This window comes from Pelodiscus sinensis, unplaced genomic scaffold, assembly GCF_049634645.1.
Source record: "Pelodiscus sinensis isolate JC-2024 unplaced genomic scaffold, ASM4963464v1 ctg177, whole genome shotgun sequence".
In the NCBI taxonomy this organism is placed as follows: Eukaryota; Metazoa; Chordata; order Testudines; family Trionychidae; genus Pelodiscus; species Pelodiscus sinensis.
Genome location: NW_027465920.1, coordinates 90,321 through 160,928, shown reverse-complemented (window position 1 = coordinate 160,928; position 70,608 = coordinate 90,321). Strand labels below are relative to the sequence as shown.

Below are 70,608 nucleotides of genomic sequence, written 5' to 3'. Positions count from 1 at the left end.
CAAAGGACATGGGGCAGGGTCTCATTGGGATGTCCGCATCGTCTACAGCATTTGTCCCGGTTGCCGTGGTGAATGGCTCCGTTGATGCGGGCTCTGTGGATAAAGCGCCAGTCGGCGAAGCGGGTGAAGTTGCCCCGTTGGAGGTAGTGGTTGCTTGCGTCCCACCGGCTGCTCGCTTCAAAGACTTTGCCCTGGTCCGGTTTTTCCTTCAGGTTGTTAATGTATTGGCGACGGAGTGTCGACTTGAGCAGTCTCTCCAGGAATTTTCTGGACTGTGGGGTGATGGTGGTGCGTCTGTCTGAGCCGATGTGAGGGATGACGAATCCGAGTTCTGACCGGGCCTCTTCCCATACCCAGTGGCAGCCAAGCCTCTTCTTTAGGCAGCGAGTGGCTACGCGGGCACGGGACCAGAGGGAGGACAGGTCGCCTCCTTCCCTTCCGAACTCCGCTTCTAGCAAGCCGCTGAGGTAGGTGGCTATGTCTTTCTGGGTGGGTATCCTGGCGATGCGACAACAGGTGATCTCTTTCACCGTGGCCTGGGCGATGGCGCTTACCCTTTGGTCTGGGCACATCAGAAGGCGGTAGGCATGCGTCATGGTGGCTACATCGCACAGGTCTCCCAGGCAGCAGACATTGGGCCCCTGCCTTGTCTGTGCAGGATATAAATGATGTCCGTGGCTGCCCGCTGGGGCAGATAGAGCCACTTCTTGACCAGGCTCCAGATGGCTTTGTCGGTCTTGGTCAGGGGGCCCTTGGCCACAGTTGAGCCCTGCAGGGCGAAGGGGATGCGGGGCAAGGAGAGAGGTGTTAAGGGCATCTATTTTTTGCCAGGGAGCCAACAGGGAGTTGAGCTTCCGTGCGTGCCTCAGGATGGATTTGATGGTCTGAGAGGGGGTCTGCTGGACTCTGATCCCGGTTGGTGTGTCCAGGTGTTGATAGGGCTCGCCGTCTTTCAGGGCCACCATGGGCCGACCCTGGATTTTGAACTGTGTGGGTATCACCGGGTCCTGGGGGTCGCCCAGGGTGTGGAGGGAGGCGCATTTCCTGGCATTGAATGACAGCCTCATCCATTCAGCCGCGTGGCTGGCGATGTCCAGGAGTCGATGTAGGCTGTCCGTATTGTCTGCGAGCAGGACCAGGTCGTCGGCGTAGGCCAGGACGTTGATTTTGTGGCCGTGAAGGGGGAAACCCGCTGGGTCAGCCGTGATCGCCCGCAACAACGGCTCCATTGCCAGGTTGAAGATGATCGGGCTTAGGGGGCAGCCCTGTTTGATGCCTCGTCTGATGGGGATGGGGGCCGTGTCTCCATCTTCCGCTCGGATGGTAGTGGAGCAGTCGCCGTAGAGGTCCCTCAGGAGGTGCAGGAACGGGTCTGGAATGCCGAACTCCTCAAGGGTGGACAGGATGCGTTGGTGTGGTATGGACCCGAAAGCATTGGTGAAGTCCAGCCAGGCCACCGTTAGTTCTTTGTGATCTCCCTTGGCTGAGTGGATGGCCAATTGGAGGACAAAGTTGTGCTCATAACACCCCTCGCAGGACAGGAAACCTTTCTGGGCGGTGCTGATGGCCCCTCCCTCTATTGCCCAGTCTGTGATCCTTGCAGCAAGGCAGCTGGTGTAGAGTTTGTAAAGAGTGCTCGAGAGGGAGATGGGCCTCCAGTTACTTGCGTCGTCTCTGTCTCCTTTTTTTTATAGGAGAGGACTGTCATGGATTCCTTCCAAACCTTGGGAATGCATTGGAACTTCCTGCACAGGTTGTAGATGTCCATGAGCACCAGGCAGCCGGGGTCGCGCTTTTTCAGGAGTTGGTAACCGATGCCATCTTTCCCTGGGGCGGTGTTTGAGGTTATCATTAGTCGGGCGTAGACCTCTGTGGGGGTAAAGTCCGATTCCAGGGATTCTGACCGCACGACTCGCGGCAGCTGGGGCAGACACTCTGGGCGGGGTGTGGTGTTATGGGGGAAGACGTTTGTGAAGTATTCGTGCAGTCGCAGGGCAGGGATGGAGCAAAAATCTGAGTTCTCCTGAAGGACCTCTCTGTGCCTTGGGATGGCTGGTTCTATAGGGGCGTTGGAGGCAAGTAGCGGCGGCTGGGTCGTTACAGCGGGCGGCATCTCCCCCTCCACCTCCCCTCTCCTCTCGTGGGGCCGTTGTGCGTCTCGGTGTGGCCTGGTCTCGGGGTGGGTGGGCAATGCGGCCCTGGTGGGTTCTTAAGGGATCTTGATGGGCTCCTGCTGTTCGGGCTTCCTCCATGTGTTCGGAAGTAAGCTCGCTGACAACAGCTTCTAGGGTGGGGAAGGAGGTTACCTCGGCCAGTACAGCCTTCCAGCGGAGTTGCCAGGCTGTGGCAATTCATTCACAGGGGCGGCAGCATCTCGGCGGTGACTGCTCGAAGGGATCCGGGTCATTGAGGGTCTCGATGGAAAGTGTCAGTGGGTCAGGGCCACGGGCCACAGGCGTTCGTGTGGTGGGTTGTTGTCCTCTCTCGGGCGGTGGGTGCTGGCGCTGGGTGCAAGGGGGCCCTTGTGGAGCCGATCACTGGGCACTGGTAGTGGGCGGACGTCATTGGACCTATCTGGCTCAGAGTTGGAGCAGGTGGGTACTTGGAGGCGGTGGTGGGGTGTTGCCGGTTGCGTGGATCTGGGAGGAGATAGACGACCTGGGACACTGGTTCGTGGCGCTCCGGCTTGTGGACTTCCTTTGAGGGAGCGGGGGAGCCGGGTTGGGCCCTCTCGTGGGCCGGTGGGATGGCTGGTGTTGTGGCCAGTGGTCTTGGCGGATGACGTTGAGGTAGGTTCTCACATTCTGGGAAAGGGAGGGCTTGGTGGTGGCGGCGGGTCTGGCTGGATGACTCTCACTCGGTTTGGCAGCATTTGCATTGGACCGTGCGGTGGGCTTGGGTCTCAGCAGCCAGGGTCTGTTGGTGGGCCTCAGTAGGGGGTGTCTCGGCTCTCATTGGTGAGTGTCGAGCTTCTGGGGGCAGGTTTGGGTTGGGAGATCCGGGTGTAGGCGGTGAGGGATCTGGTGTGGGTTCTCCAGAAGCACGCTGTGGCGGTGCTCTCAGGCCGGCTGCTTCTGATGGTGTTGGTGGGATTTGCAGGCTTTTTGGGAGTGGAAGTGAGCCTTGCATCCTCTGCAACGGTAGTCGATCTGTTTTTGGTGTTGGTTGTGTGTGTGTTTGCTTAGGGCTTCCACTGTCAGTGCACCCCGAAAAGTGGGGCAGAGTGGGCATAAGAGGTGGCCCTCGGGGAGGGGGAAGTCAATTGGGACAGTGCTGTCTGACATCCCAGATGGTACTACCGGTTGGGTGGCTGTGGTGGTGCTGTGAATGGGGGGTGAGCGGGTTGTAGGGGGGCCCTCAGGCTCCGGGGAGGGTTGCAGGGTACCTTCTTTGGACGGGCGCATGGGGAGGTGGGTTCTGGGACATAGGAGGACAGGAGGAAGATCCTTTGCTAGGGGAGTCGGTCGGGGACTCGGAATTGGTAGAGTATGGGTCTGGGGGGAGGGGAATGGGGAGTGCTTGTAGCCAGCAGGTTCTCTGGGGACGGGAACTGGTAGTCCCATAGGCGCTCCAGCTCCCAAATCAGGAAGAGACGTTGGACTGGGCTGAACGGGTAGTGGCTGTGCAGGAAGTACGGTGGGGTTGGGGCGCGTGTTTTGGTGTGAGGGTGGTAGGCAATGGGGTGGCAGGGGTTTTATCGGTCAATGGTGATTTGCCTGATGTTTTGTGGGTGGCGTATGCTTTGGGATCTGGACTTAATTTATTGGAGGCTGCCGCCCTAGGGCTGTGGGGCTCTCTTGGACTAGTGGGTCCCCGGGGGTGGTTGTTTGGATTGGGGGCCTTGGCCTTTACGACTTTGGCGTAGGAGGCAATGGTGGGGATGGCCGTACTCGGGCTGGCGACTGTGTGGGTGGGGGAAGGGTCACTGATGGGGGGGGGGGGGGACTGGGTAGACCGGGGCCCCTGGGGGGGATTATGGGGCTTGTTGTGACCTGGTGGGGGACTAAGGGGGGAGTCTAGGTTGAGGGGAGACTGGCCCTGGAGTTCTGGATCAGAGGGGGCCAGGCTAGCAGATGGTATAAGCCACGTGGGTGACCACACCTTTGGGGTCTCAGGGAGGGAGGGGCTATTGGTTATGGGCCAGCTGCCAGCGCAAGGGGGGGTGAGGAGGAGGATCCGAGGGGAGGGGCTGGCTAAAGGCTTGGGGCTATAACCCCCGGGAGATATGGGGTAGGAATCGGGCAAAGTAAAGAGGTATGAAGACGCGCTGGCTGAACGACCGAGGCGGCAGTGAGGCGGAGCAGACAGCAATCAAGTTACCCGCAGGCCCCGCCGAAGGGGGGGAGAAACCGGCCACGTGGGAGGAGGGGCCAGCTGCTGGTGCAAGGGGAGTGGGGAGGGGAATCTGGGGGGGAGCCGGCCCGGGGTCACAATCTCCGGGAGACACGGGCCCCGATTCCGGTAAAGCACACAAGCAGGAGGACGCGCAAGGGGGGCGATCAAAGTGGCAGAGAAATGGGGGAAGACAGCAACCCAGTCACCAGCAGACCCTGATGAGGGGGGAGGCTGGCCACGTGGGATTTGCCGCCGGGGCAGGGGACAGACCGCTCACGCTTGGGGGGGAGGAGGCTAACCTCTGCGGTTGCAGCCCCAGCCACAGGGGGTGTGTAGTGGGGGCCAGGAACGGAGGGGGAGTTAGGATGGGCCAGGGGAGTGGGGTCCCATAGCCTGGGGGGGGAGCAGGTCCCGTCAGCAGAGGGGGGGCAGGAAATAGAGTGGAGGGTCAGCTAGCTGGGAGAGGAGAAGGTGGGGGAGGGCAGGTAATCCAAGGAGGGGGCCAGGTGAGGAAAAAGAAAGGAGTTAGACTAGGGAAGGAATCCTGTCAGATCGGGAGTTGAGTGAAAGTGGGTGGAGGGGGAGGAGAACTCCGGAGAGGATCGCGGAGCGTCAGGACACCGGGGAGGGGGCCAGGAACAAACCTAGGAAGAGAGTATGGAGGCAGGGGAGAAAACTGGAACCGAGCAGAAAAGATGGTGAGAAGCGGGGAGGACAGAAGTGGGGAAATCAAAATAGGGACGAGGCGGGGAGAAGTAGGATAGGGGATGAAGAGGAGGAAGCCGAGGAAACCAAGGTAAAGGAGACAGTGGAGGCCAAGAGAAGCTCCGGGGGAGGAGTTAGATTAGTTCCTTACCCCGATTGAGTCCGCGCTTGGAGATCGCTGGGGCAGGTGTCCACTGTTGTCTGCTGCAACCGCAACGCAGATGGTAACCAGGAAAACTGAACGCCAAGCGCAGAAGAAAGATGTCGAAACCGAGCCGCGGGCACAAGTGTAGTATCTGTTCTTATCTTAAACTGATAAGAACAGATTTAAAACTAATTTTATTTAGCGAATGTTTCAAACAGTCACAGTAAGTTTACAAACAGGAGGTAAAATACATCTGGGGGGCTGGAGCGGGTTGTAATGTGTTGTGGATAACAACTTTGAGTAAGCACAGAGAGAGAAGAAACCCATCTAGTCCCAGATACATACAGTATGGTTAGAGTAACAGATTATGTAGACAATATGGGTCCCGGAGAAGAATAAATGTTCTTCCATGAGGGCTGTAAGGCAGTATGGTGAAGATCCTATTTGAGACCATGGGGAGGTGGGCGGGTACAGCCCACCCATCGCTCAAAGTCCCTCCCCCAGCCTTGCAGGAGGAATAACTAGACCCAGGCTCAACTGATTATTGGGGACAAATGATGACTAAAGGGAGGGGGGTGCAGGTTACAGGTTCAAAACCAGGGAGCCAGATGGGGACACCGAGCAGAGAACACCGGACAGCGCCCACTGCTCCTCGAAGTGGTCAAGGGAGCCAGTGGACGCCGCCCAGAGGAACTCTTCCCGGATACGTGACACTAGGAAGGAACGAAAATAGGCTCCACAGTCTCAGGGAACCCCCTCGTCCAGCATCCTCTCCCTGGTGTTATATATGGTGGCTTTAGCTAAAGCCAGGAGGAGGTTGATGAGGAGGTCCCACGACTTTGTGGGGCCACCGATAGGGTGTGCATAGACAAAAATGGGGGGGGGGAGTGCAGCCAGAACCTCAATAAGAGATTCTGGAGGAGCTGGAATAGGGGTTCTAGCCTGGCGCGTTCAAGATAGGCATGCGCCAGGTTTTCTCACACGCCGCAAAAGGGGCAGGTGTCCGGGATGGGGGTGAACCGCGCCAAGTACATGCCTGTGCTGAGGCAGCAGAAGAAGGTGCACCCCAAGATGGTGAAGAGGGTGGCGAGGACCAGGCATGCGGGGTCACATTGCTTGAGACGGGGGTACTGGATACCGTCCTTCTCTGAGGCTCTGTTGGTGGTCCTCCTCAGCCTGACCTGTACCACCTGAGGCGTGAAATCCCTGTCCAGATTGTCGTCGGCCTCGACCCTTGGCAGCCAGGGGATACAGTCTGGGCTGGGCTGGTCCCGGGGTGGGGGTGGGGTTCCTTCTTGGATACAGCCACGAAGTACGAGTAGAACTCCTCTGAGAGGATGGCGCAGTGCATCGAGGGAGATCCTGGAGGGAGCCCCATGGCACTTAGGTGGCTGGCAGAAACAGGGTCATCAGGATGGCCGACGTTGCCTCGTGCTGGCTCTGGTGCTGGGGGTTGGTCTGGGAGTCGTGGGCGACATCCCAGCAATGCTTCCAGCCGCTGTCGGCATCCATGGACAGGTCTTGTCTGGCGCTCAGTGGTGGCCACCAAGTCCTCGTAGTTGTTGACCGCAGCCAGCTCCCCCAGCCAGAGAAGTTGCCAGGCGGTGGCGGTTCGCTCTCAGGCACGTCTCCCCTCTAGGCAACATGTCTTCTCGGGCTCCAGAACAGCTGGCAGAGGGCTCGCAGAGGTGTAGGAAGCTAGTCTGGGCGATGTGGCAGGGTAGAGGTGTTCAGAGAGCCAGGGCTGGGACCCGGATGCTCAGGTACACTGGGAGCACCGGGGCGACTGCTAGTCTTCCGCCGGGAGGGATGTGGCTGGGGGGGGGGCCTTGGGAGGTGTAAGTCCCGGTGCCATCTGATGTTCTTGCGGGGATCCCCGTGGAGGCCGAGGAGGTGCATGGAAGGGAGGAGTTGTGCAGGGCTGCCAACGGTCTCGGGAGGGAGGCTGGGTCTACCGGCGGACGATCTGGGCCCGGTTGCTTGTGGGGGAGCACTGATCCTGCATGAATTGGTCGCATTCCGGATGTGGGAAAGTAGTTGGTCCAGGCGGTCAGATGTCTTTGACGATCAGCAAAGGAGGCGTCTTCTGGCCAGCAGGAGTGAGGGTGGGGATCCCCGAGGGCGGGCTGTTCCCTGGCACAGCGGTGGGGAGCGCGGGGCTGGACCTTGTCGTGGGACTGGAGCGCGCAGGGGGAGCTCGTGTCTCGGGGCCATCAGTTGAAGGGCTGGTTCACGGCCCGCCAGCAGTCCGCACAGCAGGGGGGCTCTGGTCCGGGGGGAGGATGGCTCCATCCAGTGCTAGGTGTTCCAGGGAGAAGAGCATCGTTGGCACCAGGGGGACCGGGACTGTGGGAGCCACACAAGCGGGGGGGCCTCTGCAGGCGGAGTCCTGGTGGCGCTTGCACCGTTTCTGCGTGTCGAAGAGGGCATGGCAAGGCTCGCAATGGAAGGCGATGCTCTTCCTGTGCGCTGCCCGCACGTGCTTGCTGAGGGCCCCCAGCGTCTTCATCCCACGGAAAGGGAAGCAGTGCGGGCAGAGGAGGGTGTGGTCGGGTATGGGGAAGTCCAGGTAAATGGGTTCCAGGCCAGTGATCCGTCCAATTGCTGGGGCGTGGCTGCAGGAGCTCGTGTTCGAAGGGGCCGTAGGTACCTCAGCCGCATCCAGAGCTCAGTTCCCCCCCGCCCCGTCCAAGACCAGCGTCGGGGGTGGAGCAGCAGGTCAAGTCCAGGGCCAGAAGAGGGGAACCAGCAGCAGCCATCTGCAGCAGGGCACCAGGGTGCAGGCCAGCTCTTGGGACCCGATCTGGAGTCTGGGGAGCAGGAGGTAGAGCCCAGGTCTAGCGGGGAAATCCTCCGGGGGCCGTCCCCCGCAAGGCAGCAGAGTGCGGAGCAGATCTCAGGTGCCGGTCCAGCGCTGAGAAGGCAGCAGGGTGGCAGGCAGGGTCAGTGTCTGGTGTCGGGGAGGCAGCAGGGCAGTAGGCAGGTTCCAGGTCTAAGGTTGCAGCAGGCATGGCCCCAGGCAGGGTCCAGGTCCAGCAGGGGAGATGGTCCAGCAGCCGCTCCCAGGTCCGGCGTCCATAGTGTATCCTCGTCATCCTTGAGAGCGGCGGGTGAACGGGGAGAGCGAAGGGTCGTCCTGGAAGGGATCTTCTCTGCAGCAGGCTTCAGCCAGGTCCTGCCTGTTGGCTCTGGTGATCGCTAGCTCCAGCACCAGGGTCTTTGGCTTCGCTGGTCGATTCCAGGAGGCCATCGTGGAGCAGGAGCAGGTGCAGCTCATAGTGCAGGCTCCGAGGGAGCACAAGAGCTCAGTGTCTAGGCAGGCAAGGGCAGATCCCAAGCAGAAGCAGGTCACGATCATCAGAGGCGGATGCGGGGGGCGGGGAGGTCAAGAGCAGCTGGAGAAGAGGCAGGTTCTGAGCAGCGGCGGCAGATCCTCAAGAAGATGGAGGTAATCAAAAACCAAGTGCACTGCAAAGGGAAGCTATTTCTTTCTGAGAGCAAAAGCCCCAGCCAATAGGCAGTCTAAAAAGACGTGCGTAGGTGGGGCTTGAACAGCTGATTTTCAATCAGCTGTTGAGAGGCTGGCAAAAAGAAAGAAAGGCGTGAGAAAACCCTGCACTGCTCATAAAATATTAAACAAGTTTATTAAGGGAATGTTTAAAATACAGAAGGAATCATAAGAAATTTAAACACACACGGGTATATCCCATCTGGGGGACCAGAACGGGTTGGGGAACACATTACACAGCAAACGGTATTAAATAACTATATAAGAAACCCATCTAGCCCCAGATACACAAATCGTGGTTAGAGTTAATAGACAACAGCGTATATCGGCCTTTTGACCAGTCCACAAGACGGCAGACCTTTTAAAAAGAAAAAAAAAAAGTCCTTGATGCGCCTGGGGGGGGGGAAGTCCTTGCAGCTGTGGCCCGCAGCCCCACCAAGTCCACAGCAGAAAACACAGCCAACACCACCAAAACAGTAAGTCCTTTCAAGTCCAGAGTCCAAGCTGCACCCGTGAGTCCCCATCCAGAGGTCCAGTGCTAATGCGGTAAGGCAGTCTGGTGTCGCGAGGCAAGCGCAGTCTCCGGGAGGCTAGGTGGTCACTCGTCACAGTACTGGCGGTGGTTCATGACGTGCTCAGTGTAAATGTCCTGGAACCACCTGATGGCGTAGACACCATCAGCCTATGCATCAGTCAGGCGTAAATCCCCACCATGTACTGTAAATTTAACACTACTGCCCTATTATGTCTCGTGAGACTTTTTTTAATGAAACTGAATTGAGAAGTAAATTAGCACAATTTGAAGTTCCTGTTTCACTCCAGCTTGTTGATGACTAGTATGGCTTCCTCCTTTTTTTTTTTTTTTTTTTTTTCTTTTTTTAATGAAGATTATGGCTTTTTTATAGTTCTAAAAATTCTGGTCTGTCCCAGACTGCAAATATGAGAGGTTTAGATATTGTCATAGAAAGTATGCTTATTAAGTTTGCAGATGATACCAAGCTGGGAGGGGTTGCAACTTTTTTGGAGGATAGGGTCCTAATTCAAAATTATCTGTACAGACTGGAGAAATGACCTGAGGTAAACAGGAGGAAGTTGAATGAAGACAAATGCAAAGTGTTCCACTTAGGAAGGAACAATCAGTTTCACACATACAGAATGGGAAGCGACTATCTAGGAAGGAGTATGGCAGAAAGGGATCTAGGGTTATTGGGGACCACAAGCTGAATGAGTCAGCAGTGTGATGCTGTTGCAAAAAAAGCAAACATGATTCTGGGATGTATTAACAGGTGTGTTGTGAGCAAGACCGAGAAGTCGTTCTTCCGCTCTACTCTGTGCTGGTTAGGCCTCAGTTGGAGTATTGTCCCGTTCTGGACACCACATTTCAAGAAAGATATGGAGAAATTGGAGAGGGTCCACAGAAGAGCAACAAGAATGATTAAAGGTTCAGAGAACATGACCTGTGAAGTAAGTCTGAAAGAATTGGGTTTGTTTAGTTTAGAAAAGAGAAGACTGAGGGGGAATGTGATAGCCGTTTTCAAAGGTATCTAAAAAGTTGTCATAAGGAGGGAGAAAACTTGCTCATCTTGGCCTCTGAGGATAGAACAAGAAGCACTGGGCTTAAACTGCAGCAAGGGAGGTTTAGGTTGGATGTTAGGAGAAAGTTCCTAACTGTCAGGGTGGTTAAACACTGGAATAAATTGCCCAGGGAGGCTATGGAATCTCCATCTGTGGAGATATTTCAGAGTAGGTTAGATAAATGTCTATCAGGGATGGTCTAGACGTTACTTGGCCCTCCGTGAGGGTAGGGGACTGGACTCGATGACCTCTCGAGGTTCCTTCCAGTCCTACTATTCTACAATCTGTTGGCTGCTGATTTTTTCCCCCCTGGAATTTAAATACAACATCTGTGTTGGCTGCCTTATTCTGCATCCATGAAGACTTAAGAATTTAAGGTGCTTCAGAGTCCCATCCCCCCCCTCGCTCTCCCTAGCTGTAACCCAGTCTTCCTCCTCTCTCCCCAGACAGGAACCCTCCCCCCACACACATTTCTAACCCAATCTCCCTCAAACACCATCACCACAGCCAGGCAGCCCTAGCCCCTCGCTGTAACTCAGTCCCCCTCTCGTCCCCCAGAGCCAGGCATGCCCCCTGCTCTAACCGCATGCCTGGACCCGTTGCTGCGCACACTTCTCCCTCCAGGCCCGAGGGTGCATACACAGAGCAGCCGGCCATGAGCAGTCCAGGTACGTCGCTCAGAACAAGAGCCGCGTTTGGTTAACCAAAGAGCCACATGCGTCTCAAGAGCCATGGGTTGGCGAGCCCTGATGTGTATCCTTCTCTTTTGGGGGAAAACCTTTTTTTGCATTCCTTCATGGTAACTGGGAAACACCTAATGCTAAGGAAAGGGGAGGAGGGGGACCCTATAGCAGTAAAGCTTCTTAGTTACTACTTGTGAATAAATTTCAAGCTTTGCACCACAAACCTGGTCTGCTGTATCAGGATAACTGAGGCACAACCCATTATTATGGGTTTATTAATTCAACAGTGAAATATTCCATTCTAAATCCTTCAATGGCAGAAGCCATTGAAATCTGGCCTGCTTAAGGACAAACATAGGTAAGCAAGAGGGTAACTTCAGGCAAAACAGAGTCGTCAGCAAAAATATGGCTTGAAATATTCCTTTTTTTTTACAAAAAATCTGACACCCGCCCCCAAAGGGGTAGAAAATTTTCTTTTTGTTTTTCAGAAAATCTGAAAAAGCTGGTACCAGCTGAAGAAGACCCATCTATCAACTGTCGCGACGAAGACCATTTTGTTTTTGTGTTGTGTACTGTTTGTCTTATCGCTAGCTTTGTTGTGTTAAACCATACTACATTAGGCAGTAAAAGGATAATAGGAGGTGTGGATTGTACGTACCATATGAGCTACCAGTTGTCACCCTGGGTATGTCTAGATTACAGGGTTTTATAGACAAAAGTGGGCTTTTGCCGACAAAACTATACTTGCATCTAAATTACTGCCGCATTCTGTCAACAGGAAGTTGACAGAACACGGCAGTTTTGTCGACGGCGGTAAACCTCATTCTACAAGGAATAACGCCTTTTGTCGATATTGCATCCACACTGTGCTTTTTCAAAAGGGAGCGTCTACACTCAGTCAAAAGTGGTTTGCTTTGTCGACATAACTGGTTGGAGTCTAGATGCTCTTTGTCAACAGAGGCTGTCGACAAAGCCTCTGTTGACAAAAGCCTGTAGTCTAGACGTAGCCCCTATGAGTGGGACCGGCATGTAAAATCAAGTACCACACTGACAATAATTGTGGGATATTGTCCAGTAACCAGTGGTGACCTCGCCGGATGGTTCCTGGTTCGCTCTACCAAGACTGGGACCAGAGACTGTTCCAAAGAACAGTCAAAATAAAGAAACCCTAAATTGTTTGACCCAGAGTAAGCCAGCAAAAGTCCTGTTCAATCCATTACTGGTGGAAATGAAAACTGGTAATTGAAAAATAAGCAAAGCTCTTGATCCCACTTGCAAGACGGTCTCATTCGCAAGCAAACGGACACCAATACAGACTTGGCTCAAGTGGGTTTGGGAAACCAAAAAGCAACATGGAACATGTGGCAGTGGTTAAACACCAACACCTGGCCGTTGTATAATTAGGCAACAAAACTGCCTTAGCTTTAGGATGCACAGAAATGCCAATCCTTAGCTTGGCATGACTCGAACTTGAAATGTACTGGGTAATAACACTGAGATTTTCAGAACACATCTTTTAAAATAATGGGAAAAGTCATTGTCTAATGGTTATAGTATGAGTGGATCTAATATGTCTCTAGCATGGTTAGGCCTGATTTGTTGTTAGATGAAATCATTTGTTAACATTGCTCACCAACAGTCTGTGGGGACAGAATTATGGAAAGTGAGCCCGCTCCCAAAATTGACTGTGGGATCTTTTTGGCTACCAGGGATTATAGCTAAGTGGGCTGGGAAAGAGCAGAAATTATTGGACACTGGAGGGTGCACAGAATGGAGTCCTCAGAAATGGGTCTTGCTTATCCCTACCTGTCCCCACAGAACCCTGTAGCAGGGATACATCGTTTGGCGCACGTGTTTGGGATGAGTGGGAAAACATGACCCACTTTTTTTAATAGTCAATGTGTGTCACACCTGGGGAAAATCCATTTTGGAAAGATGGAACTATTAGCCAGCCACCAATGAATGAAGATGCATTGCTAGCATGTTATATACCAGCAATCACATCTACTATGTACCAACAATAGAGTACAAAGTGCTGTGACTGCCACCTTGGTAAATTTCTCTTGTTCTGGATTGGCACCTACTGACCAACTCGGGTGACTCAGTTTTTTGCAGCAGAGCCAGAAGGATACAGGAAAACCTGTCCTTGAAATACTACACGCAAAGGGAGATACATTAAGAATTGCTAAATCTGAAAAAATGACCTACCACTGGCGTGATGTCTCTGCAGGATGGTCTCTAAAGGCATATTATCTATTGTATTTCACCCACTATTAATTGTATTAATATTGTCCTGTATCTGCCTTGGGGGAATGTGCTGTTAGACAAAGAGAATGTCTGTTAAATGACAGCTACATGCTCCAATTGTTTCATTGCAACATACTGAGAACCAGTTGTATAAAGCGTGACCTGCCTAAGAATTGTTCTTGAGGGGTGAAAAGGGGGACAATTTAGTATAAAATTCCATTTTTAGCGAGGATAATGTTGTAATAGAGTAACATTAGGCAAATTGCTTGTCTTTGTTGCTCATGTTAAGGACAAGGACAGACCCTTATGATTAGTACTTGAACTCGGACCTGAGATAAATATTGTGAAGAAAGCTCAGTGTCTGTTAAAACTGTACCTGGATGTCCTTGCTCAAATGCTGATATTGTTTCTATGTCAATGAAAGCTCCCTGTGGTGTGACTGGAATGTGAGTGTTTAGGAGATAAGCAGGAAGGCCATGGCCAGATGTTCTAGGAAAGGACCAGGATGGACGATAAGGCACCAGGGGGACGATTGCAGAACCTCGTTGAGATGTGGGAAGGGGGCATACTGACGACCCTGAAGGAGGAAGGCAGGCAGTTGTCAACCAAGAGAAGCTAGAAGGACTGAAACAAGCCTGATGGGATAACAGATAAGAGAGAAGAACAACTTGAGGAAACAAGCACTCACCAAGCAGCGGCTGATTACAGCATCGTGATGCAAAGCCTGCTGGTCCCAGTGTAAAGAAACTGCTATGAGAAGAAGCTGCTTTGCCACAGACTTTGGGTTCGTCTGCCACTTCCATGGGGATCTCAACCCGGACTGAAAGGAACCTGGTCCCGATCCTTCTACTTCACTGACTGTGTGTGTGTGTGTGTGTGTGTGTGTGTAAATGCTAATTTCCAGTCTGTTGCTCGCCTTCAGCAGTTGGCTAACTGCTTTCTACTATATTTTCAATAAATGCGGCATGTTGCCTTTTTCCCCAGAGCAAGATCCCATGGCTTCTTAGTATAACAGAGTGGGGGTCATGGAGGTGGGGCTGGTCCTCGGGCAGTTGCCTAGGGTGCCCGATGACATCATGGCCATGCAGGCAGGGGTGCCGACTGTGCCTTCTGCCTGGGGTGCCAGATGCTGCAGCCAGCCTCGGGCTGCTCCTGCTGGTCCTGATTGTGGGGCTGCTCAATCGATTAGCTGCCTGGTGGGGCAGAGTCACCCCTTCCTTGGCCAACAGTGTCACTTCCTGTTGCTGACTCGGGTCCCGAGGTGCAGATCAATGATGGAGCAGCGGCTATTGCGGGAGGTGGACTGGTGGAACCTGCATCTCGTGAGTGAAGGGCCCATGGCAACAATTACTGTGGAAAGCCATCTGTTGGTTGTGGGCAAACTCTGGATGTGCTTGCTCAGGGTTCCCAGGGTCCAAAGTCTTCAAAGGGAAAGGAGGGTGTTTGTGGGGGATCAGGAAGTTGAAGTAGAGAAGCTGCTGCCCTCTCCCCCTTCACGGTGGCATCAGGCACGTGTTCAGGCTGGCTGCAGGAAAGATCTCAGTCCTGTTCTTATCGCCTTCTCTCAGGTTGGGATGATCAGCTACTGGGTCTTTGTGGCAGGAGCTCATCTTGCAGAAGCTCCCAGCTACCTGTCACTTAGCAAGAAGAAGGGAGCAAGGAACAGAGTCACTCCCTCCCTGCTTTGGGCAGGGGAGGGAAGCAGGGGTTACATCTTCGGACTAAATTGACCTCATTATCTCTGGCCTTCCTCTTGGTTGGTACTCCCTCCTTTCGTGTGCCTGTATATTTATACCTGCCTCTAAAAGTTCCACTACATGCATCTGACAAAGTGGGTCTTTGCCTACAAAAGCTTATGCTCCAATAAATCTGTTAATTTCTAAGGTGCCACAAGACTTCTCATTGATTCAGATTCTCTTAAGTCTTTACCTCTCCCTCCCCCCCATCAGTCTTTCTTTTCTCCATTCAAGCCCACATTCATTCATGTACTTCCATTTATTTATTTATACCACCATGCATTTATTCATGAGTTCATTTATTCATTCATACATTTACTTAGTTTATTCATTTGTGCATTTCTTTATCCATGCGTGCCTGGCCACAGGAGTAGCGTTTATCCCCTTTAGCATCCCAAGAGACAGGGAGGGAGGAAGGGCAGGGTGTATTTCATTGGAGGATAGATAGGTGCAGGATCTGGGGCTGGAGAAGTTACAGGAGATGGGTTGTAAGATTGATTAGTTATACACATTGGCAGTGTCTAGACTGCCATGATTTTGCGGAAATACTTTTAACGGAAATTTTTCTGTTAAGTATTTCCACAAGCGCGTCTAGATTGGCAGGGATGCTTTTGCGCAAAAAGTGCTTTTGCGTAAAAGCATCCGTGGCCAGTCTAGATGCGATTTTGCACAAGAAAGCCGTGATCGCCATTTTAGCTATTGGGGCTTTTTTGCGCGAAACAGTTCTTCCCTGTCTACACTGGCCCTCTTGCGTAAGTATTCTTGCACACGAGGGCTTTTTCCTGAGCGGGAGCGTGAAAGTATTTGTGCAAGAAGCATTGATTTTGTACATTACGGTGTTTTAAGAGCTTTGTGCATATGGAGCTTTGGGGATTTGTTCCAAAACAGACTCATTCTCCTGTTGGGGCACGGGTTAGGGGAAGAGTGCAGCCAGCAGTGCAATGTGATTCTAAGTCCCTGGCTATCAGCAGGGTAGTGGATGTAGTTCTGAGGAGGAAGCCTGTGCTTTCCCCAACTCTTGACTCTCGCCAATACTACTCTTGAACTTCACCAGAAGGCCGAGAAGTGGTAACCCCCAGCCACATCTCATTTCCGCCCAGCGACTGCCATTCAGCTGGCCACCACCCCTCGCATTACCATGTGGTCCCAGAGGGAGCAACTCCCAGGCACTGGGGGTGCAGTGTGGGCAGGAGGCAAGTTTGGAGAAGGGCAATTGAGCTGTGAGTAGGCAGCAGAGAGATGGCAGCTGAATTTGTGCTGAGAGCTGAGCTTATGCAGAGTACCGACTGGATACTGACCATCCCTGTGGTGGTCCTCACCTGCTACCTGCCTGGGTACCTCTGCTCAGATGTTCACTAAACCCTCCTGTTTTATGCTGGGTGGCTACATCTACACTGGCAGCTTCTTGCACAAGAACTCTTTTTGTGGAAGAGTTCTTGTGCACAAGGGCTTCCACAAGAGTGCATCCACACTATGTGCTTTTGTGCAAGAGCATCCATGGCAGCGTGGACACTCTCTTGCACAAGAAAGTCCTGATGGCCATTTTAACCATAGAGGCTTCTTGTGCAAGAAATTCATGTTGCCTATCCACGCTGGTCTCTTCTGGAAGAGTTCTTGTGCAAGAGGGCTTATTCCTTGTTCTGGAAGAAGCCCTGTTTTACAATGCTGTACTGTAAACTTACTTGCGCAAGAATACATGTGCAGTGTAGACAGCAGGCAAGTTTTTGCGCAAGAACAGTCGTTCTTGTGCAAGAAGCTGCCAGTGTAGACATAGCCGGTGAGAGTCAATCAGGGCTAGAGACCTGGGCTGCATTGTTGCCTCTAGGAATGGGAGACAGGCCCAGCCTTTGGGCAAGGTGAGGGAGGCAGTTGCCTAGGGCCTGGCTCTGCCCACCTGGCAGCTCACTTGCGACCCTGACTGGGAGCCGTATGGCTCGGCCAAACACAGGGTGCTACCTTGGGCCCTGCAAACTCTTTGGCGGGGCCTGATGGGAGGCCCCCGGAGTCCAGAGGGAGTGGACTCCCCAAGAGGACACACAGCAAAAGACAGGCAGGCGGGAGGCTCAGAGAGGTGCGGTCTCAGGAGTGAGAGGGGCAAAAGTGACAGCAAGTTGCAGAGGCAGCAGCATTTCCACCTGTGTTGAATGCTCCAATGGATTTTGGCTCCACTATGCCTGGCGCAGTGATTTTCAATCTTCCAATGGTGTTACATTTTGCTCCTAGCAGCTGGAATTCCAGCCCTGAGGAAGGGAGGAGTTAAAATGCCCCCTTCCCCTCTTAGCTGCTCATGAGAGGGGGTAGGTCAAAAGTCACAAACTCCACTCTCTTTTCTTCCCCTGTGCCAGGATCCCTCAGGCAGAGTCCTGCCCAGCTCTATGAGCATGGGTGTTGGTGCTGGAAGAAGGTTTTATCTTCCCCAACCACCAGGCATGGCCATGCCCACACTCTGCCCCCAGAACATCACCTATAGGTATTCTGGGGGCCATGTGTTGCTGCCTCAGCACCTGCCCAGCTGGTGCTTGGGGGTTGGAGAGGCTGAGCCAAGCTGCGCAGCCTCCTCCCTCCCCCTGATGCTCCAGGGCTACGGAGGCCAGTCTTGGCCACATGCTCTCTCCTCTTCCCCCGCGCTCTAGGGATGGAGGGGCCAGGCTGTGCATGTTAGCAGCAGTGGGCTCAAGGCCCCTATTCTCTAGAGACAGGGGTCTCCTCATTCCTTCTTCTCACAGGCCTCCTGTGGCCCCTCCCTCTGCATGCACTGAGAGTTTGCCTGAGACCTCAGGGACTCAGCATGAGGCACCATCCCAGGGGGCTCCCTGAAAGGAGCAAAAGGGGGAGTTGAGTGTCTCAGGGGTTGTGTAGTTGTGTTGCCCTGGGTAGGGGTATGGCCAAAACACAGGCCTGGCTGTGAGCAGAATTTAAATTCATGTAGGGCAACCCTATTGGATATCTACTCCAACACCTTAACCACTCAGCCAATCTCCCACTAAAACCTTCCTATAGAGCTGTCGGTAAGAGCTGCCAATTACTCCATGTACCCAGAGGCAGAAAGGTGGGTTGGGGTCTGTGATGCTGCCTTGACTATTCAGCATGGCCCTGCTGCTCCTTCCTTGAAGAGTGCTGGAGACGAGAGGGTCCAAATGCCTGGGCATCAGGTGAAGCAGCATGACACACAATCTCAGCCCTCCTCAATCTCTAGCCAGGCTATTAAGTTCTAGGCTGGGGCTATTCAATTTTGGTAACGCCGGGGGCCACAATGATACTCCCAGGACATGCTAACCGCTGCAACTTAGGTGTGTTTATGAATAACTTTCTTCACACTGACAGGCATGAATACAAAAATTAAGGCAAGAACAACACGGGCTACGTCTAGACTACATCCCCTTTTCGTAAAAGGGATGTAAATTAGACGTATCGCAATTGCTAATGAAGCAGGGATTTAAATCTCCCCCACCTCATTAGCATAAAAATGGCTGCTGCTTTTCTTCAGCACGGAGCTTTGCCGGAGAAAAGCGCCAGTCTAGATATGGATCTTTCGGAAAACAAAGCCTTTTCCGAAAGATCCCTTTTCCTTATTTCATAGACCCACCTCCCTCAGCCTCTCCTCATAGGTCATATGCTCCAGCCCCCTAATCATTTTGGTTGCCCTCCGCTAGACCCTCTCCAATGCATCCACATCCTTTTTGTAGTGGGAGGGGGGGCCCAGAACTGGCCACAATTCTCCAGGGCTACGTCTAGACTGGAATGATTTTCCGCAAATGCTTTTAACGGAAAAGTTTTCTGTTAAAAGCATTTGAGGAAAAGAGCGTCTAGATTGGCACGGATACTTTTCTGCAAAAGCACTTTTTGCGGAAAAGTGTCCATGCCAATCTAGACGCACTTTTGTGCAAAAAAAGCCCTGCTCGGCGTTTTCACAATCGGGGCTTTTTTGAACAAAACAAATCTGAGCTGTCTGCACTGGCCCTTTTGCGCAAAAGCTTTCCCCACTTTTGCCTGAATGGGAGCAGCATAGTATTTCCGCAAGAAGCACTGATTTCTTACAGTAGGAACCCAGAATGCTCCGGGTCAACTTGATTGACAGGGCAGGCAGGTTAATGAGAGCCAGGAGTGGGGAAGAGTCCTATTGCACTTGAGCTGCAATTACCCAGGTCGGAGCAGGGACCCGAAGTGATCTGGGGAGCAGAGTGGGGACAGACAGAAAGAGGCAGAAGCAGCCCAGGAAGCTGGAGGCAGAGCAGCATCAGTGCGGCAGCAGCATGGAGCCAGGGCTGGAGCAGATCAGAGCTGGGTGGTGTGAGCAGCTGAAGAGAGCGAGGGAGACCCTGGGCTGAGGGCATGGCCCAGGGAATCACCACCAGTCCAGAGACCGGGCAGGTCACACTTGGGCTGTGTCTAGACTAGCAAGTTTTTCCGCAAAAATCAGATGATTTTGCAGAAAAACTTGTCAGCTGTCTACACTGGCCCCTTGAATTTCTGGAAAAGCACTGACAATCTCATGTAAAATCATCAGTGCTTTTCCGGGAATACTATGCTGCTCCCGTTTGGGCAAAAGTCTTTTTCCGAAAGACTTTTGCACAAAAGGACCAGTGTAGACAGCATAGTACTGTTTTCCGCAAAAAAGCCCCAATCGCAAAAATGGCAATCGGGGCTTTTTTGCAGAAAACCGCATCTAGATTGGCCACGGACACTTTTCCGCAAAAAGTGCTTTTGCGGAAAAGCATCCTGCCAATCTAGACGCGATTTTTCCGAAAATGCTTTTAACGGAAAACTTTTCCGTTAAAAGCATTTTTGGAAAATCATGCCAGCGTAGACGTAGCCTTGGGGTACATCTAGACTACAAGCCTCTTTCGAAAAAGCCTCTTTTGAAAGAGAGCGTCTAGACTGCAACCTCTTCTTTCGAAAAAGTGAGCCGCTTTTTCGAAAAAGCCCTGTTTGCATTCAAAAACGCTTTTTGAAAGAGCATTCGAAAGAGAATCTTACATTAGATCGTCAGTGTTCTTGCACAAATTCTCACAGCCAGTTTAGACAGCCGGCAAGATGTTGCCAGTCTAGACGCACCCAACGTGTCAAGGCTATTCCCCACTCTGGCACTCGGAAGGCAGAAGATGGTGGCCCGCAAGAGACCTTAAACATACCCTGCCTCGATAGGCTTCTGCTTAAGTGCTCCCAAGTCAGATTCCCAACCTTGCCCTCGCCAAGTGACAACCCCTTTCTTCTTGTACCCAGGAAGAAGTATTTGGAACTTCTTCCAGAGGGGTAGTACTCCAAGCTCTTTTACTATAAGTGAGTTTGAAAAAAAGAGAAAGCCTGTTATCTCTGATAGCTGACCTCTCAGTTTTAAGCATGCATACACAGAGCTCCTATTACCTTCCAGGACACTAGAAACAAATCATCGCCTTAAAAAAAGGTGATTTTATTAACAAAACAAAAAAAGATATTTTTGATAAAGCATACTTGGTTGCAAGGTGGATTCATGCAATTGAGAAAAGAACAAATTAAAAACTGATTCAGTTTAAGGTTACAATGTAGGGAAGAGTGGAACATGGATTTAACACAGAGGCTACGTCTACACTGCAGGCTTTTTGTGCAAGAAGGCTACGTCTACACTCGCAGCCTCTAGTGTGAGAAATATGCAAATGAAGCTAAGCATGGAATATTGCCACGCCTCATTTGCATACCTAATGAGCCACCATTTTTGCAGAAGAGGCTCTTGTGCCATAAGGAGGTGCCTATACTGCCCCTTCTTGCGCAAGAAAAGACCTCTTGTGCAATGCCACTACGCTGATTATTTTCAGGAATAACAGCATTGTGCAAGAGGGTTTTTCTTGCACAAGAAGGGGCAGTGTAGACAACTCCTTCTGGCCCAAGAGCCTCTTCTGCAAAAAAAAAGGTGGCTCATTAGGTACGTGTAACTGATTAGTCTCTCGTCCCCACCCAAGTCCAGGAGGAGGCAATACTGTTCCCTCGTATCTAGAGACCCCTGGCCAGGCCTTTTGTCATAGCCGAAGGGATCGGCTGCAAGGCGGGTCAGGGGGGACTGGGGAGGGGACTCAGGCCCTCCCTCTCTTCGAGTCCCGGCCCAGGGCCCTAAGGCAGGAAAGGCTCTCCCTGGCCAATGGAGGGGGTCAAGACCCCTTAACCCTCCATTCACGGGGTCCACGGCCCTGCCCTGGGCCTCTTCTCCCCAGTCTGAATTAGTTTACTACCCACCGTGGGGAAAGACTCACCGCTCATTGCCTTCTTCGAGCGTCAGCAGGAGTCTTTGGCTTCTCTGTGTTCTTCCCCTCTGCTTTCCTCTCTCGGCCCTTTTCAAAGGGCCGCCATTCCGCGTCCCCTGCTGGCTCCGCCCCCGCCCGCATCATCTGGCTCCCCGGGAGTCCCGGGGTGACGTCATGGGGGACGTCATCCAAGAGTGCCGGCCCGGGTCGCAGCCTCACCACCATGGCCGCACCCGCCAGGATCGATGCAGCTCCGGGTTCCCCCGCCGCTTCTGACAGTGCGGGGCAGCGTGGCGAGGCTGGCTGCCCCGTCACAATATGCAAATGAGGCTCAGCGATATTCCACTCAGCCTCATTTGCATATTTCTTGTGCAAGAAGCCGCAAGCGTAGACATAGCTGAACTGTTTTGTGCAAGAGTTCTTGTGCAAAAATTCTTGTGCAAGAGCACATCCACACTGCCATGTGCTTTTGCACAAGAGCATCCATGGCAGTGTGGATGCTTTCTTACACAAGAAAGCTCCGATGGCCATTTAAGCCATAGGACTTTCTTGCACAATAAACTCCTGTTGCCTGTCTACACTACCTTTTTGCGGAAGTGCTCTTGTGCAAGAGGGCTTATTCCTCGTGGGGAGAGGAATAACTCTTGCGCAAGAAACCCTATTTTCTGACACTTTACTGTAAATTTGCTTGCCCAAGAACGCACGTGCAGTGTAGACGCTCTGCAAGTTTTTGCACAAAACGGCTATTCTTGCGCAAAAACTTCAGGTATCTACACTGCATGCATGTTCTCGCGCAAGTAAATTTACAGTACACCGTTGGAAAACAGGGTTTCTTTCACAAGAGTTATTCCTCTCCCCACGAGGAATAAGCCCTCTTGTGCAAGAGTTCTTCTGCAAGGAGGCAGTGTAGCCAGGCCCTATGGCTTAAATGACCATCGGAGTTTTCTTGTACAAGAGAGCATCCACACTGCTATGGATGCTCTTGCGCAAAAGCATATGGCAGTGCAGATGTGCTCTTTTGGAAGACCTTTTGCACAAGAACTCTTGTGCAAAACAGTTCTTGTGCAAGAAGCCTGCAGTGTAGCATTGTGTCTATATAGACATTTCCTATCTACTCACATACCCATGCTTCAAGGTCCAGTCCATTTCCATGCCCCATATTCTTTGTAGGCATAGTAGTTCTATCTGGTTCAATTCGTCTTGTTCCCTCAGCTCCTGGTTTAAAACTTACACAAAGAAACACAGGAGACAGGTATCTCTTACAATTCAAATGTCAATTCATTCTTCTTATTGGATCTGCTGGCTTCTTGCCAACACTTTCTAGCTACATAGGTTTAACTGAATACTGGGATGTTCAGAAAAGGCCAGCACTACTCCTATCCATCACACACCTTTCAAATCACAGACAATACTGAACAATGGCTGTCATTCTTTTCTGGAGGTTTAGAAGAAAACATAATACTATACTTGCACACACTAAATTCACTACTAAATATACAAAAAACTAAACAAGATCCCCTGCATGCATGGAATACAATGACTTAGATACAGGGTGAGTTTTAACTGGCTTAATCTGAAAAACTTTCATTGGAGAGTGCATCAGCCACTTTGTTAGAAGTTCCTGAAATGTGTTGGATGTCACACTTCACAGTCTTGGAGAGCCAAAACTCCACCAAAGGAATTTCTTGTTAATCTCTTTGACTGTGTGAAGCCACTTCAGAGCAGAATGGTTGGTCTGCAGATGAAAATGTTGTCCCCAAATGTATGGCCATAGACTCTCTAGAGCATATACAGTGATGTAGCATCCGTTCTTGGAGACAGACCAGTGGCTTTCCCTCTCAAACATTTTTTTCCTGAGGAATGCAACAAGGCAGAATTCTTGATCTGGCCCTGTCTGCATCAAACCTACCCCCACACCACGCCCTGATGCATCCCTAGTGACAAAGAAAGGTTTGTTGTAGTCTGGGGCCCTTAGAATAGCATCAGACATAAGAGCAGCCTTAAGCTGCTTGAAAGCTTCCTGACACTTCCCACTCCACTTAACTGCATTTAGTTGCTTTTTTGTTTGTTCAGGTCTCTCAATGGATCCACTGCTGCTACTGTAGATGCTCGTCTGGGATCTGGTTCTGCCATTTTTGTCTGGGTCTCCAGCCTTGGGATGTCTGAGGATACAAACTGGGTCCCTGTAGATGGCTCAAGAATGGGGCTACGTGTGGAGGCATACTTAGCCCTGCTGCAGGTGACCATTCCCACCTTCTCAGCTTGTCTCAGTCCTCTCCCATCAGTACAGGAAAGGGATAATCATTTTAGATTGCAAAAGTCCAAATTCCTGACCAGCCCTTGTACATAGGAGACAACTTGGCTGTGGATAGGACAAAGGAATCTGCCTTGAAGGGTTGAACAGTTACTTGAGTCTCTGAGTTAGAGTTCAAGGTCCACTAGGGACTGATAGATTGCAGACACCTGTGCTCCAGTCTCTTTCCAGGCAATAACCTTCTTCCCACCCATATTCAGTTTCCCTTTTCTCTGGGGGTATCTGAGAAGCATCTGGGCCTGAGGACTCTTGGTTTGACCAAGAGTGTAATGAATTGCACTCTGCTGGTGCTCCTGGGGCAGTCGGCTTTCATGTGCCCCAGCTCATTACATGCAAAACATCACCCAGCTGGCTTGTCACTGGAGCAAGGTGGATTGCTAGATAATGGGGTTGTGTGATGAGAGGGGCTCTGTGGCTTCCCTTGGGGCGGAAAGGGCTCCTCACTGTGCGGTAGGCCCTTGGATTGTCCCCAGTAGTGGTACTGCCTGGGCACCCCTTCTGGTACTCACTCAAATGCCTATCAGGTTTTTTTTTCATCTCATCTTTGGGTTCTCCAATGTGATAGAACATGTGAACACTTATTAAAGCTTTCCAGCTTGAACTACAGCTGTCACCTTTCACTGGTGACAGATGTTCAATGAGGTATCAGCTCAGATAGAACCTTTGCCCACAATCTGAGCAGTTATAGGGATTCTATCATATATGAACTGTCTGATGTGCAATAGGATCTGAGCTCTTCCTACAACTTTTTCCACAGTCAGAGCAACTAAAGGGTATCTCCCTTGTGTGGGTTCTCTCATGACTAAGAAGACTTGAGCGCCTACCAAGTTTTTCCCACCATCAGAGCAGCTGAAGGGTTCCTCTCTTGTGTGGATTCTCCTGTCTAACAAGGTCTGATCTCCCACAGAAGCTTCTCTCAATCACAGCAATTATACACACTGCTCCACCTATTTTTCTCACAAATGTGAACAAGTTTTGTTAGGGGCCCCAATATGGGGAGAAGTGTGACACATCCCCATATTGGTGCACAGAACAAAATACATGTGGTAGGAGTGGCACTCAGGGGCTTGGATTTTGCGAAGAAGGCTCAGAGCTGGGGCAAAGAGTTGGAGAGCAGGGAGGGCTGGCTCTGGGGTGAAGTCGGGGATGAGGGGCTCAGGGCTGAGACAGAGGTTTGAGCTGTGGAGGAATGATATGTAGGGTGGGCCAAGGATGGAGAGGTTTGAGGGGCAGGCCACCAAAGGGCTACATTTGGGGAGAAAAGACTTCCACCAGCTTTCTCTCCCTCAGCTCATATGCTAGTGTGGGACCGAGGGAGGAGGCACCTCTCCTTGCCATAGCAGCTCTGGGGCTGTGGAATAGCCAACTGTCTGCTGGTCATCGCAGGTCTGGGCAGGGGTTGAGACCCATGAGTAGCAGAGGCATCAATCCCTACCATAGGCCTAAAATGCTTGCTAGGCATTTATTAGGCTGCAGTAAGGCTGTATGACCACACTGCTTACAGGGAACTTAGGTTATGTGGTTTCTTGCCTGTATGGAGTCTCCTATGCCTAACAAGTTCTGAGTGCTGAATGAACTTTTTCCTGCAGAATGAGAAGTTATAGGGTTGCATTAACAGGAACGTTGTGAGCAAGACATGAGAAGTAATTCTTCTATTCTACTCTGATTAGGTTTCAGTTGGACTACGTATCCAGTTCTGGGAACCAGATTTCAAGAAAATGTGGACAAATTAGTGAGGCTCCAGAGAAGAGCAACAAAAATGATTAAAGGTCTAGAAAATAGGACCTACGAGGGAATACTGAAAGAAATGGGTTTGTTTATTTTGGAAAAGAGAAGACTGGGAGAGGACGTGATAGCAACTTTCAGGTACCTAGAAGGATGTTACAAGGAGAAGGGGAAAAAATTGTTCTCCTTGGCCTCTGATGATAGGAGAAGGAGAAAGAGGCTTAAATTGCAGCAAGGGAGGTTTAGGATTCTCCTGTGTGTATTGCATGATGATTGTTAAGATTTGAGCATTGACTCGAGGTTTTCCCACACACAGAGAAATCAAAGGGTTTCTCCCCTGTGTGGGTTCTCCTATGTGTAACAAGACTTGAGCTCCTACTGAAGCTTTTCCCACAGTCAGAGCAGTTAAAGGGTTTCTCTCCTGTGTGGATTCTCTTATGATTAATAAGATGTGAGCTCCAACTGAAGCTTTTCCCACAGTCAGAACAGCAAAAAGGTTTCTCCCCTGTGTGGATTCTCCTATGTTTAACAAGGTGTGAGCGCCCATGAAAGCTTTTCCCACAGTCAGAGCAGCTGAAGGGTTTCTCTCCTGTGTGGATTCTCATATGTGTAACAAGATGTGAAGTACTACTGAAGCTTTTCCCACAGTCAGAGCAGCTAAAGGGTTTCTCCCCAGTGTGGATTATCCTATGTCTAACAAGTTGTAAACTCTCACTGAAGCTCTTCCCACAGTCAGAGCAACTGAAAGGTTTTTCTCTTGGGTGATTTCTCTTATGTCTAATGAGACTTGACTGCTGATTGAAGCTTTTTCCACAGTCAGAGCAGCTGAAGGGTTTCTCCCCTGTGTGTATTCTCCTATGCGTAACAAGATTTGAGCGCTGACTGAAGCTTTTCCCACAGTCTGAGCAGTAAAAGGGTTTCGCCCCTGTGTGGATTCTCCAACGTCTAACAAGGTCTGAGCTCTCACTGCAGCTTTTCCCACTGTCAGAGGAGATGAAACATGGCTCTCCATTGTGGGTTCTCTGATGTCTAAAAAGATTTGAGCTCCTACTGAAGCTTTTCCCACATTCAGAGCAGGAAAAGGGTCTCTCTCCTGTGTGGATTCTCCTATGCTTAACAAGATGTGAGCGCCCATGAAAGCTTTTCCCACAGTCAGAGCAGCTGAAGGGTTTCTCCCCTGTGTGGATTCTCATATGTGTAACAAGATCTGAGCTCCTACCGAAGCTTTTCCCACAGTCAGAGCAGATGAAGCGTTTCTCCCCAGTGTGGACTGTCCTATGTCTAACAAGTTGTGAACTCTCACTGAAGCTTTTCCCACAGTCAGAGCAATTGAAAAGTTTTTCCCTTGTGTGGTTTCTCTTATGTCTAATGAGACTTGAGTGCTGATTGAAGCTTTTCCCACAGTCAGAGCAGCTGAAGGGTTTCTCACCTGTGTGGATTCTCTTGTGTGTAACAAGATTTGAGCGCTGACTGAAGCTTTTCCCACAGTCTGAGCAGTAAAAAGGTTTCTCCCTTGTGTGGATTCTCTGATGTCTAACAAGGTCTGAGCTCTCACTGACGCTTTCCCCACTGTTAAAGGGATTGAAACATAGCTCTCCATTGTGGGTTCTCTGATGTCGAAAAAGATTTGAGCTCCTACTGAAGCTTTTCCCACACTCAGAGCAATAAAAGGGTTTCTCTCCTGTGTGGATTCTGCTATGTCTTTCAAGATCTGACCTCTTACTGAAGTTTTTCCCACAGTCAGAGCAGTTGAAGGATTTCTCTCCTGCGTGCGTTGCTGGATGTTCAATAAGAGTTGCATAGTCACTGTAAGTGTAGGGTGTTTGTTGATGGAGGATTTTCTGTTGAATGGTTTCTGTGTTTCTTCTCACACTGTGCTGTAGCAGGGACTGTATTGCTGCGTTGCTTTGTGTGCTGTGTGTGGTTCCTACTGTCCCAGGACCTGCAACACTGTCTGGAGGGGGATGACTCACTGCAGAAGAGTATTTGGCCCCTGACACCTGAGGGCCAGGCATAGGAGATAACTCCTGCCCAGTAAGGGAGACAAAGGGAGGTGGGGCTGCCAGGTGGGGGACTAGGGCCTGGGGGGATGAGTCACTCTCAGCTGTGTTAGGATGAGAGGAGGGGCTTACAATAGGAACAGGGGGGAGAAGGGCCCAGGACCCCTTCTCCCCGAGAGGAATGATACTGGCTGCTCTGTGTCCCTGTGTTAACATTGATCCTATGCTACACTGTGTCCCTGTGAAACAATAAACCTCCTGATCTACCTGCTGGTTGAGAGTCATGTCTGGCTGCAAATGGGGGTACAGGTTTTGGGGACTTCCCAAAACTTCACGACACACACTTCTGCTTCTGGGACTGGATTCACCCTGTTCCTTCTCTGGATGGTTTCCCTTCTGCGTTTCTGGGCTATGCTGTCTCTCCAAGGTCTCTCCCTGCTCAGGACTCTGAAAAACATGCCCTTCAAATCTTCCCAATAACATCCCACGTGGAGCCACTTGCTCTGATGCTTCCTGCTGAAGACACTCCTCATTGTTGTCACTCTGCATCCCATCACCTGCTGGGACAGAGAGAGAATCCAGGAGTCATTCTCTCTGCATTGAGCTAAAAGGAAAACTCTGAAAGGGGAATAGAAAAGAGGGAACACACCCAAATAATGGCTGGAAAGGTTCAATAATCATGAGCTAAGTTCATCCTCCTACCCCACAACCCATTCCCAAAGGAGTGAACCCAGCCTTCCCCCACATCCTCTGATTGGAATTGAAAACAGGCTGAAGGGTCAGCTGGACTGATGAAAACGCACAAGTGACACCTACTATGAGGACACAGAAATTGGTTTCTGAGTCAGTTTAGCTGATTGCTCACCTGTGTGGGTGTGGCTGATGATCTCCCCTTCTTCATAGCCCTGGAGATCTGGGATCCATAGCTCCTCCCCTCGCTCCACCCACGAGATCACATGAGCTTTGGAGACTGGAAATCCTGCTCAGGGAGCAATCAGCCAAGTGTTGATCTTGTTCATTAAGGTCTGTGCCAGTACTGCTTCCAGAGCCAGAATCTGAGTCACCCACTCGGGGTACATCTACACTTGCTCCTTAGTTCGAGCTAGGGATGCAAACGAAGCCGTCTGAAATTGCTAGTGAAGCAGGGATTTAAATATCCTGCGCTTCATTAGCATAATCTCGCCTGCACAGTATTCCGTTCAACAGCTGATTCGAACCAGGAAGCATGCTCAGGGACGTGTTAGTTCGAATAAAGCCCCTTGCTTCGAACTAACATTACTCCTCAAAAAATGTTACTCCTCATTTTTTGAGGAATAACGTTAGTTCGAACCAAGGGGTCCGGAATGCGCTTCCTGGTTCAAATCATCTGTTGAGCGGAATAATGAGCGGGCAAGATTATGCTAATCAAGCGCAGGATATTTAAATCCCCGTTTCATTAGCAATTTCGGTCGGCTACATTAGCATCCCTAGCTCGAACTAGGGAGCAAGTGTAGATGTACCCTCAGAGAGGCTCCTTCCCCACCTTGCAGAGACTGGGCTCTGGATGGTACAAAATCCAGAACACAGCCCTCCTCCCCGTATTCCCTGGAAGAACTGAGCTCTCTGCTGCATCCTCAAGGGCAGTGGTTCTCAAAGTGTGGTCCAAGGACCACTAGTGGCCCACTACCATCTTGCAGATGGGCCACAGGCTTGGGACTTGCCTCCTAGCCTTCAGTGTGGAACCAGCGCTGGTGCTATGGCCCGAAACCCCCATTCCAAGGTTGAAGCGCCAGCACCAGCTTCCCATACAGGATGGGGGGTGGGGGAGAGCAAGCCTTGCAGGCTGGGTATGACTTGCCGGAGAAGGAAATGGCTCTGTGTGCACACACCTGAAGGCTTTCCCTGCTGCTCCCATTGGTCAGAATTATGGCCAATGGGAACAGCATGGGGCAGTGCCCGGGAGTGATGGGGGGAATGGAGCCAGGTAACCCCCTCTCCTCCCACTGAGACCCCACACCCCTGTCCCTCTCATGTACTCCCCTCCCAACAAAACCCTGCATGCCCAACCCGCTCCTGCACACATCCTTCTGGCAGAGCCCCTACCCTTCAGCCCATTCCTGCACCTTACACCTTACCCAGATCCCCCACTTGCTGCCCACTCCTACCCTCAACATCCCACCTAGACTGCTCCTGCATCCTAGCTCTCACCCAGACCACGTACCCCCCACGCCCGTCTACATACATTTTGTCATCAAGGTGGTTGGCTTGTGGTCCATGGAAAAGTCTGCATTATGGGCCAAAGAGGTTGAGAACCACTGCTCCAGAGTACAACTAAGTTTCCCTTATGACCCATTTCATCCCTCCACCCACCCCAGGGAAGGACAGGAACATGCTGCTCTGGTGAGGGCTTGCAATTCTGACACTGAGGCCCACAGGCAGGGCTCGGACTGCAGAGGGCACATGGGACACAAGGAGACCCGCCCTTGGGGAATGGGCCACTGGTGGTGTGCACCACTTCACGCTCCAAGGTGCGGGGTGTGCCCTGGTGGCTGCCGCCTGTCTGCGGTTTGACTTGGGTTAGAGGAGACTGTAGTGTCTTTCCCTCACTGCCTCAGCACCTGCGGCCCCCATGTGGCAACAGTGGCTGTGAGTGGCTGGTATGACTCCTCGGTACAAACCTCTTCCCTGGGGATCTCCACTGTGCCGGGTGCTTGGGTCTGTGCCGCTGAGAGGGGCGGGCCACTCTGGGCTGGCAGCCAGGACCATTCCCTGCCTGTGCTCAAGGAGAGAGGCTTTTCACCAGAGGGATTTCCTTTCCTTACGTTAGGCTGGGTGTACTTTGTTATGTCTGGCTGGAGGGCTCGCTGACTGCCAGCCGCCATCCCTAGGGAGTAATGTTCATCTAGGCTAGAAGATGAGTCTTGTTCTTGCCTCTGTACACTTTCACCTCTGAACTTGCTGGATGGGAAATTCTCTGATGGATGCTTACGTATAATATGCAGAATAAAATAATATAGTAACAGCATCATGTGTGTTTGTAGCATGCCAGGCTGTTGTGTTGTAACTCGAGTTGGAGAAAGGAGTTGCTGTGTGTGTGAAATATTTGAAAAGAAAGAGAATTAAGAAAGCGAGCTATTCAATTTTAGACCAACTTGCCAATGACTTTGAAAGTCCAGAAATTTAAACTTCATTAACCCCATTTCCAAAAAGCACAGAAGTAGTATCAAACATGATTTAACCTGAGATAACGAATCATTAGACAGAGAGTTGGCAGAAGACAAGATAATTCATCAAGCAGCCCCGCCGATGTGCTGTGACTGGAGCGGGGGCCACAGTGCTATTTTTAGTACTGCGGCCTCGCATGGCAGGCAGCTACCCTGTGTTCTGGGACTGGAGCCAGGCCACAGCGCAGCTACTTCTGGGGCAGGGGCAGAGTACTAAAAATAGCACCCCCACTCTGCCCTCCATGGTGCTCTGCCCTGGGAGGGTTGACGGGTGCAGATATCAGGAAAGCAGAAGGTGAGGGAAAGGGCAGGGGGAGAACCAAAGGGAAGGGGAGGTGAGGAGAGGAAGGGGCTTGTGCTGACAGGAGAGGAGGGAGCCAGGGCAGGAGAAGAAAGAAGAAGGCACCACGGGAAAGGGTGGAAGAACGACAAACGCCAGGGAGTCGAAGAAAAGACAATGAGGGGAAAGGGCAGATGTCAGTAAGAGTGAGAGATGGGAGGGGACAGGGTGATGCTGGGAGAGGAAAGTGGAGGGGGCAAGAGGGTAGAAGAGAGGTTGAAAAGAGGGGTGGGCATGAGGAAGGCAGGGGATGGAGTAAGTCATGTGCGAGGGCACAGAGGGGCATGAGAATTGGGGCAGAGGGTAGTGAGGGGGTGGGCACCAGGGAGAAAGAGGGCAAGGGCGGCAGGTGTTGGGAGGGCAGGAGCAATGAGGCACCGGGGCAGGGAGGGTAAGGGAAGGTGCAGGTGCCAGGAGAACTGTGGGGGTGAAGCAGAACGGCGGACACGGAAGGGGAGGGACAGGCACCAGAGGGCAGAGGAGAGAGGCAGGGCAGGTGGGTAGAGGGAGGCATTAGGAGAGGGGATGGGGAGGGAGGCTAGTGGATGGGCAGGTACGGGGGGAAAGGAAGGGTAGGTGCAGGGGTCAGAGAGGATGGGGAGGGGGACAGGTCCCAGGAAGGCTGAGGGGAGTGAAAAGGGCAGGAGCCAGGACAGCAGGAGGGTGAGGGGCAGCAGCACGCACCCAGGGGTCAGATGGGGCAAGGGAAGGGTGGGAGACATAGCAGCAGAGGGGAAAAGGGAGAGGTTTATAACTTGAGTGCACCAATATTGAGGTCATGTGCACACATCCGAACAAGCGCACACGACCTCAATATCGGTGCACAAGACAAAGCTCACTTCTCTCATGGATGGAAAAATCTTAGAGGGAACAGTGGTGGAAAACACGCCGATCTGTGCAGTACCTGCAAACACACACTCCGGAGAGGTGGCAGAGGAACACACTGACCCTTGCACAAATCAGGAGGAATAAGGGGATACGGATGTTTTGTTACAATGAGCAGGTACAAGGACAAGTGGGGGAGACGGGGGAGTAGAAAGACACGGAGTGCAACGTGCACCATGTTTGTGTCAAGGTGTATGAAAGGGGAAGTCACAGGAGGGGCGTGTGGGTGCTGGCTGAGGGGCAGCGTTCTGGTTGCTGGCTGAGCTAGTACCATTGTTGGGGTGGGACACGTCTCACCGTACCTGTGCCTGGGGAGCTGGGACACTAGCACCCTGCTCCTTCGACAATAAACCTGGGCAAGCATCTTAGTCCCCAAACGGAGCCTGGGTCTTTCTTTAGCAAAAACCCTGAGCTGTGCTTCATGGGCAAGCTGGACGCTCTGCCAGTGCCGCTGGCATCAGAGCTCCAGAAAGAGCTGCCCTGAGCAGCCGTAACAAAGGTCTGTGGAGCTAGCAGCAATATATGAGGCACTGCAGCCACTATGGGAAGCAAAGATTATCAGTCACAACAGCACTTGGGATCTCCAGTGTCAATCAGGGGTGCTTATATGGAGCTGAGCATCTCTCCTATTTAATGTATGTATCCTTCCCCAGTCCTGTGAACCAGGGACATAATGATATTAACTATTGCAGATGTAGGGGGCTAGACAAAGACAATGTAAGTGACTTGACCAAGGTGACAAAGGAAGTCTGTAGAGCAGGGAATTGAACACAGTTTTCCCAACACCAAGGCTATATCTACACTGGCGCGATCTTGCGCCAAAGCAGCCGTTCTTGCGCGAAAACTTGCTGCCTGTCTACACTGGCCGTGAGTTCCTGCGCAAGAACACTGACATTCTAATGTATGAAATCAGGGCTTCTTGCGCAAGAACTCTGACGCTCCCGCTCAGGAATAAGCCCTTTTGCGCAACTGTTCTTGCGCAAGAGGCCAGTGGAGACAGGCAACATGAATTTCTTGCACAAGAAAGCCCGATGGTTAAAACGGCCATCAGAGCTTTCTTGCGCAAGAGAGTGTCTACACTGGCAAGGATGCTCTTGTGCAAAAGCCAGTGTAGACGCTCTCTTGTGGAAGAGTTTTTGCACAAGAACTCTTCTGCAAAAGAGTTTTTGCGTGAGAACGTGCTAATGTAGACGTAGCCCAAGTGCGGTGCCTGAAATGCAAGAAGGGCTCTCCCTATGTTTATCTACTATAGGGCTACCTCCACAGAACATTCACCAAACATGAAGGCTACGTCTACACTGGCCCCTTTTCCGAAAGGGGCATGTTAATTTCACAGGTCGTAATAGGGAAATCCGTGGGGGATTTAAATACCCCCTGCGGCATTTAAATAAAAATGTCCGCCGCTTTTTTCCGGCTTTTAGAAAAGAGCGTCTACACTGGCCCCGATCCTCCGGAAAAAAAGCCCTTTTCCGGAGGATCTTATTCCTACTTTTCTAAAAGCCGGAAAAAAGCGGTGGACATTTTTATTTAAATGCCGCGGGGGATATTTAAATCCCCCGCGGATTTCCCTATTACGACCTGTGAAATGCCCCTTTCGGAAAAGGGGCCAATGTAGACGTAGCCCCCATGACTCATTCACACTCCCGCAGCCCCACCACCCAGCCCCTCTCACAGGCAGGAACCAGCATGTCACAGAGATCAGCCATAGGCAGGGAAGGACCCCAGGAACTGCACCCTCCTTCCAGGGGCTCAGCCCAGTGGCACAACGGCCACTAACAGCAGCCAGACCCAGAACTCTGGTACCTGCTGCTCCTGCATGGGTCTTTCCACTGACACCTCCAGCCAAGGCACAACATGGGCAGGATGGTGGGGAAGCACACTGAGATCTTGGCTGTGGGAAGAGCAGCACCATTGCTATGTCCCTCAACCTGTTTCCCCTGGGAGGGGGCATGGAGGGGACAGTCTCTCACACAGGAGCCAGGATTATTGAGGCTGATTCTCCTGACACTAGGGGGAGCAGAGGGCAATGAGGGACCCTGAACAAAACCCAACACAGCTACTCCAGAGCCAGCCCAGCTTCTGATACCCGAGAGGACAGGAATCCTTACCCAGCCAGCTCACGGCCTCATAATTCTCATGCATCACATCCCAGTAGAGGGCTCTCTGACCCGGGTCCAGCAGAGCCCATTCCTCCTCAGAGAAATACACAGCCACCTCCTCGAAGGTCACCGGCTCCACCACAGCCATTTCCTTTCTCTGGATCTGTGGGCCATGGGCTGAGCTGTAGCAAGACATGGGTGTTCTGCAGCCTGTCAGGTGGAGAAGGACAAATGGAGACATATCAGAAGGGGCTTTAATCCTTTTCACACCCCCAGTTTCCCCAGAGTCTGTCCCTGGTGACACACATGCTAGATGCGGTCATTTTGGGCAAATGGTGAGTCTCAATATTCCATAAACAGCACACAAAAGTAAGATCCCAAATCCACATTCACTTCTCTCAATACCTGGCTTGAGTTTCAATGTTCCTACGCCTGTAACAATGGAATTCAGTTCTGAGCATCAGGCGTTTCCGATAAACCACCCACATATTCACCTGTCTGAATATGGATGTAGGCTGCTGTATAGCTAAATTTAGGCTGCTGTATTTAAAACCCCTAGTTTTCCTCCATCTATTTGCAGCACAGACCTTGGTTCTCTCATCCAACAGAGACTTTATAAACTCTCTCCACAACAGAGATTAAGTGAAGTTTATACGACTATTCAGATATTTATTATTAAACCTGTGTGCTGCGTGTTTGCAAGATGAGATCCTAAAAATCATGGATTAATGGGATCAGAAGTAGCCTTAGTCACACAGTCTGACCCCCTCTGTGGTGCAAGCTATTACACTTAACCCAGTTACCCAGGCACAAAGCTCTATTTCCCCGAGGCATGTTTTCTAGAGAGTTGCCCGATGTTGATTTGAAGACATCAAGAGATGGAGAATCCACCGCTTCCTTTGGCTAATCCTCTTCCCCATCAAACACTTATGACTCCTGTCTAGCCTGAAATTGTCTGACTTCAGCTTTCAGTTCCTGATTTTCACTGAGCCATATACTTGACTGCAGAGCCCTTGGGGATGCAGCAGTTTCTCTCCATGAACAGCCGGATACGGTGGTACTCAGTTCTCAGCCTTTTCAGCCTATTTATTGTTTTAAACCAGTGCTTCTTAAACTATGTTCTGTGGAACACTGGTGTTCCGTGGACAATTCGCAGGTGTGCCGTGACCTTTTCTTTGTGTTTGTTACTTCTTTGTTTTTATTTTTTTTTGTTTGTTTGTTTGACAAGTTTTTTTTTTTTTTTTTAAATTTCATACGTGTTCTGCATAAAAAAATATTGTTTGGTGTTCCGTGGTCTCAAAAAGTTTAAGATACACTGTTTTAAATCAACCCCATATTGAAACTGAATTGACTGAGCAGTGAAATAGCCAAGATTGAAGGTACTATACATTGTGGCTACATCTACACTGGCCCCTTTTCCGAAAGGGGCATGCTAATTTTCAACTTCAGAATAGGGAAATCCACAGGGGATTTAAATATCCCCCGCGGGATTTAAATAAAGATGTCCGCCGCTTTTTTCCGGCTTGGGGAAAAGCCGGGAAAAAGCGTCTAGAGTGGCCCGATCCTCCGGAATAAAGCCCTATTCCGGAGGATCTCTTATTCCTACTTTAAATGCTTTTAATGGAAAAGTTTTCCGTTACAAGCATTTTCGGAAAAGAGCATCTAGATTGGCACTTTTTGCGGGAAAGCGTCCGTGGCCAATCTAAACGTGCTTTTGCGCAAAACAAATCTCAGATGTCTACACTGGCCCTTTTGCGCAAAAGTTTTGCGCAAAAGGGACTTTTGCCCGAACGGAAGCAGCATAGTGTTTCCGCAAAAAGCACTGATTTCTTACAGTAAGAAGTCAGTGCTTTTGCGGAAATTCAAGTGGCCATGGCTGTGGTTCACTGTTGGCAGCCAAGAGGACCCACGAGAAGTGGCGTGACCCAGGCTGCAGTTAAGTGAATGTGTGTTTTACAGACATAGGTGACCATGCATTAGCTTTCTCCTGCAGAGACACAGGGAGGAGATACCTCTGGGCCCTGAACTCTTGCAAAAAAAGAGAGAGAGTTCATTTTAAAAACCCTGGATTTTGGCAACACAGAACAGTAGGAAGAGTGAAGAGCACCGTTGGAATGTATTGTAACAACAGATGTAGCACACAGAGAAACTGAAATATGTGAACCGAAGTACATGTACATGAGCAAAATTCCACATATTTATATATGCAATAAATAAGGGAATAGAAAATTAAAGCGCGTACTTCAGTGTTTGCAGAGTGGGGAATGACTTATAGAAATATGGATTTGTAATAAGTTTTCAAGTCCAAAATTATTTTCAAAAGTATCTTGGTGTTTTCACATTTAAAAATCTGGCCTGAAGTGAATGTTCAGAAAGCAAATATGGTCGGTGATGTAAAAAAAGCACATGGGCTAAGGTGACCATATTTCCTTATGTTGAATACTGGACACCTGGTAAAATTATTCATATTCAAGTGAGCTCCACAGCAATCAATCAGAACTGAGCAGCTCAAAGGTTCAAATTAACATCAGGTCCCTGTTAAACATAATTACTGTGTAGCTGGAGCCTTCTTATCTTTAAGGCTTTAGGGTTCACATGGCAGAGAGGGGACCGCTCCCCTGTACACCTCTCTCACTGATTGACCTGGCTTTCCCTGGCTGGCGCTCTCCTCCCTCCTGCCTGACTGGCCCCCAAGGACACACTCCCCTGTCCTGGAACCTGGGATCACATTTCTCTGAGGCAGCACAGGGCAGGGGGAGATGGAGATACAGGGGGGCTACAGAGCATGAAGGGGCAGAACAGGGAGGGGACAGCAAAAGGGGGAGGATGCAAAGGGCTGGTGGGGCAGGCAGCAGAGGGAACAAGTCACCAGCTGCCATCCGGCGCCTGCTCATACTGACCAGTCATTGCTGCTGGCAGCACAGTTAGTGCCAGACAGAAATGGGATGGGGGGGAGAAGGCTGACACACAGCAGAAACATGCTGATGGACCAGCTGGGGGAGCGGCTACCAGACCCTCACTCCCTGCTGGCAGGTGGGCAGTTGCCAAGCAGGGATCCGATAGCATCAGGACCCGCCAGCGCTGATGGGGGGGCGGGGGGGGAGACAGAAAATACAGGGCAATTTGCCTATTTTTAAGAAAAAGTCAGGACCCTGCAGCAGGGCTTAAATCCAGCCCTGTCCCTTTAAACCTGGGACGCTGCTCACCCTGACTAGGGTGCCAGGCAGGAGGCAAAACAGCAGCTCACACAGGCAGCCCCCAGCCTCTCAATCTCACCACCTTTCCCAGTATCCAGCCTCTCAGGCAGGTAGAAGGTGCCTTCTCCAGGCACTAGCCACCCACACAGCCCTGGCAAGTGGGCACTGCAACACTCCATCCTGGCAGTGGGAAAAACCCTCTCCTGTATTCTTACAAATACTGCAAATGCTTCCCCCCACTGGGTTATTTTTTCTGGAAGTGCCCAGATGCTGTTCTTAACCCCACTGCCTGATCCAATTTTGCCCTTTGGCCCTGCAGCCAGCTGTGTGATCTCCCTACCTATGCAGTCAGTTTGGCCCCTGAACAGATTTCCACGCCACCCTTATAATTCTATGCAGCAATTTCCCCTCCATAAACAAACTTTAAAACAGCAGTGAGGAACCTTTTTTTGGATCAGGGATCACTGACCCACAGGAAAATCAGTTGGGGGCTACACATAACTGAGAAGAAAAAACAACACCCTCCTCACTGATGTGGTTCCTGACTGAGAAGAAGATACTCCCCATGCTAGAGCCTAGGGGGGGCCCAGCCTGGTAGACTTTGTGTTCCAGCCCCACTGGTAGTGGCAAGGGAGCTAGAAAGCCAGTGAAGGCTTCCTAGTGCAGGGGGGAAGCGGGTCCCTGAGCCTTGGAGGCTGGATCCAGGCAAGCCAGGGGCTACGTCCAGCCCCGAGGTTCCCTACCCTTGCTTTATAGTGTGAGCCAGGTAGCTTTATGCAGCCACAGAAGCAGATCAGGGATTCTTTTAGACCCTAAACCCAGGCCTGGCCACGGCAGCGTTTGCAAGGGGCTGTATCTAAACCATTCCCCTGCATCCAGCCCCTTTAGCAGGCGACTCCACCTGACCCGGCAGGGAAGAGCTGCCTTGGCCAGGCCCTGGGGGACACTGGGCCATTCAGATCCCAGCCCTGGGAAGGGCCCTGAGATGCCCCATCCGGAAACAGGAACCACCCACGTCTGCCCCACTGGCCGGTTCTGCAAACACTGCAGCTGGCTCCTTCCCTCCCTCCCCCCCCCCCCACTTCCTTCCCCTCTGCCCCTCCCTAGCCCGGGTTCCCCGCTGCCCCCCCTCCCCGCACCCGTACGGCCAGGCTGGTCCCTGAACAACCCCCCGGCCCCGGGGCCCGCCCCGCACGCACCGGGCTGAAGCGACACGAGCAGCTGGTCCCAACGTTCGCTCCTTAGGCCGCGCTGCGCATGCGCCCGCCCTCCGGAGCATGCGCAGTAGCCGCGGCTAAGGCTGGTGCCCTTACTGCGCAGGCGCAGGCGGGCAGGGGCTGGAATGTTGGGTGCAGCTGGCCCCGCACGCGGGCTCCGCTGGTTGCCTGACCAGGGCTCGGTCCGGCTGCGGGGGCGGCAGCGTGGGACCGGGCAGCCCCGCCCCGGGAGAGTCTCCAGCCTCGCCGCGCCCCCCAGCAGCGCCCGGCGCGGGGAGTCGCTGGCTCCTGCCCCAGCCCCGCTCCCCAGGGGCTGCCCCTGCCCGGCCTGGGCGTGAGGCTCCCGGGAACTAAGGGGTTAACCGCCCCCCCTCCCCCGGCTTCATCCCCTGCTCCGGGATGGGGGCGGGACTGGGGTTGCTGCGCTGGGGGCACAGGGATGGGGGGCAAGCAGGGGGGTGAAGGGATGTGTGAGGGGAGGATGAGGGGGTAGGGGTTGCATTGCGGGGGGATGGGGTGCTGCAGGGGATTAGGCTGCGGTGGGAGGGGATCATGGGGCTGAGGGGGGGTGAGGCTAGAAGCCAGAGCCGGACTGCGGGAAGAGCCGCCCAGGGAGCCTGGGCTATGATGGGGAGACCCTGGTTTTCCACCTACTCTGGGCCGAGGCTTAGGGAGTCCATAGCAGCCCCCAGGGATGGCGGTGGGGGATCCCAACCACCAACCCTGAATTACAAACACTTGGGGCTACCCAGCTCACCTGCCAGGCCCTGCCGCAGGGTTTGAATCACATCTCTTCAGCTTCCCCCGCAGCCCCATCAGCTCTGCATATAACCCTGGGGCTGAGCCACGGGCTAGGCCAGGGAGTTTGTAGAGAGCTGCTCCCTTGTAAGACTGCAACCAGGAGCAGTTTCTGATTTTGTTCCTGCTAAGATTTTCCAACCATGAGTGGAGTGAGTTTTGTGCACCAATATTGAGGTCATGTGCGCTGGTTTGAATGCGTGCTGCTGTGACACCCAACTTATTAACACGTGTTCCCAACTGCTGGAGCAGACACTCCTCCCTCCTGGGCATGTGGCAGGTCTGGTTCCCAGCCACAGCCACCCCTGCCACGTGGCAGCTCCCACCACTGAAACAGGCCTTCCCTCTCCTCCATGCTGCGGCCGCAGTAGGTCCCAGGAACCTGGAGTGCTGGGCAAGGGCTGGGGTAACCTTGTACCTGTTCCACTCCTCTCCTGCTCTGCCTTTGCCTTGCCCCATCCCCCCTCACATGGGCAGCAGCAGAGGAAGTACAGCAAGGCAGCCCCAGCTCTCTAGGCTCCCCTGGCCCATGCATTTTGGGGGATTGTGACTGCTCATGCCCCTCCCCCGTCTCACCCCATCTCAAGCCATTATCTAAAGCAGTGATGAAGATTTTGAACAAAAATGCACCTAGAACTGAACCCTGCAGGACACCATCATTATGCCCTTCCAGCCTGACTGTAAACTACTGATAACCAAACCTTGGGCACTATTTTCCAAACAGTTTGGCACCCACTTTATTGTAGTGCCATCTAGGTTACGTTGGTATAAAAAACTTTACTACAGTCGAGTGCCGCCCAAAGGGAACAGCCAGCATTCAGCGTTACAGAGTCACAGACATTGGGCTACTATATCTATGATGCTGTACCCTTTGCCTGCAATCTTTTTCTGTCTTTGGGCTGATTCCTCTTTGGGAAGGACATAAGTGCTTCTACTACATCATAAATAAATAAAATTACAGTGGTGTATTGTAATAATAACAGACAATGCTTTTTTTGTGATGGAACAGCCCGGTACGGCATACTGTCACTTATTTTAACAGCACATAGTAAACGAATGGCATTTCCCCCCAGGCGTACTGGCACCTGTTTTCCTGGTGCCTCTTGTCTCCTGACTTAAGCCTGCTTGGGATGCGAGGCTTTTTTTTGGCTCCCAGCACAGCGTTTTGTCTCTTAAAGGGGCCGCAACCAAATTTCCTCTCCCCCGCCCCCTTTTTTCTTGCTCAACAACTTTTACAGGGTTTGTTTGTTCCTCAGCAAGTATGAGCCTGGAGTACCGGCACCTTTTATCTTCCAAAAAAAGCACTGATTAACAGATAATGGTATGCTAATGTATGTCAGATATTACTTGGTAGTATTATTTAATTCACCCCTTTCCACTAGTAGAAAACAAGAGGACATTTAATGAAAATGAGAGGCCACCACTTCAGATCAGATCAAAATATTGTTCCAAACAGTGCAAAATTTGTCACCAGAACTCTCTGTCACAAGGTATTATTAAAGCCCAGCATTTAGGAGTATTTGGAGTTTATGTGGAGAAAGAGAACATTCCAATTTTCAATAATAAGGATTAAAAAGACACAGAGGTTTGGCAAGGCTCTAAAAGCTTCTGTTTTGGAGCATGGGCCGTTCTCTAACAGATGCGGGTTAGGACAGAAACTTCTCCTGTGGCCAGGTGATTCCATCATTGTTAGCTAGCAGTTTTTTTCTCATGTCTCTCTGAAATGACTGGAACGCTCTAGTGTTAGAAACAAGACCCTGGGCTAGATGGAATTCTGGTTTGACTCAGTCTGGGGATATTTATATTCACAGACTAAAAAACCAAAAGGGGCCACCATTATCATATTGTCCGACCTTCTGCATAACACAGGCCACTGGACTTCCCTGAATTAATTCTTGTTTGACGTAGACAAGATCTTTTAGAAAAAAAAATCCAATCTTGATTTAAAAATTGTCTGTGAGGGAGAATCCACCACAGGACTTGGTGAATTGTTCCAACTACCCTCACTATTGTACATCTCCACCTGCACATCTATACTAGCGCACATCTCCACATCTATATCCTTTTGGAAAATTGCAAGAACTGAAGAAGCCACAGCACTGACTAGAAAGTGAACTCAGATCAACTGCCTGTCAGGCACCCTGTTAATTACTACACTGCCATTGTTCCTGGTTTTATATTGAAATATCCTTTGTTTAGCAATAAAAATAGCCTAAACCCATTTTCAGCAGTACATCTTAGAAACCAAATACATGCAACAAATGCACAGTAATGAAATACTGTAGCAATAATTAAAAGTAATTAAGGTGCACAGAAATGAGATACAGTATTGATAATTAAGAGCAGCCGATGCACCCAATATATGGTAATTCATAATTTCAGACGACAGAGGGAGCTATTGTGCTTGATTTACAAGTTTAAAAGCAGTAGCAACAATTTAAGACTAGGAACATAGCTCCCATCTGATGAAGTGGGAAAGCTTACCCAGAAAGCTTGTGATCCAATATATTTGTTTGTGTCCAAAGTGCCACAGGACTACTGGTCATTTTCATAGCTAGCCAGGTTTGAGGAGGTAGGTCCAGCCTGGGGCTCACAGCTAGTCTCTAGGAAGCCAGCACAGCTGGGTTGGGGGGAGGGGCGAGTGTAGGGCAGAGAGAATGGAGGGAAAGGGACTGTAGCCCTAGAGCATCTTTCCATAGGTAAGGGAGAGGGGATGAAAAGCAGCCATGGGCTTGAGTTGCAATGGGGAAGGTCTCGGTTCGATATTAGAAAAATGATTTCACTAGGAGGGTGGTGAGGCCCTGGAATGGGTTCCCTAGGGAGGTGGGGAAATCATAGAGGATTTTAAGGCCAAGCTTGTCAAAGGCTTGGCGGGGATGATTGAGTTGGGGTTGGTCCTGCATTGAGCAGGGGGTAGGACTAGACGACTCCTGAGGTCTCTTCCAGCCCTGGCATTCTCTGACTGAACAGGGACAGAGTGGGGTCTCAGGTGAGATCCCCTGGAGCACAAGACGTAGAGCAGGGGTCGGCAACCCCGGTGCACATGCCGCCAGCAGCATGCGAGCTGATTTTTACTGGCAGTCAGGGCGGGAGCTCAGCCCCACCCCTCCCCTCTGCACAGCAGGGAGCCAGGGCTGCAGCTCCTGCCTCAGAAGCGCGGCTGAAGTACCAGCTCTGGCTTCCTGCTGGGAGGGGGCGTGAGAGAGATGCACTTGCGCGTGTGCACCCCTGCTGCCTCCTCTGCCATGCTGCTCTCCGTGGGCGGTGGGGGGAGTCCCTTCTCCGGCATGCTGCTGCACCCAGATAGGCTGGAGCCAGTCCCAAAGCTGCAGGCAAAGGGCTGGACCAGGCAGGGAAGAGATTCCACTTCCCCTCTCCCTCCCCCCCCACCTCTCCTTGTCCCAGTGCTGCTGCCCTGCCAGTGAGTGTGCTGGGGGCACAGGGATGTGGGACAGGATGGGAGGGGGCATGGGGTGATGCAGAGGATCAGGCTGGGTAAGCTCAAGAGGCTGAGGGGAGTGAGGCTGGAGCGGAGGGAAGACGTGGGGGGGATACAATTTTACTTTGCAGAAGCTGCATTTGCCTTTACTCCCCGCTTCTTTGACTCCCTTCCCAACTAGCTACTTGGCTGCCTTCTCATCTTCTTGCCTTGTCTGTATTACTCCCCCCACCTCTTCTCGCCCCCAAACTCCCTCTTATACCTCACCCCACATCCTCTCCTCTGCTAAACTCTTTTCCAGTCCCTGCCCTCCTCACCCCGTCCTGCATCCCTGTCCCACTCGCTGGCAGCCCTTTCCCACACATTGAACCCCTCATTTTTGTTCCCACCCCAGAGCCTAAGGGGGTCCACAAAATCTGGAACCCCAAGAGAGTAAATCTGGCCGATGGGAAATGCTGAACCTCATTCCTCCCTGTCCCTTCCCCTCACCCCATGGGGGCTGGAGCACCTAAAGAGTCAGGTGTCTCAGTTGGCACCACATCAGAGAGCATTGGCAGTGTGGGAAGAAGTTTTTTTGCGTCTCACTTGTGTGGTCCCCAACTGATTTTTCTGTGCACCCCTGACCCCAAAAAAGTTTCCCTGCGCCTGCCATAAATATTGAAAACATTGAAACCTTTTGTGCTGGATATAATATTTTACTTTATTTAAAAATGAAGTTTGATAAACTAACATGAGAAAGTTAAAATGCTTAATCTGTTTAATAATTTAAATTAAACCATTCTCTCCAGCTGCAGCACTAGCAAAATGGCTCGAACGTCATTATGTAATTAACGGTGAGCTTCTGTTAGCAACCGGCAGGCCGCAGAAAAGTTTGCACTGACCCAGGTGGTCCACAGGGCATGTGGTGGAGAGAGCTCCCCCATGTGTCCCGAGGGAGCAGCATGGACACGGGCAGGAGGCTTAAATCTTGGCAAGCCATTTCAGACAGATTGCTGACTCTAAAAGAGGGATTTGAGGGGTGCACTGGGACACTGTCACTAGGATGTGCTATCTCGGGGGCGGAGGCGGGGCGGTCAGACTTGCACACACTGAGCTTAACTACAACATTTCCATAACAATAATACTAATGACTAGTGAATCCAGCAACAAACCTTTCCGGCTCCTGGAGGGGATGCTCAGAGGAAGGAACCAGGAATCACATCTGCTTGTCCAGCTGCCACCTTAACAAAGGGCAGGCTTCAGGATTTCCTACACAATGATGTGAACTCCGTTAACTCACCATCTATGCACACACACCCCATTAACTGTTCCAGCACATCTGTCTCGTATCCATCTCAACCTCAGTCAAAGGCTGTGTCTACACTGGGCCACTTATTCTGGAAAATCAGCCGCTTTTCCGGAATAAGCTGCGAGCTGTCTACACTGGCCCTTGAATTTCCGGAAAAGCAATGACGTTGAACTGTACAAAATCATCCGCTTTTCCGGAAAAGCTACGCTGCTCCCACTCGGGCAAAAGTCCTTTTTCCGGAACACTGTTCCAGAAAAGGGCCAGTGTAGACAGCCCAATAGTCTTTTCCGGAAAAAACCCCCAATCGCTAAAATGACGATCGGGGCTTTTTTCTGGAAAAGCGCATCTACATTAGCCACAGACGCTTTTCCGGAAAAAGGGCTTTTCCAGAAAAGCAGCCTGCCAGTGTAGACGCTTTTTTTCCGGAAATGCTTATAAAGGAAAACTGTTCCGTTTTAAGCATTTCCGGAAATTCATGCCAGTGTATACGTAGCCAAAGTGTGTATGTGTTTAATATAAGGCAACACCTCCTCTCGTTCCCCTGCCTATCCTTCTTGAGTTAGCTGTACCCTTCTATACCAATATTCCAATCATGTATATTTTCCCACCAAACCTCTGTGATACCAACTGTGTCATAGTTGTGTTTCTATATTAGCACTTCAAGTTCTTCCTACTTATTACCCATACTTCTTGCATTTGTACATAGGCATCTAAGATACTGATTTGATATTACCCCCTAGTTCTGCCTTGTCCCTCCTTTTTCTCTGCTATTACAGCCCATGTTCCCTCCCATTTCTGATCCATCTCCTAGGTCTCCATGTTTTTTATTTACCTGTGGGACGTGGTCACCTGCCTCTATCGAATCTAGTTTAAAGTCCTCCTCACTAGGTTGACAAATGACAGACATTCAGGCTGCGTCTAAACTGGCATGATTTTGTGCAAATAATGTTAACAGAAAAGTTTTTCCGATAAAAGTATTTGTGCAAGAGAGTGTCTACACTGGCATGGATGCTTTTGCGCAAAAGCACATCTCTTGCACAAAAGCATCCGTGCCAGTGTAGACGCTCTCTTGTGCAAGAAAGCTCCGATGGCCATTTTAGCCCATGGGCTTTCTTGCGCAAGAAATTAACGTTCCTGTCTACACTGGCCCTCTTGCCCAAGAATACTTGCACAAGAGGGCTTATGCCTGAGCGGGAGCGTCATAGTATCTGCACAAGAAGCACTGATTTTGCACAGTACAAAGTCAGTGTTCTTGCGCAAATACTCGCAGTCAGTGTAGACAGGTGGCAAGATTTTACGCAAAAGCAAATGCTTTTGCACAAAATCTTGCCAGTCTAGACGCAGCGGCTGCATCTACAGTAGCACAATTTTGTGCGAAAATAGCCACTCTTGCAAAAAAACATGCCACCTGTCTACACTGGCTGCGCGTTCTTGCGTAAGTGAACTGACGGGCTGTGTCTACATTGGCATGAATTTCCGGAAATGCTTAAAACGGAACAGTTTTCCTTTATAAGCATTTCCGGAAAAAAAGCGTCTATACTGGCAGGCTGCTTTTCTGGAAAAGCCCTTTTTCCGGAAAAGCGTCTGTGGCTAATGTAGATGCGCTTTTCCAGAAAAAAGCCCCGATCGTCATTTTAGCAATCGGGGCTTTTTTCCGGAAAAGACTACTGGGCTGTCTACACTGGCCCTTTTCTGGAACAGTGTTCCGGAAAAGGGACTTTTGCCCAAGTGGGAGCAGCGTAGCTTTTCCGGAAAAGCGGCTGATTTTGTACAGTTCAACGTCATTGCTTTTCCGGAAATTCAAGGGCCAGTGTAGACAGCTCGCAGCTTATTCCGGAAAAGCGGCTGATTTTCCGGAATAAGTGGCCCAGTGTAGACACAGCCACGTTGTATTGTAGAAAATCAGGGCTTCTTGTGCGAGAACTCTGATGCTCCCTCTCAAGAAGAAGCCGACATTAATGTGGCATTAATACAGTCCACTTTTTCCATGAAGCCACAGTGGCACCCAGAACAGCAGGTTGTGTCCACAGTGGATTACTCAGGCCAGCAGGTTTTTTAAGGTTCCAGTCAACCCAGATTTGTGCTTCAAACAGATGCACAAACCCAAAGCAAAATTCTAAAGCATGCTCTGCTGCAGGAGCTGCAAAGTGACCATCCTATTGGCCCACCAGAGACAACAGGATGTCAAACTGATTCTTCCTTGAGGACAAAGTTAGGACTTGAGCTAATTCCTTTGTCTGGGAGCAGCTCTCCTGACCCACTCATCTCGTTCTTGAGTCCACAGCATCCCTGCAGCTGCCCTTGGTTCCTTTCTGAAAGGGTCACTTGTGAAGCTGTTGTGGCAGGCTGATTAGCTCAGTTGTTTAGAGTGGGACATTGATAATGCCACAGCAATGGGTTCAAGCTCCAGGTGTGTCACTTGACATTCTCACCAGAGTAGCCTGTCTCTCTTTTGCTGGCTGCTATGGGAAAAGGAAACACGCTGTGAGTGGCTTGCATGGAGCAGGAAAGAGTCCTGCTGGGAGGAGGGATGTGCAGGACCGGCCTGCTGGGAGGTGGCTTTCGTCCCCTCATTTCCTCCCCATTCTCAGCTCCTTCCTCTTTTTGGCAGGCTAAAAGGGACTTGGGCCCTGAGCCAAGTCTTCCTCAGTGGTGCTTTCGCATTACCTTTGATTTTCTTCAGAGTCTCCTTCAGAACAGGGGTTTGTTGGCACCAGTAACCAAGTCTGATTTGCAGGTCAGAAGACGTGTCCTCCAGCTGCTGGAAGTTCCCTTTTTCCCATCGAATTAGTTTCCCCCATAATCAATATTTATTTTATTGGCGTATTTTAGTCTAAATGTCTTGCCTGTGACAATGCTGAAGGGAGGAGCGTGGCTGGGAGGCCACCCACTTGTGTGGTGTAGATAAATCTATGAATTAAGTATATTATTTCATATGACTTGGCATTGTGCCTCTCCATATAACCTTGTAACTTTGTATTAGAACCCTATATAGAAAACTTGTAGAAAACTGAGTATATAGTTAAAGTGGTAAAAATGTCTTTTGCTAGGAGTAGAATAAGATCTTCCGCCCACTCTCCGCCCCCCCCCCTCCCGACTCTGTAATCAATTGCCCTGTTGAATGAATGAGGTGTGAATGAGTAAGACTTGGAAGCCAAGCACCTCCAGATAGCTACCCCAGTTGAAGTGGGGGTGGAAGCCAGACCCAAGGACATACAGTAAACCTTGTCAAGTGGGCTCAAGAAAGAAGAGCAGACATATTGAGGGCCTTGGGGGTTAGAAGCAAGCACCTTCCTTGGAAAACACCCTCTCTGAACAGCCTCAGGACAACACCCAGAGAGAAGCAGCACAAAGGACCAAGGGACACAGAACCAGAGTTTGAATCTGGGATAGATTTGCCTAAGAGGGAAGCTGCTATGAAAGTGAGGTGTCTTGCAGAGGACCCCGGGTTTCGTCTTGTCAGCATCGGACCATTGATCCGGATCGGCAGAAGCCCGGTTCCACCTCTCCCCCATCTAACTCACCTGGCCAGTGAAGTTAAGGGGAGCAACTAGTTGATAGCAGCAAGACGGAGTGTGCTTGTGTGTGTGTGTGTGAGTACATGAGTCACACACACACACACACACACATAATATGCATGTGATAAGAATTGATTATTCTATGTGGGTGCGTCTAGACTGCACAAAAGCAACCGCTTTTGCACAAAAACATGGGCTAACATGGACAAAGCAGCAAACCCTAGAAGCCCTTTGATATCTCAGCAGGCAGAGTGGAGGATCGCAGGGGGTACTCAGAAAATGATCCTTGGGTGGCTAGTTTCACTCCAGCTCAAAGGAGAGCTTCTTCCCCCAGGTCTCCCCCTTCCTCCAGCTGAGGAAGGGCTAGCACAGACAGGAAAGGCTTGCTGGCTCCTTGGTATAGCAGCAGGACAGAAAACACCCTTCCCAGATGCACAGCTGCACTCTCCAGAGAGGAGCCAAACAAAGATTCTGCCTCAGGGGCAAAATGCTCTGTCAAATCGCAGGAGTGAACCAGAGATCTTTAGAGCTTCAGTCCAACACTCTCCCAACTGAGCTACTTTTGCAGTTGCTCCCCTGGTTCTGGGGCTGCCACTTCTCTATCAGGGTGTTTCTTTCAGCAGCAGGGCACAAGAGAGAAGCTATTGCAAATGGCCCTGTGAGGCAAGATGAGTTTCGCCTGCCTCCTTCAGCTTGACTCGTTCATTTGCCCCATTCCTGCCTCCTTCCTGGGCTGAAAGGGACTGTGGCTGCCGATGGCAGGGAAGAAGATGGGCAATGAGACCCTGGCATCAAGAGGGTCCAGCTCTCTCTTTGCCACTTACCCCCCAATCCTGGCATGACATGCTGGCCACCAAGCATTTGGGGAGAATAAGCAAGTAGGCAGGGCCACTCTTGTGGGTTCTTGGAATATCCAGACACTTTGGCCAGGATTTTCCAAAGTTCTCCCCTACCCTGACACCATGTCCCATCAACAACCTCTTACCCTCCCCCGCAGCCAAGCCCCACACAACCCCAGTGGAGGGCCAGAGCTGCTGCACACGGTGGGCCCACTTTTCCTCAACTGCCAGGAAGCTGGGCTACCGCAGCGCAGCCCCACCCCTCCCAAGCAGCTCTGCGTCAGCACATGTTCTAACCCAATGGCAGAAACAACAGTACACAGCTGAATGAGAGTATGAGAACCCAGTTTGCCTAAAATAGGCTTCATTATTTATTGCAAGGTCTGCCCTATTGACAACCATGTCCTTGCACTGTCTCACCAACCCAAGGTAGAACTTGGTCAAAACCACAGCTACTTGGATCTGCTTCTGCGGCATGATCCATAAGTGTGTCAGGTGATTTTGCCCCGAGCTGAAGAAAATCGTGAATTTATCCAGGCCAGCTCCGGCAACTCTCCGAACAACAATTAACATCGTGTGAATGTAGGTATTCTCACCCCAAATCGTGTAGGCGTTTTTGCACTTAGCCACGAAAACAAAATGGTGGCGTGCCTCAGTTTCCCTTTTCCACACAGGACCTTTTGGCTGGAACCCTTTTTGTCCTGGAAGAAGTTCCAAGATCAGTTACAAGCATTAACCGTGAACTAGCGACATCACAATGTCCCCTTATACACCCTCTGTCGTTTGGTACATCTCCGGACAGCTTACATGGTATTTCCATAAGATCCTGCCCATTGTATACCTTTACATTTCTCTGCAACAATACTACATTGGTTACAAGAATTAACATCAGTAACCAAAACAATCCCATACCAGTTGTATATTGACATCCGTCATCAGGCCCCTTCTCTGGCCCCACACCATTGCACTTTTGGCCCTTCGGGTTCAAACTGCAAATCTTCTTGGCCAAAGCAAGTCCTGCCCCTCCCCCTTGTCTTCTGGGCTCCAGGCCTGAAACTTCTGGCCTGACCAAGACAAAGGGCTGGCTGGGCGTGACTCCCTGGCTCACAATGGCCCTGGAATTCTCCCCCTTCCCCCACTCAGTGGGGTAACAGCAGTAAGCTGTAGACTCCCAAGTCTCTCCTCTGTCCACCTCCAACCTCTGTTTCCACATGGAACCAGATATCAACTTCCCTGATCGATTAGGGGTGTCCACCGTGTCCAGAGATGGGAGCCTAACTGCCATCTCCTGCATCCTAGACAGAGTAACCACACAGCTCTTCTGCTCTGCATACTTAGCTCCACAGTCCTTCTCCTGAATCTGAGACACTAGCTTCCCACTCTCCTCATGCACCTGGGAACAATCCTGTCCCCCACACACTGACTTCCCAGCAAGCTGGTCACACACAGTCCCTTGGTTATCAGACTGCTCCAATACTCTGGCTGTTCCTGCCTCATCTGGAACAACCCTCAGTCCCTCTGAGACCTCTCCAACACCATCCACACTGGGCTTCTCTCAACCCAAGTCAGTGGAGTCACTGTTAACAGACACATTCTGTCCAGCAGGCACTGAAACAAGTGCCTCACACAACCAGCCACTGCCCTTTACAGGCAGAGCCTTCCCTTGAATGCCTTTTCCAAGCACCCCCCTGTCACCTCCCTCAGTCATTGCAAACTGCTTGCTACAAGCACTGCCAAGGACTCTCCTCCCCATGAGCTTCCTTAAGCAGCAGCTCACCCTGCTCTGGCTCTGCAGCAGCCTTGCCCTGCTGAGCCACAACCTACTCCTCCTGCAATTCCCTTACTCCCTGAGTAATCTCTGGCCCCTCAGGCGGATTCACAGAAAATCCCCTCTCAGGCACACAGACAGACTCAGGAGATACAGGGTCAAAGGCACCTTCTCTCCCTTTGCATCTCTCTACATGGCTGTAAACTTCCTCGCCATCATTAGGCTCCAGAGTTATCATGCCCTCACTCTCTCCTTGTGCCTGGGCTAAGGGGTCACCCTGCTCCCACACAGTCGCTGCCCCCTCCTCCAGCAACACGGCAGCATCAGGCACAACATCAGTATCACCACTGTCTGGTCTCTGGGGTTCTGGAAAGACACTGCCTGGATCTACCCAAGTCACAGCATCCTCCTCCCCAGCAGACACAAACTTAGAGCCACCTCCTTTCTGGGCCTTCTTTCTATCCAGACCCAGCTCTGGGACAACAGCACTGCTCTCAGCCAACACTGGCTGTGGGGCACCTTCCTCAGACCAAGGAAGAAACTCTTCCCCACACCCAGACAGACAACCAGAGACAGTTTCTCCCTTGTCCCAACACCCCTGGCTAATTTCAAGCATACAGCTAGACACTGAGACAGCTTCCTTTACTGACCCACTGCTACTTCCTCCAGCCAAATCGCCAGCTTGCGCGCACTGTGCTTCTTCACACAACTCAATTTCAGCTTGTGCAGGTTCAATTTCACAAACCTCACCAGCCAACAGCTCCTCAACTAAACCTTCACTCTGGCCAGCCACTCCAGACTGCCCCAGAGAAACATTTCCCTGACTTCTGGGCCCTTCCTGCCCTGGTTCTGATTCCAGCTTCTCCTCTGAGGGATCAGACGGGCCCTTGGGTCCCTCGCTCACAGGCTCATTGCCCCCTTGCACAGACACGCAGCCATCTGCCACAGGCACACATTTCGAGACACTTTCCCCTTGGTTACAGTGAGACTGACCAGCGCCAGAAAACTTTCTTTGATTTCTGGGCTTTTTCCGCCCTGGTGCTGATTTCAGCACTTAAGTCAGGGCGGCTGTGGGGGAAGGTCCCTCTGCTTAACAATCCAGGAACGAGACCCTCCCCCCATCCTGAGCTGTTCCTTCTGTGAATGAGTTAGACACTGCTGCCCTGCACACAAGATGCAGGTGGGGGGAGGGAGGTGAGGATTGTTATGATGCTGCTACCAGGAGTAGTGGCCCCACAGCTGGCTGCTAGGAGGTTCTGTGAGGCCTGGGGCTGCTACAGAAAATAGCCAGGCATTCCGTGAAGTGTCAAAAACTTGCATAAAACCCGTCAACCTTTTTATAAGGGGAAGCATGTGCCTGGGTAAAATATTTCCCTGAATCCAGCCTCCTCTGGCAGCTCAGTCCCACAGGTCAGACAGAGATGAGCTGTTGTTTCTGGGTGCAGGGCTGAGCTGGACCCTAAACAAACAAACAGAAATACACAGACACCCACACACTCACCCTCCCTTCCTCCCTCCCTGCTGGGGAGCTGGGGCTGGGCTGGATCATTCAGCAAGGAACACAAGGCTCTCTGTTGACCACAGCCTGTTTTGGCAGCCAAAACACTGAGCTTTACCCATGGGCTGTGTCTACATTGGGCCACTTATTCCGGAAAATCAGCCACTTTTCCGGAATAAGCTGCGAGCTGTCTACACTGGCCCTTGAATTTCCGGAAAAGCAACGACGCTCTACTGTACAAAATCAGCCGCTATTCCGGAAAAACTATTCTGCTCCCACTCGGGCATAAGTCCTTATTCCGGAACACTGTTCCGGAAAAGGGCCAGTGTAGACAGCCCAGTAGTCTTTTCTGGAAAAAAGTCCTGATCGCAAAAATGGCGATCGGGGCTCTTTTCCGGAAAAGCGCGTCTACATTGGCCACAGACGCTTTTCCGGAAAAAGGGCTTTTCCGGAAAAGCAGCCTGCCAATGTAGACGCTCCTTTTCTGGAAAAACTGAAAACGGAATAGTATTCCGTTTTAAGCAGTTCCGGAAATTCATGCCAGTGTAGACACAGCCATGATCTGTGGTATCTGTTATCCCCTCTGCTCCTCCATATTATGGGGTTTCCTTCTATCTCCCACTGGGCAGTGCAACTCCCCCTTTCTGAACCCCAGCTTCTGCACCCTCTCCCCACATTCACCCATAAGCCCCTCTCCTTCCCCTCCCCCACACGCACTCTGGTCCATCCTCCCTGCTACTTTTGGTCCCTGCACAAATTCTGCCCTCCCCTCCCACTTCCCCTCTCCACTCCCCTTTGCCTGCAGGTAGCTTGTTCTCTCAAGTGAGAGCAGAGAGAGGGCAGCCGCTGTAGTGGATGTTACTGAGCATGTTCTGGTCACTGGAGCATGTTCAGTAACAGCAAAGGAGCCAATTCTAATGGGAAGCAGAGTCTTATGCACTGCATTGCCTGTGAGGAGCACCCAGATCCTCTGCCCCCCACACACATACAAACCAAACCATGATTTGGGGGCCAATTTTATTATTTCTTTTGGGGAGGGGCAGAGTCTGACTCGTGAAAAGCCCCACATGGGCCACTGATACAGGGAGCAACTGAGGCTGAACTTCAGGGATTCCTCAGCCTGTGCCAAGCTCTGCTCCCGACTAGGGAAGCCATTGACTAGGGAAGTCACAAACTTCCACCCCTCCCTCCCTTTGCCAGCACAAGAGTGAATCTGGCCCATTGAGCCAAGCAGCCCCTGCCTCAGTGTCCCCATTTCCAAATTAATTGTATTTGTATTTCAGTCCCTGCAGAACAAAGGCTCCATTATACTGAGCTCTGCATAGATACTGAGTAAATAGCCCCAAGGAGCTCACAGTGCAAAGCCCTGAGCCTGGACAGAGTCAAAGTTCCAGTTATGGTGAAAGAATCAATGGCTGCATCTAGACTGGCATGATTTCCTGCAAAAGCGTTTAACAGAAAAGTTTTTCCGTTAAGAGCATTTGCGGAAAAGAGAGTCTAGATTGGCACGGACGCTTTTGCGTAAAAGCACTTTTTGCGGAAAAGCGTCCATGGCCAATCTAGACGCGCTTTTGCGCAAGAAAGCCCCGATCGCCATTTTCACCATTGGGGCTTTTTTGCACAAAACGGTTGTCAGCTGTCTACACTGGCCCTCTTGCGCAAAAGCATTTGCACAAGAGGGCTTTTTTCTGAACGGGAGAGTAATTGTATTTGCGGAAGAACACTGACAATCTTACATTAGATCGTCAGTGTTCTTGCACAAATTCAAAGTGGCCAGTGTAGACAGCTGGCAAGTTTTTCCGCAAAAGCAGGTGCTTTTGCGGAAAAACTTGCCAGTCTAGACGCAGCCAATCTGTGTAACAAATGCTGCTTTGCAGGGCAGCCTTAGCAGGGTCTTGGTTAGGAGACGCTGCAATGGGAGACTGAGAGAAACAAACTGGGGGCAAGGGAGGGAGAGGAGGCAGAGGTGGATGAAGCAACGGGAAATCTTCATCGCATACTATGTCTCCATATGGTTGTGAGGTTTAGAGACTGTTGATTCCAGGAAACAGAAGCGCAGGGGTTTCAATATTTATCAGGCCTCTTTGAAAGATCTGAGGGCCTGTATCCTTTGTAATACCCGGAACATAATTATGTCAGTAAACAGTGGTGAATGTTACAGAAAGAAATTTCGTTTGTCCTTTTATTCCCTCCAGATGCTCTAGCCTTTGACATGGAGAAGAACTGTGGGAGATGTCTGGCATCACAGACAAAGGGTGAGGTGGTAGGGGCTGTTTATATTTAAATTAAGAGAAAGTTCCTATCGAAAGATCTTAATTAAAGAAATACAAACACAAACTCAAAGGCTGTGTCTACACTGGGCCACTTATTCCGGAAAATCAGCCGCTTTTCCGGAATAAGCTGCGAGCTGTCTACACTGGCCCTTGAATTTTCGGAAAAGCAACGACGTTGAACTGTACAAAATCAGCCGCTATTCCGGAAAAACTATTCTGCTCCCGCTCGGGCATAAGTCCTTATTCCGGAACACTGTTCCGGAAAAGGGCCAGTGTAGACAGCCCAGTAGTCTTTTCCGGAAAAAAGCCACGATCATGAAAATGACGATCGGGGCTCTTTTCCGGAAAAGCGCGTCTACATTGGCCACAGATGCTTTTCCGGAAAAAGGGCTTTTCCGGAAAAGCAGCCTGCCAATGTAGACGCTCTTTTTCCAGAAATACTTATAACGAAAACTATTCTGTTTTAAGCATTTCCGGAAATTCATGCCAGTGTAGACACAGCCAAAGACACTAATAACCGAAAATACTGTCTCCAATCAGCACCCAAACACATTTTCATAGCCCATATAAGTCACAGATTTTTATTAGCATTCTCTGCATGTGTCTGTCCCTCTGACTTTTTCTGATTCAGAAATAAAATATCCTTACATAAGTTAAAATATTCAAGGATATTTAAAGCTGAATCCAGTAATCATCTCCATCAGTGCTGGTTCGATTTTGGTGGCTTTCTTAGTCTGGACAGATTCTTAGGCTGGAAAATCAAGATATTCCAAGCATGTTTATCACAGAATGCTGCTGCATGACCAGTGATCGTGTGGTTTCCAAAAGCTTTGGCAGTGTTATATGACCTCTACTGATGAGCATAAAGGATATGTCTATGCTATGTTCGTATTTCAGAATAAGCTATTTTAGCATTTCAAAATCACTATTTTGAAATAGCACGTCCACACTACAGAAAAACTCAAAATTAGTCCAAGGCAGGCTCCCCTAATGTAGACACGCTACCTTGATTTAGAGCCCCAGGAAGCACTGGGAAATAATTACTCTGAATGCCCCTGGGGAGGAACTATTTCAAAATAGAAGCGGTGGAGCCTCCATACTACCACTATTTTGAAATAGAAATTTTGAAATAGGCATTATCATTCATGAAATGAGGGTTCATTATTTTGGGATAACAAGCCTGTGATTTCGAAATAATTTTGAAATACAGGCAGTCCCCGGGTTACGTACAAGATAGGGACTGTAGGTTTTGTTCTTAAGTTGAATTCGGAACTGGCGTCCAGATTCAGCCGCTGCTGAAACTGATCAGTTTCAACAGCGGCTGAATCTGGACGCCTGTTCTGACTTACATACAGATTCAACTTAAGAACCCCAGGCATCCCCAAGTCAGCTGCTGCTGAAACTGATCAGCGGCTGATTCCAGGAAGCCAGGGGCAGGGGCTTCCTGTAGTCAGCCGCTGGTCAGTTTCAGCAGCGGCTGTCTTGGGGACGCCTGGGGCAGAGCAGCTGGGGTGCTGCTGGGTTGGTCCAGTAGCGCCGCCGCTCCTCGGCGCTATTGGACCAACCCAGCAGCACCCAAGCTGCTCTGCCCCAGGTGTCCTGATTCAGCCGCTGCTGAAACTGACCAGCAGTGGCTGAATCAGAACGCCTCGGGCAGAGCAGCTGGGGTGCTGCCGGGTTGGCCCAGTAGCGCCCAGAGCGGCGCTACGGGACCAACCGGCAGCGCCCCAGCTGCTGTACCACAGGCGTCCGGAGCAAAGCCGCGGAGCACGGGAGCAGCGGAACAGCCCAGACGCGCCGTGGCTGTCCTGCTGCCCTCGGGCTCCGCAGCTTTGCTCCCCCTTTCCCTGGTCTGCAGACCAGGGAGACGGGGAGCAAAGCAGAGCAAAGCCGCGGAGCACGCGGGCAGCTGGGCTGTCCGCTGCCCGCGTGCTCCGCTGCCCGCGTGCTCTGCCGCTTTGCTTCCTCTCCCTGGTCTGCTGGAGACCAGGGAGACGGCCCCGTTCGTAACTGCGGATCCGACATAAGTCGGATCCGCGTAAATCGGGGACTGCCTGTAATGGGCTTGCTAGAGGGGGTCTTTCTTCTGTCTCTTTACTGATCAGCTTCTGGGAGTCATATAGGAATCAGTCAGGTGTCCACTCCATGAGCTCCCTGAGATCCAGGATTTCCCAGTCAGAAAGGGGCCACTGAGGAGGGTGGGAGATGGTCCCAGCTTCCCCCAGGGCTGAGCTGGGCCCCTAATGCTCTGATTCTCTCTCTCTCCAGTGAATGTGACTTTGGATCCAGGCCTAGCTCATTCTGCTCCTAATTATTCATAGGAGTATTTTTATTGTGATGGATCCGATGTAAAAGTAGTTATTATTATTCATGACATTTATTGCCATTTTCACATATTGCAATTATAATTATAATTTAGCTGACAGAAGCACTGAATCTAAGTAAAGAGTACTTTTTCCGGAAAAGCATCCATGGCCAATGTAGACGCGCTTTTCCGGAAAAAAGCCCCGATCGTCAAAAGACTACTGTGCTGTCTACACTGGCCCTTTTCTGGAACAGTTTTTCCGGAAAAGGACTTTTGCCCGAACGGGAGCAGCATAGTTTTTCTTGAAAAACACTGACAATATTACAGTAGATCGTCATTGCTTTTCTGAAAAAGCAAGCGGCCAGTGTAGACAGCTGGCAAGTTATTCCGGAAAAGCGGCTGAATGATACATACAACAGAGTAAGATAAACAGAACCAGCAAATCATGACATGAAGATCAATGGGTTACATGAAATAATTTGCTGAAACCACCTTTGAGTTATGTATATTCATGTCCATGAGTCCATTTCATAAAGCATGGGGTGGGGGAGCTCCGTCACACCTTCCCCCTGAAATTACTGCCGGAGGATTGGACAGTGTCCAATGCGAAGGCAGTGTATCCAGAAGTCCACCTGGGCTTTGGCTGCACAGACATCCAGTGCCACCAAAGCTTGTGCTGTCACTCCTGGCAGGTCTTCCAAAGTTGTGGGTTCCTGTCCCCCAATGATCCAAAACATGTGGGGGGTATAACAGTGCCCTTCCCAGAATGTAGATAGCAACATCTCTCCACATGCATATGTCTTTGTAGTTAGACACGATTGCTGTGAGGTGTGCCTCAGTTTCCCCTTCCACACAACGATGCAGGTTGGTTGTACCTCTGCTGCTACACCCAGATCTAAGCCTATGCACAGTTATTAGCTTAGAAACTGCATGATCCTGGGATCCTTTTACCCCTGTCTCTAGCAGACACAAAAACTTTTTCAAAGTCTTAAGCATGTTACACAGTTTCAAGAGGTTTACCATCCATATCAATTTCTTTGTACTAACCCAGAAGAGTTGCAAGGAAAGACATAGGATTACCAGCAAACCAAGGCTAGAGTAGCATTTCCAAGTATGGTTTTCATACCATGCTCTTTCTGTAGAGTAGACCATTTGTGTGGCACAGTACTTCTTCCCTCTTTCACAACCTCTATGTCCCCAGGGGTGCATTGCACAATAGGTTTCTCTCTCTCATCAGTGAGGCATGTGTAGGCCATATCTAGGACTCCTTGCAGACTCTGGGAAGGAATTTGTTCCCAAAAGAAAGGCTTACCCCTCCCCTTGCTGAAGTATTTCTCACTCCTTCCCTGAGGTGTTACATTAGCAGGTTCCCATGTATTTACAGACAGCCTGGGACTTCTACCTCCCTGTCTCAAATCAGGTGCCACTTGAGTGTCTGACACTTGTGTGTTCTGACCCACTGGGGTTTCCACTAGTACCCCAGTTTCTGCTTCCATGAAGCTAAAGGCAGAGTCACTCCCCCCCCCCCCCCCCGCCATGGGGAGTTCAGACTCACCACTCCCCTCTGAAGTATGACTGATAGATGGGCAGCTTCGGTTTACAGATACACATCAGCTGTGTCTAGACTGGCAAGTTTTTCCACAAAATCATCTGCTTTTGTGGAAAAACTTGCCAGCTGTCTACACTGGCTGCTTGAATTTCCGCAAAAGCACTGACGATCTCATGTAAGATTGTCAGTGCTTTGGCGGAAATACTATGCTGCTCCTGTTCGGGCAAAAGTCTTTTTCCGAAAGACTTTTGCACAAAAGGGCCAGTGTAGACAGCAGAGATTTCTTTTCCGCAAAAAAGCCCCGATTGCAAAAATGGCGATCGGGGCTTTTTTGCGGAAAAGCGCGTCTAGATTGGCCACGGATGCTTTTCTGCAAAAAGTGCTTTTGCGGAAAAGCGTCCTGCCAATCTAGACGCGATTTTCCAAAAATGCTTTTAACGGAAAACTTTTCCGTTAAAAGCATTTCTGGAAAATCATGCCAGTGTAGACGTAGCCATCCAGCATCCATCTCCCAGGACCCCGTCAAACATGGAGGACCCATCTTGTTCCCCCTCCTCAGGGCCATCTGCCACCTGTCCAGCTGCAGGCACGCAGCTCCCAGCCGTGACAGGCCCTTCTTTGGGAAGCCCCACAGTCTTCCCTGTTTCCTCATGGGGTAAGCTCTCAGGATTCAGGCCAGTGGATTCCTCACCTCTCCCAATAGCCTTTTGGTCTCCAGCCTCTGCCTTAAGGCTCTGCTCCAAGGCACACACCTCTGTGCCTCCCAGGGTTGGACCTGCCTCCCTGCTGTACCCATATCCCTCCTGGACATACCACAGCCTGGACAGACCTACTGATACTGGGCAATGACTCAGGGTCAGGGCTGGCTTCCTCCATCCCTCCCTCTGCCTGCAAATTGTCCAGCTCAGCTAGAGAAGAATGAGAGAGACTCTCTCTTGTCCCCTCCCCAGCCCCTGTGGCACTTCCTTCCCCCTCTGGGATTTCAGCGCAAGATTCCTTACCCCTGCTAACAATCCCTGGGATGGACTCAGTCACCTTACAGAGGTTATTCCCTGAATCAATGGCACAAAGTTCTCAGCCAGTATGGCCAGTTCGTGCATTCTCTCTTTTCCCTCTTCTCTTGAGCAGCTCTTCGAGCTCTTCCTTCTCTGTCCATTCCAAATTGTATTCGGTTTAGGGCTTCCTCGTGGGCAGCTTACTCCCGGGCAGCTTGGGCTTTTATGGCCTCTATCTCATGCAGCTTTCACTCCACCAGTCTCCTGTGTTCTGCCTCCTTGGCTGCTTCCCGGATTCTGTACAGCTCCCATTCCTTCTGCACCTCACTCTCACTCATTTCCCTGACTCTATTTCCCTTATTCAAAATAAGCAAACAGAAAATAACAAACCGGTAACCCCTTCTCTGCCTTGCAAAAAACCACACTTAGAACCCACTTAAAATCACTACAAGCAACCAGAGCAACTAGCTGTGCACATTTACCCAGCTTGCTGCACCACTGTGACAGGATGCGGTAACAGACGACCCCTCGGGGGTGCCTCCCAGGGGGCTGACACAGCCACTGCCACTCGCCTTCCCGCTCTCCGGGGCTCCTCACCTCCTGGTCCTACTGGGCCAGCTCCGCTGGTCTCCCCCAGCCAAGGTCCCCCAGGCTGAGGTCCCTGCCCCCACCGAGAAGCAGCACTGACACTGAACCTCTTCAGGCCCAAAGAGACTGCAGTTTAGGGCCCAGCCCCCTGAGAGAGCACTCCCCAGATAGGATCAGACCCCAAGGAATTAGGTAAGCCACCTTTAACAATGAAAGGGGCAACGGGAATGCTGGTTCCCCACCCTCCCCCAGTAGCAATCATTTACACTGGGTTTGATAAAAATAAAAATGGTTTTATTAAGTTGAAGCAGGAGGATTTAAGTCGTAATAAGTGAAGACAGGCAGAGCAAAGTAGGTTACAAATCAAAAGAAACAAAACCGCTTGGCTAATTCTACATTGAAACCTCAGTACAAACAATCAAACTCACCCTAATACCTCCTTTCCAGCTGCTCCTCCAAACCAGGGCTTCTTCCACACCGTGGGGTCCCTGGCCCCTTCCTTCAGGTGCAGCCCAGCCAAAACACCCAGGCCTCTGCTGTCCTTTTCCTTTTGTTAAGGAGTTGAGGCCACTCCCTCCCAACCACTGCTCAGACTTAAGGACAAAAGTTTGTTTAACAGTGGCTCATCTAGAAGTTGCAGGTAACACCCTCCATGTCTCCCATTCACACATTTGAAACTTACAAAGTATTCCCCACTCATGTGTCTAATTTTACACACACGAATGATACATACAACAGAGTAAGATAAACAGAACCGGCAAATCATGACATGAAGATCAATGGGTTACATGAAATAATTTGCTGAAACAACCTTTGAGTTATGTATATTCGTGTCTATGAGTCCATTTCATAAAGCATGGGGTGGGGGAGCTCCGTCACACCTTCCCCCTGAAATTACTGCCAGAGGATTGGACAGTGTCCAATGCGAAGGCAGTGTATCCAGAAGTCCACCTGGGCTTTGGCTGCACAGACATCCAGTGCCACCAAAGCTTGTGCTGTCACTCCTGGCAGTTCTTCCAAAGTTGTGGGTGCCTGTCCCCCAATGATCCAAAACATGTGGGGGGTATAACAGTGCCCTTCCCAGAATGTAGATAGCAACATCTCTCCACATGCATATGTCTTTGTAGTTAGACACGATTGCTGTGAAGTGTGCCTCAGTTTCCCCTTCCACACAACGATGCAGGTTGGTTGTACCTCTGCTGCTACACCCAGATCTAAGCCTATGCACAGTTGTTAGCTTAGAAACTGCATGATCCTGGGATCCTTTTACCCCTGTCTCTAGCAGACACAAAAACTTTTTCAAAGTCTTAAGCATGTTACACAGTTTCAAGAGGTTTACCATCCATATCAATTTCTTTGTACTAACCCAGAAGAGTTGCAAGGAAAGACATAGGATTACCAGCAAACCAATGCTAGAGTAGCATTTCCAAGTATGGTTTTCATACCATGCTCTCTCTCTAGAGTAGACCATTTGTGTAGCACAGTACTTCTTCCCTCTTTCACAACCTCTATGTCCCCAGGGGTGCATTGCACAATAGGTTTCTCTCTCTCATCAGTGAGGCATGTGTAGGCCATATCTAGGACTCCTTGCAGACTCTGGGAAGGAATTTGTTCCCAAAAGAAAGGCTTACCCCTCCCCTTGCTGAGGTATTTCTCACTCCTTCCCTGAGGTGTTACATTAGCAGGTTCCCATGTATTTACAGACAGCCTGGGACTTCTACCTCCCTGTCTCAAATCAGGTGCCACTTGAGTGTCTGACACTTGTGTGTTCTGACCCACTGGGGTTTCCACTAGTACCCCAGTTTCTGCTTCCATGAAGCTAAAGGCAGAGTCACTCCCCCCCCCCCCCCCGCCATGGGGAGTTCAGACTCACCACTCCCCTCTGAAGTATGACTGATAGATGGGCAGCTTCGGTTTACAGATACACATCAGCTGTGTCTAGACTGGCAAGTTTTTCCGCAAAATCATCTGCTTTTGTGGAAAAACTTGCCAGCTGTCTACACTGGCCGCTTGAATTTCCGCAAAAGCACTGACGATCTCATGTAAGATTGTCAGTGCTTTTGCGGAAATACTATGCTGCTCCCGTTCGGGCAAAAGTCTTTTTCCGAAAGACTTTTGCACAAAAGAGCCAGTGTAGACAGCAGAGATTTCTTTTCCGCAAAAAAGCCCCGATTGCAAAAATGGCGATCGGGGCTTTTTTGCGGAAAAGCGCGTCTAGATTGGCCACGGATGCTTTTCCGCAAAAAGTGCTTTTGCGGAAAAGCGTCCTGCCAATCTAGATGCAATTTTCCAAAAATGCTTTTAACGGAAAACTTTTCCGTTAAAAGCATTTCTGGAAAATCATGCCAGTGTAGACGTAGCCATCCAGCATCCATCTCCCAGGACCCCGTCAAACATGGAGGACCCATCTTGTTCCCCCTCCTCAGGGCCATCTGCCACCTGTCCAGCTGCAGGCACGCAGCTCCCAGCCGTGACAGGCCCTTCTTTGGGAAGCCCCACAGTCTTCCCTGTTTCCTCATGGGGTAAGCTCTCAGGATTCAGGCCAGTGGATTCCTCACCTCTCCCAATAGCCTTTTGGTCTCCAGCCTCTGCCTTAAGGCTCTGCTCCAAGGCACACACCTCTGTGCCTCCCAGGGTTGGACCTGCCTCCCTGCTGTACCCATACCCCCCCTGGACATACCACAGCCTGGACAGACCCACTGATACTGGGCAATGACTCAGGGTCAGGGCTGGCTTCCTCCATCCCTCCCTCTGCCTGCAAATTGTCCAGCTCAGCTAGAGAAGAATGAGAGAGACTCTCTCTTGTCCCCTCCCCAGCCCCTGTGGCACTTCCTTCCCCCTCTGGGATTTCAGCGCAAGATTCCTTACCCCTGCTAACAATCCCTGGGATGGACTCAGTCACCTTACAGAGGTTATTCCCTGAATCAATGGCACAAAGTTCTCAGCCAGTATGGCCAGTTCGTGCATTCTCTCTTTTCCCTCTTCTCTTGAGCAGCTCTTCGAGCTCTTCCTTCTCTGACCATTCCAAATTGTATTCGTTTTAGGGCTTCCTCGTGGGCAGCTTACTCCCGGGCAGCTTGGGCTTTTATGGCCTCTATCTCATGCAGCTTTCACTCCACCAGTCTCCTGTGTTCTGCCTCCTTGGCTGCTTCCCGGATTCTGTACAGCTCCCATTCCTTCTGCACCTCACTCTCACTCATTTCCCTGACTCTATTTCCCTTATTCAAAATAAGCAAACAGAAAATAACAAACCGGTAACCCCTTCTCTGCCTTGCAAAAAACCACACTTAGAACCCACTTAAAATCACTACAAGCAACCAGAGCAACTAGCTGTGCACATTTACCCAGCTTGCTGCACCACTGTGACAGGATGCGGTAACAGACGACCCCTCGGGGGTGCCTCCCAGGGGGCTGACACAGCCACTGCCACTCGCCTTCCCGCTCTCCGGGGCTCCTCACCTCCTGGTCCTACTGGGCCAGCTCCGCTGGTCTCCCCCAGCCAAGGTGCCCCGAGCTGAGGTCCCTGCCCCCACTGAGAAGCAGCACTGACACTGAACCTCTTCAGGCCCAAAGAGACTGCAGTTTAGGGCCCAGCCCCCTGAGAGAGCACTCCCCAGATAGGATCAGACCCCAAGGAATTAGGTAAGCCACCTTTAACAATGAAAGGGGCAACGGGAATGCTGGTTCCCCACCCTCCCCCAGTAACAATCATTTACACTGGGTTTGATAGAAACAATAATGTGTTTATTAAGTTGAAGCAGGAGGATTTAAGTCGTAATAAGTGAAGACAGGCAGAGCAAAGTAGGTTACAAATCAAAAGAAACAAAACCGCTTGGCTAATTCTACATTGAAACCTCAGTACAAACTTAATCAAACTCACCCTAAAACCTCTTTTCCAGCTGCTCCTCCAAACCAGGGCTTCTTCCACACCGCGGGGTCCCTGGCCCCTTCCTTCAGGTGCAGCCCAGCCAAAACACCCAGGCCTCTGCTGTCCTTTTCCTTTTGTTAAGGAGTTGAGGCCACTCCCTCCCAACCACTGCTCAGACTGAAGGACAAAAGATTGTTTAACAGTGGCTCATCTAGAAGTTGCAGGTAACCCCCTCCATGTCTCCCATTCACACATATGAAACACTCAGGCTGTGTCTAGACTGCATCCCTTTTCCGTAAAAGGGATGCAAATTAGACACATCGCAATTGCAAATGAAGTGGTGATTAAAATCCCCCCCGCTTCATTTGCATAAAAATGGCTGCCGCTTTTTTCCGGCTCGGAGCTTTGCCGAAGAAAAGCGCCAGTCTAGACACGGATCTTTAGGAAAATAAAGTCTTTTCCGAAAGATCCCTTATTCCTCTTAAAATAAGGAATAAGATTTGTTTTGCGCAAAAAAAGCCCCGATTGCAAAAATGGCGATCGGGGCTCTTTTGCGCAAAAGCGCGTCTAGATTTGCACGGACACATTTCCACAAAAAGTGCTTTTGCGGAAAAGCGTCCGTGCCAATCTAGACATTCTTTTCCTCAAATGCTTTTAACGGAAAACTTTTCCGTTAAAAGCATTTGCGGAAAATCATGCCAGTCTAGACGTAGCCAATGATTTCAGCTCTTGGCCCAAAGCACAGTCCAGCCACAAGAAATTCCAGCATCCACTGAAATAAATTTACATAATAAAAGAGACACTTTATGGAACCTGGTTTTAGATCTATCATTGAAACAGTGAGGAGAAACAGGTTGAACCAGACTTACAACTCATACCTCAGCTAACTCAGAGTCCTGCCCTCCCCAGCTTAACCTCACAGGACTCTGGGATGGGACTATGTCTACACTGGCTGCTTCTTGCGCAAGAACAAGGGTTCTTGTGCAAGAAGTTTTGAGCAAGAAAACGTCCAGCGGGGAGATTTGGCAACCAGAGTCCCCGCTCACTTACGGAGGTGACTGCCCCGAGCTGGATCGCTGGGATCAGCCTCTTCACAGCGGGGCTCAGTTCCTGCGCAGCTCACTCTCCGGGCCGAGCCCCATGCCCACCTCTCGCTTCCCGCTCAGGACACGAACTTGCAGTGCCCGGGGCTGCCAGGGATGGGACGGCTTGGCTCAACCTGCACAAAGCACAGCAAATGCCAGGGACAGGCGCAGCCTTGGGCTCACTGGGCACCTCCGCAGTGCCAGTCAAACCCCCATGCGGTTTGCCCCTGTGTGGAGGACAAGGGGGACGGGGTGAAGAGGGGAGGAGCTGGATCCAGAGGGACTCGTGGGGAGGCAGCAGCTGCTGGGGGTGGGGCAGACCGGAGCTGCTTGTAACTCGGGGGCTGGCCCGGCTCCTGCAGCGGCTTGGGGGGGCAAAGCCGGGCAGGGCGCTGCCCTGGAAGCGGCTCCTGGGGAACAGCGGGAGATTCCCCCACTCTGCCCGCTCCCACTGGGTCCTAGCGAGATACCTGCCGCGCTGCAGTTCCTGCCCCCCTCTTCCGGGTTCGGGCGGCTTCTCCCTGCACCAAGGCAGCCTGCTGAGAAGCCACCGCCCCGCTGGGCACAGGGAGAAGGGACAATCCTAGGCCAGGGGGTTTCTGGGCAGACTAGACCTGTCTCCAGCCCCTCCCCAATGGTGACAAGGACAGCTGAAGCTCTAGTCAGAGGCTGGTGCTTCCCGCACTCAGGTTTTGCTTCATTGACACCCTGCCCTCCATATGACATCAGGCACAAAAGCTGTGGTGTGACCTGGTGCACAAGGGTCACATTCCCACTTGCTCTATATTGGCCTCAGGTGACCCCCAAAAAAGTGGGGTGCAGGCCTGGGACACACCTTTGTGGGCTGTGGGGTAGCTGGCACTGAGTTTTACTTCTTCCAGGCGACAATCCCCTCCCCCCCATACACACAAATGGGGCCCCAGGCAGAAGCTTAACTTGCCTCTGCCTTAATTCAGCCCTCACAGTGATGGGTCTGTCCAGGCCTGCCGGGGAGTTATTCAGTCACGGCTGGACCTAGAGAGGTCTGGTCCCTGCTCAGAGACAGAGGGCTGGGCTCATATGGTGGATGCTGGTTTGTCCCAGAAAAGGAGACCTGTTCCTTCCCAGCTCACTGGCTAATGTGATCCCCACTCAATTCAGCCACATAGGGGGCGAATAGATGGGATGGGTAAGAATTTTCTAGAATAAAAAAAGCAGTCATGTAGCACTTTAAAGACTAACAAAATGGTTTATTAGGTGATGCGCTTTCGTGGGGCAGACCCACAGCTCTTGCACAAAAAGGAGCCGTCTACACTGCTCGTTGCTATGCAAAAGCCTCTTGTGCAAAAATGGTTGCTCATTAATTATGCAAATGAAGCACAATGCTATTCCAGCATGCTTCATTTGCATATGCTTTTGTGCAAGAAGGCTACAGTATAGACGTATCCCAGGACACTCCAGAGAGACTTAACCACTTTCTTATTTATTGCAAGCTTTAAGCAGTTAACATATCAGAGGGGTAGTCATATTAGTCTGGACCTGCAAAAGTGACAACAAGTTCTGTAGCACCTTATAGGCGAAGTGGGTCTTTGCCCATGAAAGCTTATGCTCCAATATATCTGTTAGGCTATGTCTAGACTGGCATGATTTTCCGCAAATGCTTTTAACAGAAAAGTTTTTCCGTTAAAAGCATTTGCGGAAAAGAGCATCTAGATTGGCCTGGACGCTTTTGCGCAAAAGCACTTTTTGTGGAAAAGTGTCCGTGCCAATCTAGATGCGGTTTTGCGCAAGAAAGCCCCGATTGCCATTTTCGCCATCGGGGCTATTTTGCACAAAACGGTTCTCAGTTGTCTACACTGGCCCTCTTGCGCAAAAGCATTTGTGCAAGAGGACTTTTTCCCAAATGGGAGAGCCACTGTATTTGTGGAAGAACACTGACAATCTTACATTAGATTGTCAGTGTTCTTGCGCAAATTCAAAGTGGCCAATATAGACAGCTGGCAAGTTTTTCCGCAAAAGCAAAACTTTCCAGTCTAGATGCAGACCCTTAGTCTATAAGGTGCTACAGGACTCCTTGTCGCTTTTGCAGTTAAAGTTATTTACATTTTACAAACCTTAAAAACAATTGCTATACAATTTAAACTTTATCTTATAAATATTTCCGAAAGTTTGTTTGTTTGTCCTGAAAGATCTCTGAAACAGTAAGAGCTAGAAACACCAAATTTTGCACAGATACTACTGATTTCCTAACTTAAACAACTGGACTGGTTATATCTTGAAGTCGGTTCTCCTGGTTCCCCCAGAGCCCCAATTGGGCCCACTGATAATTAGCTTTTAGTAGCACCTGATCACAGAAACACAAAATTTTGCATGGATACTGCTAATTTCCTAACTTAAATAACTGGATCAATTATATCTCAAAATCAGTTCCCCTAGAGCCCCAATTGGGCCACTAATTAGCTTTTAGTAGCACCTGATCATAGGTATTTGCTGGACTCTTATGTTAAGCGTGCATCATAAATTTCAACTACAGTAGCTTTTTCCTATGATAAAAGAAAAAGTATTTCCAATAAAATATGTTAACGTAATTTATGTAGTTCATTCACCACATCTTTTGTTAACAAAACCTGAGTTAAATGTAAATGCATTTTGTAAGTACATCACTAGCTATGTTGATTTCTTAATGGCATATTAGTGTGCACTAGGAGGAGCATTGCCAGCAGATCCAAAAAAGTGATTATTCCCCTTTATTCAGCTCTGGTGAGGCTACAGCTGAAGTATTGTGTCCAGTTCTGGGCCCCCCCCCCCCCCACTACAGAAAGGATGTGGACACATTGGAGAGGGTCCAGTGGAGGACAACAAAAATGATTAGGGGGCTGGAGCACATGATCTATGAGGAGAGGCTGAAGGAATTGGGTTTGTTTAGTCTGCAGAAGAGAAGAGTGAGGGGGGATTTGATAGCAGCCTGTAACTTCCTGAAGGGAGGTTCCAAAGAGGATGGAGAAAGACTGTTCACAGTAGTGATGGATGGCAGAACAAGGAGCAATGGTCTCAAATTACAGTGGAAGAGGTCTAGGTTGGATATTAGGAAAAATTATATCACTAGAAGGGTGGTGAAGCACTGGAATGGGTTCCCTAGGGAAGTGGTGGAATCTTCGTCCCTAGAGGTTTTTAAGTCTCAGCTTGACAAAACCCTGGCTGGGTTGATTTAGTTGGGACTGGTCCTGTCTTGGGCAGGGGGCTGGACTTGATGACCTTCCAGCTCTATGATTCTTAAAGTAATATATAAGAGAAAAGTATTTCCAATAAAATATGCTATGTTAATGTCATTGACGTAGTTCAATCATCACACCTTTTACTATATTTTCCCCGTGCGACGCTGTGTATTTCTGCTCGTATACTATAAATTCTAAATCAATTAATACAGCACAAAGCAATGCAAAAACTTTAGTTAATAGATTATAATACAATAATTAAGCCTAGTTTATTTGCACTTCACCCATATGCTACCTACAGTACCAGGCAGGAGGTTATGGTCCCTTTGATTCCCACGCGTCAGAGTGCCGTGCACTGGGATCACCGGTGTGAAGGGTCTGTTACTTCTAGTTACATTGAGCAGCACCTGGGGGTCAATCATGCTGACTCCCTCCCATCAATTCTTCTTACTAAGCCCATTTTATAGCAAAGTGAGACTTTGTCGTTCTAATAATATCTACCAATCAACTGCATATTGTGTAAAATACCTATTCTGCCCATACTTGGGATACATCCTGATATTCAGGCTGTTGCCAAAAGCTATATACTTGATTGACAGTTCTATGGCTGTATCTGTGATTTTTTGCTGATCAGAAATATTATGTACCAATACCAAGTTTCTCCCAGGCTGTGTCTACACTGGCGCGATCTTGCGCCAAAGCGGCCGCTCTTGCGCAAAAACTTGCTGCCTGTCTACACTGGCCGTGTGTTCTTGTGCAAGTAAACTGACATTCTACAGTATGAAATCAGGGCTTCTTGCGCGAGTACTATGATGCTCCCACTAAGGAATAAGCCCTCTTGTGCAACTGTTCTTGCGCAAGAGGCCAGTGTAGACAGGCAACATGAATTCCTTGCGCAAGAAACCCCTATGGTTAAAATGGCCATCAGAGCTTTCTTGCGCAAGAGAGCGTCTACACTGGCACGGATGCTCTTGTGCAAAAGCACGTGCCAGTGTAGACGCTCTCTTCTGGAAGAGTTTTTGCACAAGAAGCTGCCAGTATAGACGTAGCCCCAATGTTCTTGGCGTGGTTTTCACTATCCCATGCTCCCTACACACAATTGTTTAAAGCCTGCATGTGTACATGCACCAGACTTGAGACAGACCAAGCTGGGTTTGCTTTGTTAGAAATCCGCACTTTGGGCAAGACAGCCATGGTTAGTCTGGTCAAGGCAGGGCCGGACAATGCAGACATTATTATTCAGGCTCCCCTACTGTTTCAAATATAATTAGTGCTTAAGGTTAGAAGCAGAGTGGGCATTTCTGTTGCTTAGCAACCGTATCTTCCAGGAAGTTGGGAGTCATTCCAGCTGTTGCATTCCTGGGGGTTCCATTTAGTGTTAAGTTACTGGGTGTATTGAAAGAAAAGTTGTTACCTTGTTTTCTCTTTGTTTCTTGATTGGCTCTGTTTCCAATTGTTTTAGATTTTGGAGGTGTCTGTAAAAACTAGAACTGTGAACACAGAGAATCAAAGTGAGGAGGAGGAGGAAAGGGGCAGGGAGTGAAGAGCAGCCCAGTAATGTAGGAAGACCTGCACCCAGAGAAATTAACTTTTAAGAGCCAGGCAGCAGCAGCACATTTAGCAATCTGAGGCAGGATCTGAAGGAAACATCTGTGTGTGTAAAAACATTGGCACCAGAAGAATCTATACGCAGCTAGGGAGAAGGCAGGTGGGACCCTGCACCCTAAGGTATGGCTCTGACATTGGAGGAGACGGGACAACAATTACCTACTACAGTATTGTAAAACCTGCGTTTACTCCCCGGGTGCGTTTAGACTGGCAAGATTTTGCGCCTGTCTACAATGACCACGAGTATTTGCACAAGAACAGACTTTGTACTGTGCAAAATCAGTGGTTCTTGAGCAAATACTCCGACGCTCCCGCTCAGGGATAAGCCCTCTTGCGCAAGTATTCTTGCGCAAGAGGGCCAGCGTAGACAGCCAAGTTAATTTCTTGCGCAAGAAAGCCCGATGACTAAAATGGCCATTGGAGCTGTCTTGCGCAAGACAGCATCTATACTGGCACTGATGCTTTTGCGCAAAAGCAAATCTTTTGCGCAAAGGCACGTGCCAGTATAGACGGTCTCTTGCACAAATACTTTTAGCGGAAAAACTTTTCCGTTAAAAGTATTTGCACAAAATCATGCCTGTCTAAACGCAGCCCACCAGTGTCTGTTGCTTTTGTGTCCATCCCCAGTGCATTGTGGGAGCTGGGCTTGGTCCATAGTATTTAGGGTGCCCCATTAGGGGGGAGGGTGTGTGTACGGGAGCCTGGATGTGCCCTGCCTTGACAATAATAATGCCTATCTTGATTACAGTGCAGATCTCTAACAAGCAAAACCCAGGCCTATCTCAAGTCTGGTGCACGTAAGTACACAGGCAAAACTGGGAGGTATGGAGCTTTGAGAGGGAAGATTCCCCTCTCCCCGCCCCCCAATCATGCAGATACAGCATGGTACCAGGAGACCACACCAAGGACATCAGGAGAAAACTTGTTACGTACAAGATAGGGACTGTAGGTTTGTTCTTAAGTTGAATTTGTATGCAAGTCGGAACTGGTACATATTGTAGGGGAAACTCTAGCCAAACATTTCTCCAGAGCTCAGTTTTATTCTCCCACACCTCACTTCCCTCAGTCCTTTATTCTCAAGCTGAGGTGTCTGCTGAGAAAAGCCGCTCTGCGTCTCCCTGGTCTGCTGGGGGAGGGGAGGCGCGCTAGCTTTGCATCTCCCTGGTCTGCTGGGGGGAAGCAGCTAGTGCGGGGTTGCCTCACCCCGTTTGTAAGTAGGGATCCGCTGTAAGTCGGATCCATGTAACCCGGGGACTGCCTGTATATAAGAAAGTGGTTAAGGCTCCCTGGAGTGTCCTGGTTTCCATCAGATCTAAAATAAATGGAACCACACGACAGATGGGGAGGGACAATTACCTGCTCTTGTAAAACCTGCGTTTACTCCCCCAGTGTCTGTTGCCTTTGTCTCCATCCGTAGTGCATTGTGGGTCCTGAGCTTGGTTCATAGGATTTAGAATGCCCCATGGGGGGGGGTGTGTCAGGGGCAGGAGCAGGACTAGAAATCACAGGAACAGGGTGTGTGTGGCTGTAGCACCCCCACATTTTACCTGGGTTCCCAGCTGCTGCTCCCAGGGCTCCACTCTCAGTCCCGTACTTGCCCCTAGCCTCACCCCGAGCCCTGAGTCCCCCTGCTCTGGGCCCCAGTGAGGCTGAGTGGGTGAGTGGCTGCCCTGGGGTGGGGGTGGAGAGGAGACCATAGGAAGGGGCTGGACCCTGAAGCTGGCACCTCACTGCCCAGTCCCAGTGGCATGTGCCTGGGATGGCCTGGGCAGGAGGCCCGGACACGCTGAAGGTACCAGGTTTGGGGACCCCTCCCCCGCATGTTCAGCCTTTAGTTCTGGGCGTGACTCTGATTAATCTCAGGTT

At 50.6% G+C, this 70,608-nt stretch overlaps 1 protein-coding gene across 4 annotated transcripts; it reads right to left on the bottom strand.

Annotated features, from left to right (window-relative positions):
* Window positions 1–22,077: 22,077 nt before the first annotated feature.
* LOC106732836 (uncharacterized) lies at window positions 22,078–38,177 on the bottom strand. 4 transcript variants are annotated; one of them, XM_075916712.1, is made up of 4 exons: window positions 38,112–38,177; window positions 33,725–33,925; window positions 28,054–28,167; window positions 22,078–27,748 (listed from the first exon to the last, which is right to left on the bottom strand). In XM_075916712.1, exons 2-4 carry the CDS (start codon window positions 33,909–33,911, stop codon window positions 25,431–25,433), a joined length of 2,619 nt encoding a protein of 872 aa, XP_075772827.1. In that variant the 5' UTR covers window positions 33,912–33,925; window positions 38,112–38,177; the 3' UTR covers window positions 22,078–25,430. The 4 variants fall into 4 exon arrangements, with proteins under 4 accessions (XP_075772827.1, XP_075772828.1, XP_075772830.1 ...); XM_075916713.1 differs by having other exon boundaries at window positions 22,078–27,745; XM_075916715.1 differs by lacking the exon at window positions 28,054–28,167.
* Between the last annotated feature and the right edge of the window lie 32,431 nt (window positions 38,178–70,608).

Excerpts from the sequence above, each read along its gene's own strand:
- LOC106732836 (XM_075916712.1), bottom strand. The coding sequence starts at position 33,911 with ATGTCTTGCTACAGCTCAGCCCATGGCCCACAGATCCAGAGAAAGGAA. Across the intron at positions 28,168-33,724 it reads TGAGGCCGTGAGCTGGCTGG|GATTTCCAGTCTCCAAAGCT; the intron begins GTAAGGATTCCT and ends CTCCCTGAGCAG. Across the intron at positions 27,749-28,053 it reads CATCAGCCACACCCACACAG|CAGGTGATGGGATGCAGAGT; the intron begins GTGAGCAATCAG and ends TCTCTGTCCCAG.